The sequence below is a fragment of the Melospiza melodia genome, chromosome 6 (genome assembly GCF_035770615.1).
Source record: "Melospiza melodia melodia isolate bMelMel2 chromosome 6, bMelMel2.pri, whole genome shotgun sequence".
Taxonomy (NCBI): domain Eukaryota; kingdom Metazoa; phylum Chordata; class Aves; order Passeriformes; family Passerellidae; genus Melospiza; species Melospiza melodia.
In genome coordinates this window covers 14,216,763-14,288,851 of record NC_086199.1, presented here as the reverse complement: position 1 = coordinate 14,288,851, position 72,089 = coordinate 14,216,763, and the positions used below count along the sequence as shown (strand labels likewise).

Sequence of the window (72,089 nt, the reverse complement as noted above, 5' to 3'; positions counted from 1 at the left end):
GCAGACATCAAGACTCTACATTGTGACATGGAGTACACCTGCTCCATCATCTGGACATTGAACTGACTTGCTTACTTAGAAAGGGAAACATTGACTAGTGCTTAGTTTGTTTCCAAAATAGAACACTTTTCATTCTTTATGACATCCTAAAGTAGCTGCAGCCAGATTCTGCAATGATCTATTTGACAGTAGGGAGTCCCATGCAGTCTACAATAGTTCTTACTGACTTACATGTCATAAATTTTACTAGAATGATGGAAAACTCACATTGCTTTTGTGATCAATGAAGCATTTCCTTATTAACCAGGGACACCAGTCCTACCCTTTCTGAAGTTTGTGAGAAATATTATTTTTATAAGGCCTTGCTACTGCTTCCAGTGCATCAGTAATGAGTTAAATATTGGTATTAAAATTGTTTACTTTTGTTGGATGGTTTGTTGGTTGCTAGAACCCAGAATGTCATTTCTGGCTCTTCTATTGTTATTCTTTCCCCTCAAAATTTAGGACAAGGAACTTTGTTACAGCCTTAAATTTATCACTAAAAACTGATGCACGTTAGTGCAATGGAGAGAGGCTGGTTTCATTTAGGCATTCAGAAATTGATATCTAATTAAATTTTGAAATGAAATGTTAAAACCAGTGGGTGACAGACTGTCTGTAGGCGTGTCCCCTGAGGTGCTCCCTATTTTATTTGTTAATGATCTTTCTTCATTGCCCACACTAAGCCAAGCTCTACCAACTACTGCTATAGCACCATTCTTCAGCATTTAATTTCTTGCAATCTTAAAAAAAATTAAAAATTACACTATATTTAATTAGTTGCTCATTTAAGCCCTCAATGATTGGTTCTCTCCTGTGTTCAGATACTTATCTCTACCTATTTCAAACACTAAAGTATTGTTTTTCAGTCACAAGATTCTGGCATTAACAAAAGTGAGGTGATGTGGGGTAAATTAATGAAATCAGACTGGTATGACAAGAATATGCAGGTGGCCAAAGACTGAGATCTAATTTTAACTATTCAACTTGGAAAAGCATAGATGTGTAAAGAAGTGACTTAAGGGCAGATATGCAGCCTCAACCTGGAATTTTAAACTTTTCCTTTTCGAAATTTTTCATTGCTTCTTTCTTTTTTCCCTATCTCCCTTCTCTATGAAATCAATGTCAAGAAACTACTTCTGTCTGACTTTAAATGAATAGAAATGCTCATTACCTTTAGGTCTTTGCAGTTATCACTAAACAGAGATTTGATATTGTCTTGTTGCTTTTTTTTGTGTGTTTGTTTGCTTGCTTGTTTTTTTGGGAGGGGAGGGAGGGGGAGTGTGTTGCTTTGTTTTTTTACATTTGTTTTTTTTGTAACCACTGATACATCTCTGATATAGAGAAAGGCACTGGAGAAATTAACAAGTACATGCAGTAGTCTTTTCAGCCTGTGCCACTGGATGGCTCAATGTGTCACAAAAGAAATCTCTGTTAGCAGTGTAAGTTAAACTCAGTTATTCAGTTTGTGAAGAAGCTACTTCTCAAGGAGGATCAGAATCTATTTTGCTAAAGGTATGAAGATCAGGGCAGCCATGATGGCCATGTTATAGCAAACTGTGAAGTTTCTTTTATCTACAGTTCTGTAATACCATTTTCAAAACCTCCTGTAAAAGACGGATATAAATTTTCTCTGTGGGGAGCAAAAAAAGCTTTTGGCAGCTGAGTTTCCTTTTTGATACTAAGGAATCAAGAAGAGTAGGTAAACACTAACCTGGTGGCTCAAAATTTGCCTATTCATGGTAAGAAATGTTGTTATGGCTGCACCTTACCATGGCTCAAACAGGAACCAAGTCAGGTAAATGTTGGAGCTTGTGTCTGTGTGTGACATGAAACCACAGAGACACACTTCAGAACAGTTCCCTAACAGTTTGCTGCTCTTCAATCTGCAATACCGACTTCAAAACAGGCAGATAAGGCTGTTTTTGTTATTTGTACCCTGTTTTTCTCTAGGAAATGTACTGAAACAACTAAACTCTTTGCAGTTGTTTACATAAGTTGGCAATCTTTTTTTTTACCAGCCTTGATACAGGTCAATACTTCAAATCCAGCACAAGATTAGAAACTAAAACTACCCATGTTTCAGGTCCCTGAGTTGTCCAGTCCTATTTGTTTTGGTTAGTAATGAGGTCAGGAAAAAGGAACCAAACTCACCCGTTCCTGTCTTCTTCCATGGATCTTGAAAAACATGATGCAGCTTGTTAATAATGCAAATCTTTATTTAAGACATATTTTGCTGTTACCAGCCTGAAATTTCAACTGCTCTTTGAATGATGATGTATTAAATTGTCTGCATTACAAATACACTTTTGGAACTGCTCTGTTTTTTGTGATAACTGTGTTGGATTCTGAGTCATAAAGGTTATAAAACAGATACAATAGACTATATTCTGTCACAGAGGTGGCATAGTTCAGCATGACTGAGTCACTGCTCTGAAGAGAGACAGCACTGATTTTTATGCAGGGTATTGCAAGTCAAGCCTGAAGTGCATTGGCAGAGCTGCATTGTAGCTGGCAAAAAGCTGCTCCTTAATACAGTGTAATTGTACAATTCACATTTTTCCAGATACCCATCATATAACATTCTAAACTAGATTTTGATGCAAGTCACCCAGGATCATTTCAAGCAGTGAAAAGGGAACAAGTAAAATTCTGAACCATTACAAATAAATGGTCAACTTGGCAGGTGCCAAGAGTAGCATGTGTGACCATACTAAACAAACTTGGCTGGGAAACTTGAAGTTGGCAAGTATCTTCTACCTGCTGCCTTGTCTGCTTCAGTTTCCCTCTTTCCTCAGCTGGAAAAATCTTACTTACTAGAGTAGTGGAGATCTTTGCAAGAGCCATATTTTCTTTTTCCTCCTCCTGCCTCTGCTTGTCCTTTGCTCTACAATCTGTGCTGATTTGAAAAGGCTTTCCAGTTGGCCAAGTCTTCTCTCCAGTAACTCCAGTTTTGTTCTCCTTGCCCTCTTCTGTCTGGACTGTCTGCCCTCTTTGTGCTTTGTCTATTTCCCAACAACTTTTGTGCCCAGAACACCAGGTGCAATTCTTTTCTCCTTGCCACCAGACCAAACCCCTCAGCTGCCCACTCCTACCTGCTGTCATCTCTGTCACTCATCTGTTAAATCCCCAGGCTTCTTCTACTCCTAGGCAAATGTCCCTTCTGGTTCTTTCTTGGAACATCTCCTATGGGTTTTCTGAATATTTCTGTGTGCATATTTCTCATGATAATTTTGATTTTTTTTTGTGTTATTTCCTCTGTTTTTAGGGCACAGACTATTTCAATACTCTATGTTATTTATTAGTACCCTGAAAGTTTTTGCAGCTCATTATTGATGTGAAACATGAATTCACAACACATCAAAAGTGAATAAAACACTATAAGACCACACCTTTAAGGATTCATGTTCAATCCAGGATCATACTGCCCTGGTAAAAATGACCACACAAGGGCAGATAGGTTGATTTGCATTATGCTATGTTGTTAATTTGAAAAAAAAATCCCTTCATCTAAAAATGGTGTTTTATAAGGAACTTTTCAGATGCTTTATAATAACCTGCACTCCTTACCTTATGCTTAGCTTTCCATTGGGGGAAAAATAAACCAACAATCTTGAGGCTGTGTGTGAGTTAAATATGTCATTCTATGAAGAAAATTGTCCATATGTCCTTCCAGTCTTTTATGCTTTCCATCTTTTGAGTGTTTAGTAACTAAAGATTATTATACATAATAAATTAGAATCTTAATCAGTAATAAAACGTCAAATACTTCTACCCAGTATATTATACCTGTAATGTGAATTAATTGTTCACAAGTGGCTTGTTCTAAAGACCAGGTACAAATGTTTTTCAGGACATCCCTAGGAAGGTACACACCTACACATGCATACCTCTTCCTTCCATTCACCTTTGTGATTCTAGGATTACATAACAGTTTTTTTATTTCCAGCAGATGCTCTGCCAATTCAGAGATGTGACAAACAACATTTGTAGGAAAAGGTTATGTGGCCTATCTGACCAATTGCAAACTTCCATGCATACGATTTCCCCTTTCAATTTTCTTATATGAGAAAATTTTCTTGCATCACATTCTGAACATTCCCAAACATAGCCTTTCTCTCTTTCATATGACACAAAAATTAGTCACTAAACAATTACATTTTGAGCTTAATCTAAACAACAGAACAAAGATATCAATGCTGAAGTGGCAGCAAGTGTATCTTCAGCTGGTTATATAGGACTGTATTGTTTCTGGTTATGTAGGTTATATTGTTTGGGGTTTTTTAAAGATTTTGGAAAGTATGTAGGGTTTTTTTGATGCCTGGAGTGTGAGTGCTGTGTGCCATACCATGGGGTCTTGATTAAGAGTGAGTGGCAATGTAGAATCTATGTTGAATAGGTACTCCATGGTAGCTGACTACAGGAAGGGAGCTTTTCATCCCCAAACAAGTGCTTGAATAACATCTACACAAGCAGGAGAGAGAGACAGCATGTGCACTTTGGGATAATTTAACTCTGTCTGCATGCAGGGTCGAGCAAACAGCACTAATGATTTCATGCCTGAGCCAGAACTGCCCCTCTGCTAGGAGGCTGCCTCACACACAAACAATATAAAGCCAAGTAAAGAGCAGCACTCAGGAAACATTTGCAACTTTAAATAAATAACTTAATAAAAAGGCTAAAACACCTCATCAGGCAATCTACTCCTTTTAAAAGTAGTTGTACCCTCTCAAGTTTTTATAACTAGAAATGCAGGCAAAACAGGCTCTATTTTGGGGCTCTGCAGATAAATTATGTATTAAAAATATGCTCCTACTTTAATGATCATTCTCAAAAGGCTCTTTGAAAATGAAGGAAAAGCAAAGTTTACTTTGGTCAAGGAGATGGGACACAATTCTAAAAAATATTCAAGAATAAGTTATATAAAATTCATGAAGCTGGAATATTTACTCTTTTACCCATCAATCTTGACCCAGCTAAGTTACTTTCATCAGGAGAGATGGAATGCTTTATACTTATAGCCTTGCTAGCAGTCAATATAGTATTGACTGTATTGCAGCCAATGCAGCCAGTGTGGTGATGCGATACTGTAGTTTCCACAAGCTTTCATTAAGTTTGCTGTGAAATGCCATGTTCTCATATTAGTCATCCTCTCTGCTTTATATCTTAGAAGATGCATTTCAAACTGTTTTTAAAGTACATTATTATTCAGCTGTTCACCAAAATAGACCAATATACATTATAATATGTTTACGAGGTGGCAGTCTTACAATTCAACAATTTAAAACTAACATTCTATCTGACATAGCTACAAAATTGTTTCAAATGGCTGTGCTTACTTTTTGGAGCAAGTAGTTCTAAATGAAAAGGTTGATGGCTTCAATTTGATTATTAGCAAGTAAAAGAACATTGATGGAAATATTGCAGTTAGTATGCTGATATTCCAGGGAGAATGAAAAATGTTTAGTGGACAGTTTAGAATACTGTCAGTATACAGTGTCATAAAAACTGCTGAACTTGCTTCTTTATTTATATCATTGATGTAGGTTTCATACCATTTAAATATCTTCAAAGCCACGTCATTACTGAAAAAATTAGCTGTTTTAACAATAAACACTTTCTTCCTAGTATAATTCAACAAAATATGAGCTACAGGCAGCTGGAGAGGGACAAGACTTAGCATCTCCTGTCAAAAAGCAGTCAGTCTGCAGGGAATGTGGAACTCACCACCTCCACCATGAGATATGCAAGGACATCTTTTGTATGGGTGGATGGAGTCAGGTTCAAGCATTTGAAGGGAAAGGAGGTGGAGGAATGGAAGGAAAAGCCAGAAATTTAACCTATTGTCCCAGTAACAAATCAAAAAACAGAGAGCCCATCAGATTCTACACAATTTTTCTCTGCCCTGGTAATTTCACTGTGGCAGAGGACAAAACTGATTATCATGTTTTCCTAGTTGCTACTACTATATTAATTAATTCAATGCTTTCAGCAGATGTCTGCATGAAAATACAGCAACTCAACTTGAAAAAACAGATCTTAAAAACAGAGGTCTTAGGAGGTGAGATAATACTCAAGTAAAACAGTAGTTCTCTGAATAACAGGGCCAGTGCCTGTGATATGGAAAATAAGCAAATGAGACCCTGAGGACAGAAAGAAGATGGAGAGAAGGAGCAGAGTTACAGTGTGTCTCCTGAAGTCGAGGTTGGAAAAGTGCTGAGACTGTGTGTGAAGCTACATGTGTGTTTCTGCAGTTCCTTAAAGCCATGCATAACTCTTCAGTGAAAAATGTGTTTGCAGTTTTCCCCACCTGCCATCAGAAAGAAAGCAATTATTAATTTACTATCAGACAAGAAGCTGTCCTAAGCTATCTACACACATTTGCATCAAGCTATTCTAGTGGAATACGTGTCTACAAATATCCAAACAAGTGGCCTTTAAAGCAAAGAGCACCGGTCACACAGGAGTTCCCTGCACTACCAGTCCTGCACACTGAAATGCAGCACGGTCAGTGGGACTGCAGACATGCACCATCCCCTCCTGCCTCCCTGCAGCCACAGGGACTGCAGACATCCACCATCCTCTCCTGCCTCCCTGCAGCCACAGGGACTGCAGACATGCACCATCCCCTCCTGCCTCCCTGCAGCCACAGGCACTGCAGACATGCACCATCCTCTCCTGCCTCCCTGCAGCCACAGGCACTGCAAACATCCACCATCCTCTCCTGCCTCCCTGCAGCCACAGGCACTGCAAACATCCACCATCCCCTCCTGCCTCCCTGCAGCCACAGGCACTGCAAACATCCACCATCCCCTCCTGCCTCCCTGCAGCCACAGGGACTGCAGACATCCACCATCCCCTCCTGCCTCCCTGCAGCCACAGGCACTGCAAACATCCACCATCCCCTCCTGCCTCCCTGCAGCCACAGGCACTGCAAACATCCACCATCCCCTCCTGCCTCCCTGCAGCCACAGGGACTGCAGACATCCACCATCCTCTCCTGCCTCCCTGCAGCCACAGGGACTGCAAACATCCACCATCCCCTCCTGCCTCCCTGCAGCCAGAGGATGCTCTCCTGTCTCCCTTCCATTCATCCTGAGCCTGTGCTGCTGCCAGCACGTGTGATAACCATTGCCAATTGTGACAGTTGTTTTTGTGAAGGGGGACATCTGTCTACATAAAATGATGCTGGGGTCTGCAAACTCATTCACAGAGGACATGAAATAGTCATCAGATGGTAAAAATTACCTTCTTGGTTAAAAGACAAACTGCTGTCCCAAAAGTGAGAGGGCCTCTATCTGGCTAACGCTCACCTGAGCCAGGCTGAAGTTTGTAACATATGTGTTCAGGGGAGCCCTTGTAATTGCTGACAGATGGATCTCCATCTAAAGAGCCTTCCACCTCTACTTGCACCTCTCATGTTTTGAATTATTAACAATAAAAATTACTTTCTCTACTATACATCAAAAACCAGGAATGTGAAATTCTTGAAAAAGGTATCAATATATACTCTAAATGTCTTATCAATGAGCTGTTTAGAAATGCCAGTGAAACAGCCCATTGGCTTTGTGGTTCTTCATAGATGGGGTTGTCTCAGAGGAATATCAACATCAGCCCAAGTCTCTCCTTGGCATCCCCTTTCTCCTCTGATTGTTTCTCTAAATCTTTTGCTGTAAGCCTAAAAGCAAAAAAGTTCTCTGTACAGTTGGTTCCAATTAAGAAAATTAAAGCTATATATTTGTAAGCAAAAATAAAAATTACACCAACAACATTTAAACATTTAAAGCACAAGAACAATGAATGGGCAGGCAGTTATATTGACTCTTGAAAATCTACCTTATGCAACACATTTCCAGGGTAAATACATTAGCAGTTCAGTGTTTCTTTAATTTTTTGCACAGAAGCATCATTTCTTTTTTTGTCAGATCACATTTTGTAACACAATATCAATCTTGCCATACCCATGTTCTAGACTGTAGGGATTCTGCTGTAATTATGTCAAAAAATGAAATACTCCAAAATCTGATTGACAGCTTGATTACAATAATGCATGTGACTAAATTGAGGGTGTGCTAGTGTAATGAAGGAGAGGATGTCAGTGGTAATCAATTGTATTTTTGTCAAATTTTGTGGAGCATTTCTTACTCTTGGGTTGTAGTACATTGAAACCAAATGAGACACCTAGTGGTAACACTTTTTTAGAGTTTTTTAGTGCCATTAGAGACTGGAGAAAACCAGTTCTTACCCAAATCATTTATTTTGTTACATGTCATGTAAATATGATGTAGACTAGCATGGACATGAACGCCAACACCATGCAGTGCAGTAGCATGACAGGAAGGATTCCACGCCATGCTCAAGTATAGAATAGCAGATCTGTAAGTACTTTTTCTTCTCCAGACAGCTATTTCTGTATAATAAAGCTTGCCAGAAGACAGACAAGTATGAATTATAATGAATTGCAGTGGTTTATTTTTAATTTTCATTGTATTACATTTCCTTCCAAGGAAACAGTCAAAGATTTCTGCCTCTTTTACTTTCTCAAAGAAAGTTTGTATGAGACAATTAATTCACCAAAAAAACTATTTATATGAATATGGATTAACTTTTGATATTAAAAAGGATGAAATGTGCTAATTTTCATTAGCTTTTTGTTTTTTTTTTTTTCTCTGAACAACATGCTCCTCAGACAAAAACTGCTGTCTCCAAATCTTATAAAAGATCTCAGCTGTTTTAGCATGCAGTTTGTAAGTAAAAATATTACCTAAATGATAAATTTCTAGTGCTGTCTCTCATGAAACTCATGATGGATAAATGCAGAGACAAGAAATTATTATTTCCTAGATTTAAATAATTCAAGGTGCCACACAGTATAATTGACTCAAAACTGTGTTCTTCATAGGTCTGCTGATAACTGCTAACCTTGATATTTTGCCTGCACATCTCTTCCACAAGTTTTACTGTCCTTTCAAATGTCTCCCTTACAACTGCAAAATCCATTCCAGGCCAATATTTTTCCCTCGACCCAGATTTTATTCCCTTTTAACCATCTGGAACCACTGACTTGTCAGAAACCAGGTTACCTATATTTGTTCTATTTTGGGGAGTCAGGAGACAGGGTAGCATAACTAACAAGGCTTTTGAATTTATTTGGTATTTACTGACTGTAATATCCTTGAACATGTGCTATGTTTTCCTCTGTATCTGGGTAACATTCAATAAGCTTTGCTTCTTGGCAAGGTATAGTTGGTAAAAATATACAAATAAAATGCAATCTAATATAATAAAGTGAAAGATAAAAAATATATAAAGCTGGCATACTCATTTATTTTCTGTGAAAAGAACTGAAGAGATTGCTAGAGGAAGTAACAAGTACATGGTGATTCTGTATTTTTCCCAACACACAAATGCATTTTCAAAAAGTAGCATAGAGATACTATTTCTTCCACTATCAAGCAAAAGAGTTAATACTGTGTTGTTTAAAAATCCACTGTAGAAAACATATGACAGCTTGGTGACCTTGGAAGTGATAGTGATGTTTTTAAGCAGTGGGAAATAGGGAACTGTAGATAGGGAGTACAAGGCACAGAGCTCTCCCTGTTTGCATCAAAACAGGGTTTTAAAAAATATAACCTCATTCTTTTGTGCATTTTTCTAGAGCCAAATCACCTTAAGAAATCATTATTTGATCAGGAAGTCCACAGCTGAGTATAAGCTCACCTCATTCAAGAGATCTGGATCCTCTTAGCTACAAAGAATAGCAAATAATAAGTTTATAGAATTCTGGTTTCTAATTTAAATAGCATATAGTGACAACACTACTATTTAGCAGAGAAGTGTTTGGAGGTATGCTAATGACCACAAGAAAATTTCAAACCTCCATAATGTGCTTTAATCACCAGCTGGAGATCAAAAGCCACCATGTGATTTTATACAGCATGGGCAGCTTCCAGAACTGCCTTACATGGAAAGAGATCAATGGTAAAATTGGTAGATACAGCAGAGCTTTGCAATAAAAGCGTTTTATGTATCTTGTTCAAAGTATTTAAGTGCCTTTTAGATCACTGATTGAACCACAGACATTATAAAGTGGAACCTTTTAATACCAAAATAAATTTGCAGAGTAAAATTCCATTACAGGAAAAAGCATTGCACTGCAACAGGACAGATAATAATTCTTTCACGTGTAATGGAATATATGAAATGTTTGATGATAAACAGAAGTTCTTTGCATCGTTACAGTTGGATCCTATGCACTGCTGTTTGTGTGCATGTGAGTGAATCTACAGTGTAGGATATACACTGCCCCCAGATAAATTGCATTTGTACCTATAAATATCACTCTCACTGGGATGGGGGGAGACACTTCACAGTCAAGACAATTCAGTCATTTAAGTAGAGGAAAACTGCCTATGCATATGAGTTTGGACCTTGACCAAAGGAAACATAGAAATGCTTTAGAAACTCATAAAAGTCCTTTAATTTGGATTAATTTAATGCACTTCAAACAGCTCTCATCTTAGAAGCTTCAACATATTTAAAATTATTTCCCTTAAAATCATGTGTCTGTTAGCATCACAAAACTGCCAGGAAAAAAGTGAAACTTCCAATGGATCTCACTGAGTAGCTTTTCTTTCACAGCGTTTTCATTAAGTCTTCTAATACTTCATCTCCTTTCCATTGAATTATTGGGTGCTGTTTAGACTGGATCTCTTCTACCCCATATTCCATTCCTCTTTTACAAATTAACTACTTGGGGAATGAATACAGATGATATTTTAAGAGCTGCAAGATTTAGAAGTATTTTTCCTGCCTCAGCACCTTCATTTTGAATTTAAAATGTTTTGAAAAGTATAATTAATAATGTCTTTTTAATTCATAATAGAGAATTAAGAGTAAAGTAAACCAGGTCCTACTTTGAGATTTGTTACAAATTTCCTTTATCACTTCAAGCTAAGCAAACTTTACCTAGCATCTCTATGTCTGATTCTTCATTTGTAATAAGGGGTAAGTATTTATTTTGCTGCAGTGATTCTTTGTTAAGTTCTTTAGGAAGTTGACCCTAACAAAAGTCAATATTGTACCTTTATTTGGTGAGGAACACTTAGATGTTGGCCTTATCTCATGGGGAACATTTTAGACAGATGTCTAGTAATTTCACTGAGTAAATAGATAGTCTCATCAAATTGATAAAGTATTCAAAGTAACAGTTTCTTATTCACTGCATTCTGAAGGAATTAATAAACAAAAATTTATATTCCTTTCCAAAAATACAAAAGTTAGTCGAATTTTTAAAGACACCTGGAGAGATTGGCAAAACCAGTTTTGTTCCTATCTACCCTTTAACAGCACTCACACACAATCAGATGTTGTACTGGTCTCCTAAAATACACACAAGCTCTGAGGTTACTGGGTAGATCACTTTAAATTCTCTTGAAATGTATATTAATGGATAAACAAGACAACTCTGGAGTGCCACACTGATATTCTTAGAGAATAGTGATTACTCTTTCAAAGCTTAATAAAAGCACATTAGATGAAAAAAGGCACAGCCTTAATTTAATTTATATAACCTCTTTCTTCTGAGGAAAATAGTGTGAAATGTGAATGGGAGGACAAAAAGTGAGTTTGCAGTGAACACATTTTTCCCTTAGTGTCAGTATATTCCCACTCAGGATAACAAGGGGGTGTGATGGGAAGTATAATTCCTTCTACATCAGAGTAGGTGCACAGTGGGTGCATGGCAACAGAAGGTTCTGAATCAAAAACTTGCTCCTTGGAAAGTGATCATACTACAGCTCTTTTTCAGACTGTTTATGGACTCTGGCCACAAGGTTTTTAAGAAAATCTTCTGTGGTCTAGCCATTCATGAGGTCTGCAATTTGAAGAAAATACTGTGATTATTTTTGATACAGTAACCTTAATGTCTACTCCCATCTGTGGTCCTCAATCCCCAGTTAGGACAGCTGAGTGCAGTGCATGTGTACTCTTTTATCAAGTATCTGGGGTGGCACAGTTTCCCCATTCATTTGGGAATCGTCTACTAATTTTTTTAAATTATTTTTTATGGTTTTAATGCGTTGTGTGTAGTATGACATGGTGCTTGAGCAATGTATATGCATTTTTCTTCTCATGTTGCAAAGTAGAAAAATAAGATTGCAGAAAGAGAACACATACTGGAATTATAAGACATTTAATTCTATAAATTTTGGAAGAATGGAAATGTGAAGAACATTTACTTTAGAACTCAAGTACTACATTTTATTAAATAAAAATATGATTCACGTGTGATCCACAGAAGTGGAATATTTATTAAATTTCTCATTCAATTTTCTCTATCAGCATCTTAAAATGGTTCCATGATGCCAATAACTCAATACTAAAGGGGATGGTACTGCAAGTGAAATGCTATCATGTCTGGTAGTGTGTCACCATGATATTTTCTGAAAAATCCCTTTGCCAGGACTTCTCTCCTAAGAAGCTGAGAAGCCTCAGAGGAAAAGAAAAACAATAATTATCTGCTGCTGTGGAATGCAACAGGTGCATCTTTGATTGGTCTCATGTGGTTGTTTTTAATTAATGGCTAATCAACATCCAGCTGTCTCAGACTCTCTGGTCAGTCACAGGATTTTATTTTCATTCCATTCCTTGCTAGCCTTCTGATGAAATCCTTTCTTCTATTCTTTTAGTGTAGTTTTAATATATAATTTTCTTTTAATATAATATATATAAAATAATAAATCAGCCTTCTGAAACATGGAGTCAAGATTCTCGTCCCTTCCCTCGTCCTGGGACCCCTGCAAACACCACCATATTAGTGTTCTTCACTCAGTCCAAACAAACTTTTGGTCTTTCCTGTGAATAGTAATACCCTAGAACGTACAGAACAGTTCAGATTCTTGAACATCTCTAGTAGCACCTAATATTTAAAAAATAAATTTCTAGTATTCTTAATGTGGACCAGGTGGTCAAGGAAATCTATGTATTCTCATGATGAACATACCACAGAATGATACTTCTTTGTTTGAACAATACTTTGGTACTATTTAGTACCTCTAAAACTGCAGCATGTCAGGACAGTGGCCATGAAATCATAATGCATTTTAAGAGTTTGAAACACCCAGTAAAATAACAAAACAAAATGATTGTCCTGTTATTTTCCTGCCTCATCCCCTAAATTCCCTGGCTTGCTCCTCTCTCACTTCCCAGCTGGGCAGAATCAGGGGTGGATGTGCGGACATTTGGTACCCGACAGAGGAAGGAGGAGGAATCACCGTCCCTGGAAGTGTTTAAGGAAGGGCTGGGCTCAGTGCCCTGCTCTCGTTCACCTGGTGGTGTTCGCTCTGGACTCGATGATCTTTTCTAACCTTATTGATCCTGGGGTACCAGCTTGACAAAGGCCTTCCCAAACTCGTTGCACCATAAGAAACCAACGCTTCTCATAACTCTCAAAATTGTTTCACTGAAAGGAGCTGTGAAGCACTCGAACAGGCTGCCAAGGGCAGTAGTGGAGTCACCACCCCTGGAAATGTTCCACAAACTTGAAGATGTGGCACTTAGGCACGGTTTTGCGGTGAACAGGGGTTTTAAGGGTCTTCTCCAACCCCAACGACTCCATGACCGCAAAAGACTTCAGCTCTTGGCCCATCTCGGGCCGCGGTGCCTGTTGGGAACTGTAGTCCATGTCGGTCCCTCCTGCGGCCACTTGCCGCGGCTGCGAACTACATTTCCCAGTAGGCATCGCGACCAGGGATGGACGGAGGCGGAGGGACGCGCTCGGCGGCCCAATGGGCGCGGGCGATGCTGGGAGGTGGCGCCGGGGCGGGCGGGCCGCCGGGGCCGCGGGCAGTGCGGGAATTTCGGAGCGGGAGGAAGGAGCGGCGCCGGGCCCGCTCACCCAGAGGTACTTGGAGCCAGCGGCTGCCTCTGGCCCGCAGACGTTTGGGGTTTTTTTTTGGAGGCGAGTTTTGGGGCACTATTTCTCATCCGTTTCGCCGTGCCGAGCATCCCCGGCCTTTCTGGCGGCTTGCAGGCGGTTTTCCCCGCTTCCCTCGCGGAGGAGCCCGGTGGGACCGCGGGGCCCGCCCGAGCCTTGTTCCTCCGCAAGGGCAGGGAAGGTCCCTTCCCTTCCCTTCCCTTCCCTTCCCTTCCCTTCCCTTCCCTTCCCTTCCCTTCCCTTCCCTTCCCTTCCCTTCCCTTCCCTTCCCTCTCCCGGCCCAACCCGCAGCGCTCGCACAGTTCCCCCCGTGGGGTTTGGGCCTCGCCTTTGCCGGCTGTGGGCTCTAAAGCTCCTTCGCTGGCCGCGGCCTGGGTTGTTTTGCTTCCTGTGTTTTGTTTTTTTAGCACTAAAGGTAGGCGGAGGAGGCTGAGTAAAAGCTCTGCTCTGTGCCACTTTAGAGGTTCGTCACCTTCGGGATTGTCTCGGTGTGGCATCACCTTGGCTGGGAGGCATTCCTGAGTTTTGCTTTAAAGTAAACGTTTTTTTTTTTTTTTTTAAAACACAGGCCTGCAAATCACAAAAATCTGCGATTTTAGGATCAGGGAAGGCCTGGTGTGTAAGAATTGGGTTAGGCTGGTTTCTATCATTGGTTGTGGTTTTTCTTCAATTCCTATTTCTGTTTGACTTCCTTGTTCGAGACTTCAGCAGTTGCACACAGGGCGAACTCTGTTGTTCTCTTTAGTTTTCAATTTGTGCTTAAGCACTCTAAGAACTGTAGGCTTTTATTAATTTGTAGGGAATCCATGGACCCTTTTTATGGCTAAGAAAAATACAAGAGCTGTTGTGAAGCTTCCTGTAACTTACTGTGTCAAAGGGCTTGTGCCCTCATCTGTAGGAACAAGCTGCCCACTAAATTCTTGGGGAAAATCCCTAAGTGAGGTAGGATTGCAGGATTCCTGGTGAATTTCAGAGCTGATGATTTTTATACAGTGTGCTAAATTATCAAAAAGCCTTTAAGTGTCTCACTCACATTTTGCAGTTGGTATAGAGGTGAGGTGATTTGGAGTGACATGATTTGGTACCTTAAAATACTGGTTTTTATTGCAGCAAATGAGTGATGATTAAAATTTTCAGAAGAGCCTTAAATAACCTTAGAAGAAACTTTAAAAAAAAGTAATGTATTCTTGAGAAAGTAATTTAAAATTAGTAGCACAGTAATTCCACTTGTAAATGACTATTTCCTACCTCTGAACAAGCTGCATTCTGAAATATTAAGTCATCTTGGTTTGTTTAGCAAAACAGGAAAAAAGGCATTTCCTTGGTCAACTGTGCTGCTGTTGTGATTACATATTTCTCAGTAATTGTGGTCCACAATTGTGGTATTTATTGATTTTGTCAAAAAAGATATTTTTAAAAAATTTTTTGGGAGAGAACTGCAGTGAACTTCTTGTGTGAGTGCCATTAACTGTCCAGTATCTTAATCAGGAACTTTGATTGGAGAGGTTTTCACAGACAAGGATCAGCCAGTCACAAAATGTCTGAATTTATGCAAGAAAATCTTTGTTCACTGGTGTGACAAGTCACTGACACATCAGTTATTTTTTGTGTTTATCCTCCCATGAAACAGCTCTACAGTTTTCAGGAGTCTTTAAATGTCATGTTCTTTCTTCCCAATTCCTTGAGCAAAAACTTAGTTTTGTTTTCTCCTTGTCTTAATTTTTTTTTTTTTCAGGCAGACATGGATTTCTTGTTTTGACTAATGAGCAGTTTTAATGATACATAGATTTCAGGTCTTGCTGGAACTACCTGCTCCTCTAGGAGCACAGGTCACCAGCTCCATCAGGGTTGACAATGAAAATACATCCTCCTAAGATAAACAACTGTAAAAATTACAATTTCCAGAAAATAAAAGAGGAAGATCAGGAAATAACCAGTATGACTTGACACACAGCAGAAATTCCTTCAAAATAAATTTGTTTTGTATTCATTTCAGAGTTTTGTTGATAATGAATGGCAACAAGAATTGAGAAGTGGCTATTCATATTTATTCCAAGAGTTCAAGTATCGCTTAAGTGGCAATTGTGGCAGGCAACATTTGTAAAGATAACACCACTGATATGCAGACAGTGGTGCTATCTCAAGTACAGTGCATTCTGTTTCTTCCAAGGTGTTTTATTAGGTGGAAGCCTTTGTAGTACTTACTAAGAGGCTTCTGGAGAGAGTTTAGACAAATAGACTTCTGTTATTCATACTTGTTAGTAGGAAAATCTTTGTTTTGAGCACATTGTAGCAACATAAAATGCTGCTGTTTACAATCATGCACCTTGAATATTGTTCTTGTCAGGCACCTTAGCTAAGTAGGGTCAGGTCTGACACTTGAATGATAGTACAGTACTTGACATCCATGGCACTGTTTCCAAGGACTTCAGCATGATTGCAGGAACTAATGAATTAAACTTCACAATACCTGTGGATAGAAAATATTTCCTTTGTTGATGGAAAGAAGTATTGAGAGGAAAGTTTATGATTTTTTTTTCTTTTCTTTTTGAAGGGATGGTGGTGGTGAATTTTTAGAAGTGATTTTAGGGAGAAGTAGATGGCTTTATTCCAGTTCTGGAGTGTACAGTAGACAGCTCTATGTCATGTCTGTTGGTGCATAAGTTTCTTCACAAACCCCTTGTGTTTACTGTATTATGATTTGAAAAGCATATAGAATGACAGAATTTGCACTCAATTTAAGTTGTCTGTAAATTTTTTTTATTGTGGTTTTTTTCTATTTCTATCTTTTCACGTAGAGAATTTCTGCTGTGTCCAGTTGTCTTTGGTGTCAGTCAATAGAAGACATTTGAATGGATTTATCCAAATACATGTGAAAGCATGTGCAGCCATTGCTTAAATATTTCCTTGGGTAACAGCTTTTTTGCAAGAGCTTGAGTGCTCAGCATTGTGCATGCTGCCCATTGCAAGCGATCAGTGTTTGGCACCTATGGCCTACTGATAGTTTGACCAACTTGTAAGTAGGCACAGTGCCATGTTAACAGATGGGTATGAATACAGACAGCCAAGAAACCATGTATGTGTATCTAGTGTATTTGTTAAGGGCAGGGTTCCCAGCTGGGGACGTTCAAACTTATGTCCATTTTGAATTTTTGCTTTTATGGATAAAGGAAAGTTGTCATTAACAATTTTTTTAAAAAAATAAATACCTTCAGGCATACAATTATTGACCATGTTAAACAAAATAAGCGGGGGTGTGGAAGAAGAGGGAAGCACCAGCTCTTCCTTTGATACTCTTGAGGAGCTATTTTAAGTAAATTTAATTCCTTTTTAAGCAAGGCTGCTATCAAGAGTCTCACTGTGAATGTCAAAGATGTGGAGTGTATCAATAGCTTTGTTTCACAGGCTTGCTAGCCTTATTGTAAGAGAGGCCACAAATTTTTCTTTTACTGACAACAATCTGTCCAGCATTTAAGCACCTAAGTGCATCTATCCAAGTCTTGCCCAAATTATTTGTAATAACTCAGAGATCAAGGGGCTGCAGTCCTTCAAGCCCTCTGCATGGCTCTTATATTGACAATAAGTTATTTCTTAGCCTGAGGATGAGTGTGCTCATTTTGGATATGTTTTGGTATCCTTTAGATGACAGCCTGTGTAATCTTGTCCCACATCTGAGTCACTGGGCAATGCTGCTGATTTTTGCAGCATTTTTTGTTGCCTTATCTGAGTCAGCTTTGGGGCTCCAGGCTTCTGGTTTATTTCATTAGCACTTCTAATAATTTCAGTCTGCCCTTTGTTTTAATCCATTTCCTGATTTAGATGTCCTGTGAAGCTGCCTAAAGGTCTGCAGTGATCTTTCTGGCCTGCTCTTGTAAGTGATATGTAGGCTTGTCTACTGCTCTGTTCTTTCTGACACTGACACCATTGCTTTCTCATTGGTTTGTCTTATCTGAGCTGGCTGGAATTGTCGTTGGTGCTTGAAAGTCTCATTTTTCTCCTGTAGAAAATCTGGAGGAAAGATCTTTCTCCAAGACAGTAAACTATGTATCACCTTGAAGAATAAAAAAAAAAAAAAAAGACAAAGGGATGTAGAGAGGAGTTTCTTGAAGAGACTATGGATAATGATGTGGGTATAGCTAGTCTTTAAATTTATGTGTAAGGTGTGTCTTGATAGCAGGGAAGAATGTTACTGTATGGAAGTGGAAATATGGAAAAGTAATGCAGAATCAAAACATCCTGTTTTGTGATAATGATGAAGCTTATGCAGTGTAGGTATTGATAAATACCAATATCTGTCTGTGATGTGAGTATTTGATAAAAGTTTCTCATTTAGATATAAGTAATGTATTCACTCTTCTCAAATTACCAAGGACCCTAAAAAAGAAGAACTTTGGCCTGGAATGATGCACCTTCTTTTCTGTTTTTATGCATATATTGAGTGACTCTGATGTCTCCTGACTTGCTGCCAGAGTCCATTATTCTCTGACTAGGCTCTTTTAGATGTTTTATGTATAAAGGATATAATATTTGAAATCAAATTTTCTTCTTTGAAGATAATTGATGCTATGTGAGATTTCTGAATTAGGAGAGTGATATAAAATATATAAATGAAAACAATACAACTGGTAAGTTGCACTTGGCAAAATAAAGCAATTGCAATGCACATTTCAGTCATGGTACTGATGCAATTCTCATTCCTGGTCTCTGTAGTTTGTGTTTCTTTACAGCTAAGAGGAATTCCTCATATTACCACTGAAGACTTGCAGTTTTTCAGTATGCAAGTTTAACTGTGGGAAAACTGATGAGCTTTATTTCATAAATTTACTTTTTTCTAAGTTTAGACCTGTGAGTTTTGTGATTGATTGAGTGTGATAGATTCTGAGATCTTTTTAGCATGTATTATACAAGGTCTTGTAATAAGTTTCTCTTGTGAAGATTTTTGCTGTCAAATTTTTTTGTGATGCCTGGAAAAAGTAGTTGTTTCTCACTTTTAATTCATGCTGATGAAACTGCTTATTGCATTTCTTTTCAAGCATCTTTGTAGTAACAAATCAGTGCTTAAACAACCCATTCTTTTTTGTATTTCTAACAGATTTCTATGTAAAATAAGTTGGATCAACATGTAACCATTTTTTAAAATTTTTTTTCAATTTTCACTCTCTCTAGGGAAAATGCCCAAGAAGAAAACAGCTGGAAAAGCTCCTTCCAAAACGAAACTTGCTGAATTGTTTAGTCTGGGGGAGGTTCTAGCAGACACAGCAAAAAAAGAATGGAAATTAGGTGTCCCTGTAGGGGAGGGAGGCTTTGGACGCCTATACCTTGGTAAGTGCAGCTACCTTTGATAATTCTTTAAAATGGAGAGTAGATGTTTTTCCCCATTCAAAACAATGAAGAGTTGACCCCAAGTTAGAAATATGAATATAGAATGGTGTCTTCACATGAACTTTTCTGCTAGAACCTTAGCTTGGGTCATGGTGTTGGAAAAAAAAGATGGAAATAGACAAATGGTTGCTTTAAGCACTAGTTTTGTGAGTTTTCAGTGGTAGTTCATTCTTTTTAAAAATCAAAATCTTTATTACTTTTTAGCCATGGAAAGGATAGTTTAGTATTTATTTCAATTTGAATTTTGGTCTGTCTGAAAGACTGGATTTTTGCATGATTGTCTTTATAATGATGAATTCTGAACTGAAACTATCAGTGCATATATCTGGAGGCTACTGGTCAGCCAATACTTGGACTGGTTTTGACTTTGGTATTGCTTTTATTTTTTCATTGCCTTCTGAACTTCTGGCATGCCATATACTTTTTTTTTTAATGTAATCAGTGCTAAAAACAAATTGAAGTGTTGAACTTTACAGTTCAGAGCCTCAGTTCAGGTCTTGTTTTGCAGTTCTGTTGCAAGGAAAACTTCTAAAAGTGAAATAGTGTTCCATACTTAGTAGCTCTTTCACTTGGACAGATGAACAGATAAGAGAGGTCTTGAGACTTTTCTGCTTCATTTACTCTAGTCATTTTTCAAACATTTCTGAAGGGATGAAAGTTAATATGGTCATTATAATATAGTCTTCCTCATCTTGGGCAAAAGGTTGTGCTGGATTCATACTGAGTTGGAAAACAGGAAAAAATCTGTCCTTCTTTTAAAATGAACAGACTGCAGCATAAGTGGGTTAAGGAGAAAAAACAGGACCAGTGGGTGGCTTTTTGCCAGAGAAGCTTTCAACTTCTTACTCAGCCTCACTCAATGAGCTACTAAATTTACTGGAGTTCCAACTCGAATTCCTGCTTTGTTCAAGCCAAAGCTTGCTCTGCTTCCCCATTATTTGCACAAAGCTGTGACCCTCACTGTTCCTGTACTTTGTACTTGCCTAACTTGATGTTCTTCATATCTGTATCTTCTGTCACAAATACCAACAACTTAGTAGCAACAGAAGGTCACTTTTGGATACGTGACATGGCAGCATGGAATTTATTTTTCTTCTTTATGTTCACAAATGTGTATGTTTATAATAGTCCTAGAAAGCAAAATAATCACTGTTGAATAGGAAAAAGTTACTGGATTAAAAAACAAAAAAAAGCCTTCATTTAATAAACAGCCTGTACTCCTCAAAAAGAAGGGAGAACGCAAGAATGCAATATCTGTAGACAGTAGCCTTCACATATACTGTGATTGTCTTACCAAAGGCTAAGGTACTGCTCTGTGTTCATGTCAGCACTAGTTACTTTGTTGTGTGTTTGTCCATCCTGCATAACAAGTGAGTGTCTGCTGTCCTCTCCTACTACTAATAAAAGCTTCCTTTTTAACAGCTGATGTTAATTCTTCAAAGTCGGTTGGCAGCGATGCCCCTTATGTTGCAAAAGTGGTAAGAGCATTTGAATCTTTACTTCTCAACTTGAAAATATTTGTTCTAGAATGGAATGTGTAATTTAAAACATCTTCTGAAAATGATGCAATTGCAAAGTGCTGTTTGAAATAAAAGTGTGGGGATACAGAGGAATGCTGCTGAGAATTGGGACTCCTGTGTATGAGGAACATCATGATAGAACATCAGTGGAGTTGAAAAGGATCCATGATATGGATCAGATTCTGTTTCATTTGCTTCCTATAAACAACACAGATATCACCAAATGAATGAAATCTGTCTAGCTTTTGGAGAATTTCTGTGATTCAGCAGTGAGTCTCTGTGAACTGTTGCTCACCACTGGATGTTGATAAACTGACAGATGGCTCATGACTAGAAACAGCAAAACTTTAATTCTTGAGGTCTCCAAAAAGTTTTCTCATAAAAATGTTTTTTCATAAACCACATACATCTTCTAATTTATATTGAACCAAAATAACATTGACATAATTTTTAAACCTAATGATTACAGAGAAGAAAAAGCACTGTTGATTGTTTATTTTTATCCCATTGTAGCAAATAATAAAAATCTTTTTATTACTTGAAATTTTCTTATGGTTTTAGGCAAAAAAAAAAAAAAAGAATTATTTACTTGGATTTGGCTATTGCTCTTCCTAAGGTTTTAAGTATTTTTTCTTAAATTTTGCCAGAGTGCCTAGATATGGTAAGATCTTACACAGTCTTAGTAAAAAACAAGGACTATGGCAATAGTCATAGTAGATCCGGAATCCTTCGTTTTCTTGGTGGTGATTCTGTTCCTGCAGTAAAAATAAATACCAGAAAACTGTACAAGAACCTCACAGTGTAGAAGATTAGTTTTTCAGTGCAGTTCAGAACTGCACTGTTTTAACATTTTATTTATTAAGCTATGTGATGATTCTGAAATACCTTGCTACAGTAGCCAACCACTTTGTGTACATGTTAGTGCTTTTAACATTTGTTCCTGAAACTATAAGGTTAGGTTAAATTAGAGTAAAATACATTTTGGTTAGTATGTGCCTTTAATCTTGGTATTTACATCTGCTGACTAAAGGGAAATAGTAGAATACTGCTTTTGCTCTGTTCAGGCAGATCAAAGGTACAGTTTGTGATGACCCTCCCTCAGAAATGTTTTCCTTTGCTGAAAAAAGCAGTGCTTGCTAAGCAAATGTCAGACTGCCACACTTTCAACATTGATCTGCTGCTGCTGCTGCCTTAGGTGTTTGTGGGCAGGAATTCCAGACAGAGCAGGAGCCCCAGCGTGCAGTGGGGTGGTGGCCAGCCTGTCCTCTTGAGGGTGCGGGTGGCCATTGTGCGTCTGTTCTAGAGGCAGATAACAGCAGTGGCTTGCCTGGGAGAGGCAGTGGCTTCTGATTACTGGCTCCTGCTCAGTCTGGACTGATCAGGAAGCAGGGCACCATCTCATTCCCATGGAAGAATCTGGTTTGACTTACTGGGAAAACCATCAGATATGCATTACTTTATGCTGTGTGTAATTGCTGTTACCCTCTTTTCCTGAGTTTGAAGCCCATCCATCTTCTTCTCTTTGGGCTCTTAAATTAAGAGTTGCCCCAACTTTTGGGTTGCTCCTGTGCTAGATTCACTTTGTTGCAGCATTTTGTAAATACCTCCATTGCTAATATCCCCGATGACTACTCAATTTTAATTTGACTTTCATAATTTTGTCTTTATGGCAATAAAGAGTAGCCCCAGTCTTTGTGCTAGCCTCACAAATGACCCATAACATATTATGCCTCTACAATCTGGTATAACACAACTTCAGATAAGAGCCCATTTTCTGATGCCTGGGTGGATTCTGGTTTTTCCATCAGCTGAAGCAATGTGCTTAACAGCTTTGAACAATTACTAGTGTTTAACAAAATATGTGCTTCTATAGTAACGTTCTTCAAATTAAGCTATTAGAGCAGGATGGAAATTGTCTTAGTCTTTGACATATCCTCATAGTATTGATGTCTGAGCCGTATGAAATGAATCACAGTTTTTATTAAAAAAGAAATGCTTTTTATCATGTGGACTTTTCAGATGTCATTGTTCAGGAGTGGATGCAGGGTTTAATTACACTTCATTACATTGCTGACTGAAAAAGATCAGAATTCTTAAAACACTACTTGGAATTTGTTAGGTTTTGACATGTACTCCTTAGTCTTTCATTTGGTTATCTTTTTGAATAAGACTTTAATTTCAGTTTTATAAGTCATGTATTTAGAATGACCCTGGGCATAAAGTTGTAGAAATTTGTGTTTGTACTCCTTCTGAACTATTATGGCAAATACTGGATGCTGTGTAAGCTTTTTTTAGCATCATATATGCATTTCTTTATCTGTAGGTAGAATTAGTGGTATTGTGGGAAAACACCTTCATGGTCAACATAAAGATCTGGTCTATGGTTGAATCATGTATCCATTCTCCAAGCATGAAAAGATGGCAGATTTTTCTTTTTGACCAGAGAAAGATATAAATTTTCAACACTGAGGCATAATTTTTTTGGGAATAATTTATTTATGGATAAATAATGTAAGGACTTTTAACACCTACTTTTTTTTTTTTTTTCTGTATTTTAGTAGGAAAGCAACATTGTTGAAATCCATGTAAATTAAATGAAAATTATATATGAGAATTCATATTGTAATAAGTTAGGGTATTGATAGATAATGTTACACAGAATCAAGTAAAAAAAATAAATAGAAGAATCTATTTTACCCTTCTTCTCTGCATATATAATCTCTGTATTAGTAATTAGTTATCCATTGTGGATAAATATACTAACTGTGAAAGTAAATTTGTAGGTAGCAAAGTTTCTGTGTGTTGATCACACAAACTGTCTGGTCTTTGGGTTTGGGTTTTTTCTGGTTCCTCCTCACAAGGACAGGCCAGAAAGCTGTCTTGGCTCCATTGCTTATCAGTGCAGTGCTGCTGGAGAAAGGGAGGTGGAGACAGGCAGTAGCTTTGTAATCGAGTGTCCAGGCCTAGGAGTGGTGCTCAGGCTGGGGGTATCTGCTCCCAATGTGTCCCGTGTCCCAGCTGGGTAATCTGCTCCCAGTGTGTCCTGTGTTCCAGCTGGGGGTATCTGCTCCCAGTGTGTCCCATGTCCCAGCTGGGGGTATCTGCTCCCACTGTGTCCCATGTTCCAGCTGGGTTTATCTGCTCCCAATGTGTCCCATGTCCCAGCTGGGTTATCTGCTCCCAGTGTGTTCCAGCTGGGGGTATCTGCTCCCAGTGTGTCCTGTGTTCCAGCTGGGGGTATCTGCTCCCAGTGTGTCCTGTGTCCCAGCTGGGGGTATCTGCTCCCACTGTGTCCCATGTTCCAGCTGAGGGTGTCTGCTCCCAGCGTGTCCTCCCAAGGTCCAGCTGGGTTTATCTGCTCCCAGTGTGTTCCAGCTGGGTTTATCTGCTCCCAGCGTGTCCTCCCAAGGTCCAGCTGGGGGTGTCTGCTCCCAGTGTATCCCATGTTCCAGAGCCCATGGTCAGGGTGCTCTGAGCTCTGCATTGCTCCAGTGCCACTGGACAGCAGTGAGCCTCTCTTAGCTCCATGCTACACTCTGGCCTGTAGCAATTGGCTGGATCACATCTGCATTTAAAAGTTAAGATTAAACCCATTTAAGATTGGTGTGTATCTAATGTCATGTGATTGTATTATTCTTGAGTTTCTTTGCCAGTAATTGCATATGTTTTATTTTTTGAGTGTAGGATATTCCAAAATGGGTATTTTCACAGAGATAGAATGAATTTGGATATCTATGAGTAACTAGACAAAAATTAATTGCTTAAGCTCATCTCAAAATCAGTTACTAAAAAATGACAAGAATTGAGATAATTTGTTTTTACTTTACCATGTTCTGGAAATGTAGAATCAAGATACTTGCCCATCCGCTGTTCTTGCAGTTTTTAAAATCTTTGGTGTTTTCATAGGAATTTCTCTCTTGAACTTTACTTGTAATACATGGTTCCTATAGTTTTGTCCTTTAAAAATGGAACTGAAATGTACTAAATACAAGGTATTTCTGAAATCAAAATTAGTGTAATTCTTATAATTTAGAGAAATTTTGAAATCCTTTGTTATTTTTATCTTGGTCAACTAATGTATGAAGGGAACAAAATGCCTTATGTTCAATAAGGATTTAACTTTTGTTAAGATTTTTTTCATTTAATCATTTCAGGTGTTATTTTAAAATCACTAAAGGCTACTACAACTGATGCAATCCAGCTGTAATCTGGAGAATCTGAGATAACGTTGTTTAATGTTCTCTGCTAAACTTATGCCAATAATTGTTAATATTTCTATACATTTCAGTTAATTTCTTTAGTCTTTTGCTGTGGGACAGTATTTTTGATACCCTTAATGTCAAGCCAGTTATAGTAAAAACAGCTTTTGGAGCTAAATTTCTTTTATAATAAGAAGATATTCTAGTGAGTTTATCAGCATCAGGTAGAGCATTTGAGGAAGAGTATGTTTTTATAGGGTGAATGCTTCAGCTTTTAATAATTATTAGGCATTAACACAGCAGTCTTTAATGAATTTTGAATTGTCTTAAAGGAACCCAGCGAGAGTGGACCTCTTTTTACTGAGTTAAGGTTCTACATGCGAGCTGCTAAGCCAAATGAAAGTAAGCAGTCTGTTAAAATGTTTTTAATAACCTACAGCCATATATGAAAATAGAGCCTGTAAAAGTAAGGTTAAACTTTGAGTATACTTTTAGGTAATTTTAAGATAATTTTTAAATTATTGAAATTGAATTCAGATATAGAGTAAATTAGAGGGTTTTGGTAAAAAGTTCTTTGTAATTCTGTTGGTAGTATTGTCTAAATTTAAACTTGAGTTTCATCTCTATCCTTACAATGGATATGTGATTAACTTTCCTGCATACTTTTCATATACATTTCCATGAAATAAGCAGCTCACAGGTATGCAGAAACTGTAAGTGATGTGACTACTCCCTTTTTATGTAAGTCTTTACTCATGCAAATTCATGAACTTAACTTTATTTGTATTTTCAGTTCAGAAGTGGACTAAGTCCCATAAACTGAAATATTTAGGTGTACCAAGATATTGGGGTTCTGGCTTGCATGAAAGAGATGGAAACAGGTGAATATATCTTTTGTTGACATATATTGGAATTTATTTCATCCACAAACATTATCTCTTTTAGCCTAAGTTATTTTACAAGGTCTATTTTCTGCTTATCTTCATGTTGTTAACTTCTGCTACAAATTTTCATGTGCATGGCAAGGGTGTGTTTAGGGACTATATAAATAGGTATATTTTGTTTGTATTCTGTTTGTAACTCATATTTGTGTTTGTTACAGTGTTTATAATTGAGATTTCATTTGTTGTGAACACTGCTGTAAAATAATGATACTCTTTATGTATATGTGGATTAGAACCTTTTTATATTGTAATTAAAAGAAAGTGAATTTCTAATGTACAAGTCCTGAAATAATATGACTGAAGTTCTTCTTGTTGTGTGCACTTAAAGTGTATTTTCACTCACAGATATTAAGGACTTAATACTCTCTCAAATCTCTTCTATTTTCCATAGGGATGGAGCTTTTTCTGGCTTAATCTATGAGCTGGAATAACTGCTAGTCTCATGTTAAATATGTTTTAAGTCTAAGGATAGTTTTTAGTATTGTTCCATGCCAGGAAAGGTTTTTGTTACTTGGCTTTTGATGCTAATGCTTGCTTATGTAATAGTCCTTGTTCCTGGTGGCCCTTCTTTAAACAGCTGTGCTGCAGAGGAGTTTTCGTAGTTCTCTGGCACCTTACACCAGGTCAGGCTGCTTTGTGTGGCTCACTGCATAAAGCAGTCAGTGTCAGAAATGCCAGTTTCAGTAGATCCTCAATTGTAAAACTAACCTAATGTAAAAACAAAATTCATTTTGGTAGCAAAAGTAAATGTAGCATTTTTTTAATCCTGCAAATAAAAGTGACTTTGCATTCACTGTTTAGTGCATGAATTTCTTTAATATAATCACTATGAACTCTCCTAGTTCTAGAACCAGTTTGGCTATAGCAATGAATATCAGAACACCTCTGGCAAGTGAGATGTTTTTTTTCTTAACAGTAGGTCAAAAAAAGTTTGCAACAGATTTCAGTAAAGGAACATTATACATGAACATGTTAAATCACTTAGCTATTTAAAAATCTAAGAAATGTATTTTTGTAAGTAGATGATGCTTGGTTTTGCCTATAGTGAGTTACAGTAGGGATGCTTTCCTCTGTGAGCACTTGTTATTTTGTTGCATAACTAGAATATAGAGCAGTTCTTTTGATGGATGAACGTTTGAGTAGCTGATGTGAAAAAGGTAAGAATTGATGTACAGTGTTAAAAAAAATGCTGTATTTCAAGTATTTCCCACAGTTTCTTTTGAGAGAGACCTATTCAATCACTGGTTAGTACAGGTAACACAGAAATAAAAATTGCTGGTTTTTTGGCTTTGATTTTTTTTTTTTTCCTCCTTGAATTTAGCTATCGATTTATGATAATGGACCGATTTGGCAGAGATCTTCAGAAGATGTATGAAGAGAATGCAAAACAATTTCCCCATAAAACTGTACTACAATTAGGCCTGAGAGTAGTAAGTTTAAAAAATGCATTTTGTTTTCTCAATCTATCTTCCCTGTTTAAATGTCTCTGTTCAGTCCCACTTTTGTGCCGAGTCCAGGTCCTCTGGTGGGCAGACCTGGGTACTGCATTTAAATGACTTTTGTTTTGTTAGCTTGATATTCTGGAATATGTCCATGAGCATGAATATGTGCATGCAGACATCAAGGCCTCAAACCTCCTTCTGAGTTACAAGAACCCTAATCAGGTATTTATAATGAATTTTACTCCTCATGTTTTAAACCTTCTATTTGACAACAATGAAAGTGTTTTGAACCTGTGAAATCTAGCAGAAGCTCATTTTTAAGAATGTATATGGTAACATTGTTTCTGCTTGACATTTATATCTAGTTAATATTCTATGATTTTTTAATGCATTTTTCTGGACAGTTATCAGTTGACTATTTGGCCTAACTAGTATTCCAGAGAAATTCTTGAGATTAAAAAATTGACTCACAAATAGGTATTTGCAGGTGGAAGCCTAAAATTATGTAGCACACTGGTAAATTATGCTTGCCTGTCTGCATTGTTACCTCTGCTTTGTTCAAGAAATCCATCAGATAAGTGTTCTGTTACTTGGAAAAATTGGTCTTCACAGTGTTGATTGTTCCACTTGATTTATGGAAGTCTTTCATTTTTCTGCATTTTTAAATCTCTTTACTATTCAAACAATGCATATTAGAGTTTCAAATTATGGATTTGTTCTTGCTCAAATGTTTTAGCTTGTGAAAGATGTAAAATAGTAATTTCAGTTCTCCTAAAGTAACTGTGTTGTTATTGAGAAGTAGTAGTATGCAGTATTGTTCAAATGGGTCAGCTGACTTTAAAGAGGGTAGCACAGTGAATGTGTTTATAACTCTATGGACATTACTTCTTTTTTTGCATGTTACTTGGGTTTGTTTTTATTTTCTAAAATCTCATTTTACTGGTAATAACTATTGTACTGTACTTGCCTTCTGTAGCAAGCAAGAAATGACTTCCAGATCAGACTGCTTTGTGGAAAACAATGAAACCTAACTGACACTTTGTTTTCAAATCATATGTGTTAAGTTTAATAAAGTACTGAGAATTATTCACAGTTGAACAACTTGCCATTCTTAATACTTTCAAAGAAGTTGTGAGAATGGTTGGGAGTTGTGTTTGTTATTTGTGTATTTTTTGTATTTATGGTTCTTTAACCTTCTAATGCTTTGTGGGAATTGCTAGGTGTACCTGGTGGATTATGGACTTGCCCACCGGTACTGTCCTGAAGGAGTTCACAAAGTATATAAAGAAAATCCTAAAAGGTGCCATGATGGAACTGTGGAATATACCAGTATTGATGCACACAAGGGTGTGGGTAAGGATGTAAAACTCTGTAATAGGCATTTGCATATCCCTTTTTATAAAGAAAGGACTTATAAAACTCAGTGCAGCAAATAAACAAACCAGGTCTGTGATTCTAAAAAACATGCTTTTCCTTTTTTTTAAATTTTTGTTCTTTATGTGCTATGCTGGCATTTTTCTTTTTTTCTATTTACTAAATTTTACTAATTGTATTTTAATGTTAACTTTGTTAAGAGCTCCTTAATTTATAAAGATAAGAGGTTCAACATATTGCTTTTTATTAACCAAGTATAAATGGAATAGTGCTTGGTAGATCTTGATAGAAAAATAGGTCCTGCTTTTAGGAGAAAAATAGTTGCTGTTATCGATGGGAAAGTGTTTTTTATTTTAACTCAAAAAAATGCTATTTAATTAATTAATTATGCCTATAGTCACTGAACATCAAAAAACAAGAAGTGAGAAAAGGTTGAATATGTAAAGGACAGGTTTATGTCTGATTAATCACTGAGGATTTATTGTAAAAATTTCATTTTCTTCTTCAATTTTGCTTTATTAGCATAAGAGTGTTTTCTACAAAAATAACAGTTGTTGAAAATTATTATATACTTGAGGATACTTAAAGCTGAACATAACCAAAGACAACTTGATCTGCTGATTTATATTTCTAGTGTAGTCTGTGGTCACTGTGTATGTGAATTGTTTTGGTGGGGTTTTTTTTTGTGGTTGTTTATTTTCAGGTGGGTTTTTTTTGTGAAGGCTTTGGGATCTGATCTCATACAGTCCTTTGTTCAGTTTTCAGGCCACATAAAATAATTCAGCATTGTAGAATATTTTTTGGGGGAGGTGGGGGTTTCAGCACTTTTACCTTTTTATAGATGAAGGGAAGTAAAAACTATTTTGAACTGAAAGTCAATCACTTCACTAACTTGTTCTATTTTTTCCACAACCTGAGCACTTAAAAAGCTTCCCAAATTTGGATAACTGCAGCATGTCATGTCTTTGAATAGGAGAGGTTGATAAAGGGCTTGAAAAAGAAGTGATCCTTCCAGATCTAGGAACAATATTTTTTTCCTTCCTAGTTTTCATGCTAAAATAAAGACATAAGTAACAGATAAAGTAGTGTTAGCATTGTCTCAACATAAAAATGTATAAATTTTTACTGTTGTTAAACTGTGTGTGCTTTATTAACTAATGTTATGGTTGGTTTTTTTGTATGTGCATCTGTATTTAGCACCATCGAGACGTGGTGATCTGGAGATCTTGGGTTACTGTATGATTCATTGGCTTAGTGGCCATCTACCATGGGAAGATAATTTGAAAGATCCAAATTTTGTCAGGGACTCAAAAATCAGGTGAGAAGCTGTTTGTTTTCATTCTCTTTTGAAAATGAAAATGTCTTTCTGTAGAAATGCTTTGTACTTTGAGTATGTTCCCTTTTGGTAAGCTGCTCTTATTGTATATACCTCCATTTTTCCTTTTATGTCTCATGTATCCTTGACATGTAATTAAACATCACTTGTCCTGTTCTGCTGGCTTCTTTTGCGTGTCTGAGATGTTTATTTTTCCACTGCAGTATTGGCACTTTAGAATTGCCATGGTGAAGCCAAAGGCACTCTTAGCAGGATGCAGGTAACCATCAGTTGTGCTTTACAGGAAGAGAAGTGTGGAGTGTGAGTCTCTTTAACACCATGCTCTCATTCATGTGGCAGAAGTGAAGGCTAAAGGGGAGTCTTCACTGTCTCTGAGCATCATTCCAGCTAGAGCACTACTGTTACGGGATTTTAAAAATATTTTTCATTTTGTTCTTCAGCCTCATTGTCAACGTACCTTCATCTTCCCCTCAGCCCAGATCAGCTTTCTCTTGTCACATATTTAATATGAAGAGAGCTGTTCCAGTGCAGCAGTTTCTGTCTCATTAACAAATATTTGTTATTTGGCTTCCTTAGCATCAGTATGTGAAGGTTGAAAATGGACCAGTTCTTTTTCTTCAGTCTTCTACTTGCTTTTGAGAATCAAAAGCTGTTTCAGATGGCACATCTGGCATTCATCAGGTTCTGAAATGTGCTGCATACCTACAAATGGCTGTGCTAAGTCATAACAGAGGCTTATGCAGTAGTGTTTCTTGTGTCTGACAGTGGCCCAAACTGGGTAGTTAAATAGTTTATCAGAACAGGACAAGATTGAAAATTCAAAAGAAACAGTAGTTTTGACTAATTTTGTTTTTCAGATGTAGAGATAATATTTCCATTTTGATGGACAAATGCTTTCCTGGGAAAAATAAACCAGGTAAGAGGAGCTATTTTAAAATACTTGTTTACTGAACTTTTTACCTATTTTAATTATTCCTTTCAATCAGGAACAACAAAGTGGCATGAATTAGATTGTTGCTTAAGAGAAGTCTAGACTTCATTTTGGCTGCAGTTTTGTACACTACAGACACTGTGTTGTTTCTGGTGTAGCCCAGTATTCATTTCAAACATGAGATGTGCAAATTGATTTTTCACCACTGAATTTTAGATATGGAAATTTAAGAAGCAGTGCAGCCTTGAAGTATACATTGTTCCTATTTGGCACAGGTGATTTGCTGAGTACATTATTTATTATTTTTAAACTGACTCTATTAGAAATACACTTTCCTGGGATCTTACTATTTAGTTATTTTTAGCCACTCCTGGTGATCAGAAGAGTTGTCTCATTCAAGTGTGACTTGTTTGTTTTTTCAGTGGTCTAATGTTTCATGTATTATTTAGTATATGTTTCAGTCTTGAACTGATGAAGTTCTGAGATAACATTGAATTTCCTTTTCCACATTTTTAAATATAGACATAAGAAATACTATGTAAATAACCATTCATTGGTGAAAATTGGCCTATTAGGGTTTTTTACGACTGACTGTTTTCTTCATTGCAATAAACATGTAAAAAACAGTGATGCTGTCATCACTGGGTAATGAACCTTGGTATAATTTTTTTCTAAAATGTGTAGTAAAGACATAATTATTATGAGTTTATAAATAACCATTTCAAGAATAGCATAAGTAGTGTATGCATAATTTCTGTCTCTTTTGTAGTAAAAGTGAATGATTAAAATGTCTTCAAATAGAAATTAATTGGAGGTGCCATTTCTTTAGATGAAATAGCCAAATACATGGAAAAGGTGAAGGTACTCAGCTATGAAGAGAAACCTGTTTATCAGCATTTCCGAGAAATACTTCTGCAAGGTCTCAAGGCCATTGGACAAAAAGATGATGGTTTGCTTGACTTTGGCTTGGCAGAGAATGGAGACTTTGACAGAAATCCTGCACAAAAGGTTTTACTCTCAAAATTCATGTCATCTTTTATTGCATTTGGTTGAGTAAGAGTTAGTGATGTTGGAAGTAGGTGTCATAACTTAATCCAGTAGCAAATAATTAAATAGTGAAATGTTTAAGTCCTAATTGCACACATTATTTTTCTAATTAAACTTAACTAATTGTTAATAAAACTTTATACAGAATGATGTTTATAGAGGTACTTTTATAGTAGATAGTACCTCGGATAACAAAATTTGTATACTTAGATATAATGATGTTTGAACATTAATTTGGTTAATTTACTTACTTCTTTAAATTGGTAAAACTCCTGATGATTCAAAGTATATGTAAGATTAGTCTAGTTTTTGTTTTGTATTAATTTCCTTTCCTTGACTAGTTCAAAGCTTAATTTTAAGTATACATCTTTATACCAAGTATTTGATTCTGGAATTACATTATTGATTTCACTAATCTAATATGTTATTTTGAGTCTTAACTGTATTGGTAGGCTAGGGGTGTTTTCTTCCTTGTATTTAAGAAACCTTAAACTCTAGACTTGAATTCCAATTTGAATATGGCATTAAGGACTTTTTAAGCTTTAGGGAAAGTGTATGTTTAAACACCTTATACCCATAAAAAAGTGGTCACATAATGGGACACTAATTATCATCTTCTATTTCAAACTGCATTTATTACTTCTTTATTTACATTTGTTAACAGCAGGTTGGCAGTTTGCTGATTCCTTTAGCATGAAACAGGGAACTGAGAATTATTATACAGGATAATAGTACAAGTATGTTGCATTGCTTACTGGCATGATCAGCAGTGTATTAAAGATAGGGGAAAAGAAGGAAATAAAAAACTTGTAGGATTCTAAAGTCTTCTGAAGATACATGTTCAGCATTTCTTAGATTTTTTTGCCCAGTAATTATTTTGGCTAAAATCATACAGCTGTGATCTGTATACTAATATTTCCTACTGAACTGAGTGTAAACGTCCCTCCAAAAGGAGAGTTTGACAGCATAAGTTCTGTTCCCCTTGTGGTTTGATATGGCTTGTGACCTGTATTTTGGGGAAAAAAATAATCTGTCTTTAATGGTTGGCTGGTTTCTTTGCTGAGTAAGTTGGCCTGCTGCAGAGCCAACATCTGTGACCTTTAATGTCCTTGTCCAGCAGAGATGTCTGGTGCACATTTGCAATAGAATAAAAACTTCAAAAATCTTGGTTTTTTAGCCTGTATCAGTCAAAACCATTTCCAAAGGGTGGGATAACCCTTTTCCATACGTTCTTACCTCCAAGCAAAAAGAAGTAAGCCTTTTCATTGGGTTTCTCCTGTTTTTATATAGTTTGAGAACCATGTGCATGGTCAGCTTACTCAATTGTCACAAATATGAAGCACTTAGATAAAACAGGGAGTGCTGCTGGCCCACTTGAGTAAGTGTTTTCAGCTGTCAGCTTCATATTTCAGTGGACTTGATGCTACTTCATGCCTGTTACTGCTAGTGTCTGGACAGAATAAGATTGGTGGGCATCATAACATTCTTGCTTTTGACCAAACACCAGGACAGATGACTCTTCCTTCTGTGTTGAGTTTTGTAGGCCTTGTGACAGCTGCAGTATAGGCTATGGTAGAAGATGACTTAGTGTTTTAAAAATAAGCTCCAAATTCCAAACTTCATTAAAAACTATTCTCCATAAATATATTTGCCATTGATCAGTAGCATTTTGCCTCTGAAAGCCAGAATCTTCTATCACATGCTGAATTTTGTTTGAGGTACTTAATGCCTAATTTGAAAAAGAAAAATGCAGTCTGGCATCCACCCTTGAGAATATTGTGACCTCTAACACAAAATATTTATGACATTTTGGTTGGTTTAATTTGGTTCTTTTAATCACAGCAGGTCTTAACACACCTATTCTTCATTGCTTTTGAGGCAATCTACCATAATATTTTCTTAAAACAGTGTTATTTGACATTCTGAAGTTATGGTGTTTCATAGTTAGGAGATAATATTTCTAGCATCTGTGTAAATACCCTCTTAGACTGTAGCTGTTCTATCAGCTAATTGAGCCATGGTGGGCATTTACATGTTACATATAAACATGGTTGTTCTGGAATCTGTCATTCTCCAGTATTGGTATTTGGGTAAAAGTCACAGATGTCTGCTGTATTAAAAGTTAGCATTTTATTTTCTATATCATGTCTCAAGTTTCCCCAGATGTATGAGTAAATGAAACATAGTCCACAGATGTGCTTGAGGTTTTTCCCTTTTTTTTTTCTTTTCTTTTTTCTTTATAGTAAGCATGCTAGTTTGTGAGTGTGGAATTCTCTAGTAGTTCTAGACAAACAAGAAGCTAGCAGTACCATTTATTGAAGGAAGTATTTCAAGCTCTTGACTAAATAATTTAGAGCAAGACCACATTTTACTGTTGTTCAGTGCCGAAGAGTGTCTGGGAAATATTGGGAGTGAAGTAGCCTGGAAAAATACAGATCTTAGTGATTTGTAGTTCCTTCTAATGTTCAGGTTCAGATGTGCAGGTGTTGCTTTTGTCAGATGAATGCTGCCTGATTTCTACTGCTATGTAATTCACCTGCATCAAGATTAAGAAACCGCTTTTTATTAAATAAGCTTGGAAACAAGATAAATGTATTTTGCTTTTCTGTAATATGTATTGAATATCTGTTTTTCTGATGAGCATTTAAAACGTTTCCTAGTACAATTGGGAGGAATGCATTATCTCTCATATAAAAGCAGTACAGTGCTGAAATAGTCCTCCTTAATTTTGGTCAGAATGAACAAAAGTGTCTGTGTTTATTCCTGCCTAATGCATCACAAATCTGCTGACATGCTAACCTTGGAGTCTTGGCTGGCGGTAATCAGGCCTGTGCACCGGCAGGAAAGATGTACCTAATGCACTCCATCAGTGCAGTTTGCATATGGAAGTTCTCACAGGGGAGCTGCCCTGTGCCAGCTGAGGGTTACCTGCCCACTGCAGTTATTGTATGTAATTATCGAACCAATCTGTTCAGCCCAGCAGGGTTTAGATGGTAATCATGAAGCAACACTTTGGAAAGGAAAGATGTAATGCACTCTCCCCTTCTCCTGTGAGCTGTGTGAAGTTGTAGCCACTTTTAAAGCTGTATTAGTAAAGCTCTAGTCGCACACAATTAAAAAATAAATAAATTAAGAGGAAGGAAAAGTAAAACTCCTTCAGTGTTCAGTGCTTTTCATGTATGCTCAATGCAGGTCACTTCATCTTTTGCAAAAATCATGGCTTTAAAGCAATGATTTTCCTTAACTAGTTCAGGAATACTTGCAATAGTAAGATTAATTGTAATACACAGATAATAAGAGTTCTGTCCATTTAGGGGTTTTAAGATAATGTACCTTGAATAGAGTTCAGATTTTCCAAATACCTCTCTTTGGAACTGAACCCATGGTTGGTATTTAAAAAAAAAAGTACTGTCAGTGAGTATTAGCTGCTTTTGAGCTGTGCAAAGAAAGCCTTAATAAGCAAGGATCCAAACAAACTTGGCTTTAATGTGGTGTAATTTCTTTAGAAAATCCAATTAATAAGAACTTGAGATAAAATGTTAAGTGTTCTTTTAAGTTTTTCAGATTGTTCCTTTTGTAACATTTATTCAGTGTAAGATAAAAAAAACCCAGGTTATGATCACAACACCTCATGTTTTCCTAAATCAAAATTGCAACTGCTAAAGTGATCTGCAGACTGGGGAACTGTTGTTTCAAATTCTGTATAGATTAGTACCAGTATTCTTGTGTTAATACAGGAATACATCTTTTCTATGACTGAAGACATTTTAGAATATATAATATAAAATAAGGGAATACCTTGTGAGGATATTATCTGCTTTACATGATCTTTCTTGCTCTTGAGTTCAACTGCTAATTTTTGGTGCTTTTTTTTTTTTTACAGAAAAGAAGAAAGGCAGTGGCAGCAGCTGCAGCGAGTGAGAGCACTGAGGCAAAAATGGAAGATACAGAAAGTCCAAAGAAGAAGAAAGCTGCTATTTCAAGTAAGTCAAAAGATTGTTCTGACAGTCACATGTACTGGTGTGGCAGGATAACTTGGCTAAAGTCCAGACCCTCACACAGCACTTGCTCCCCTTCCCAGTGGAGAAAATAGGATGAGAAAACCCATTAATTAAAACAAAGATGAAGAAATCTTTTACTGTTTACTGTTTTGGGCAAACCTGATTCAACTTGGGAAAAATAAATGTAATATATTGCAAATTTAAAATAAATTTGGGTAGTGATAAACACTAAAACAACACCTTTCCTTCCCCTTCCTCCAAGCTCAACCTATTTCACCCTAAACTCTACCACTCTTCTTGTTTAGTGCAGGGGTCCTGAAGGGGAAGTGTGCTGTGGTCTCTGTTGCTCCTTCATCCTTACATTTTCCCCTTGCTCCAGTGTGGACTCTCTCTTTTGGGTTGCAGTCTTTCAGGGGTAAAAAAAAGGTGGTCCAATTTTTTCAGGGAATATCCATTTTTTCCCGGTTGGGCTCTCACATGAGTTGCAGGGGAGATATGCTCCATTCTGGGTCCTTCCTGAGCTACAGGAAATATGTGCTCTGAGGAATTGGAATACCACTTCCACCTGTGACTTTGGTGATCTGTCTGCTGTTTCCCACTCTTCTCCCTGCACTGCTACTCTCTTTCTACCTGTTCAATTATTTATTTTTTTTATCCTTTCTTAAATCTTCCACAGAGGTGCCACAAACAAGTGTGGCTCAGCTTTGGCCTACAATGGGCTTATTTTGAGGCTTTGGCCTGCAGTGGGTTTGTACTGGAGCCAGCTGGAAAGGGCTGTGTCAGGCACAGGAGAGCAGCTGGCCTCTCCCCACAGAGGCTAGCCCTGAAGCTGACCTCAGCTTACCAAAACCCAGCCACATAAAATACCCAATAGAACCTTTAGCAGTTCAAGTGCTTTTGATCTTTTGCAATTTCTTTTTAGATTAACTTTTTTAAGTAAAGTTAAAATATTTCAACTTTCTATGTAAGAAAGGACTGTGCTCCAGTTAAGTAGTGCCCAAAGCTGGTGGAATTGCTGGTGATAAAAATTGGTAGCTGAACAAATTTTTTTCATTTTGCCATCGTTCTTTCTCTGCTCATTCTCATTTTTGTCCTCCTGTCTTGTCCAGTTTGCTGTTAGAACATGCTGACTCCTCAGGATTCCTCTGCACAGAGTGTTAAAGCCAAGGGCTAACAGCAGCAGCTTCCAAAAGCAAGCGTGCTTAAAGTCAAGGAAAGGATTATCTATAAGGATAGAAAATGCTGAAGCTATTATTTCAACATAATTTGGCATAGTTTCAGTGCAGTATGGAAAAAGTCATGGACAGATAAAGTAGGATTATTGAAAATCCAATGTGAGAAATCTTCAATAGATTTGTATAGGGAAAGCTGGTGGTGAGTGTCCAGTTAAACTGCTTTATGTGAACTGAATAGCAAAGATGTTTTTCCTAAAGAATTTTGGTGTATAATTTTAAGTAAAATACCAGATGTTGTCTGTGGTCAAATAGTCTAAAAATAAAGCAGTAGGACTGAAGTCTACCCCAAAACAAATGTCCTTGTTTAAAAATGGATTGATGGGGTATTGCAGGATGGGAAACTGTAAGCTTTCAAAGCCAGTAATAATATTGGTGAGTTCTGGATTTACCCTGGTATACTTACTCAAACTATGGAACAAAGTACAAGGAATGAAGCTAATGTTATTCCAGGAGGTGACTCTGCTTTGGTCATTTTCAGCTGTTCATATTACAGAATTTTAATCATTAAGGCCAGTGATTATTTCTGGTTTTTGAATGTGTATTTACTTATTGATTTCAATTTATTATAAATTCTCTAGTCTGTCAGTGGCTGAAAAAGTATTAATTGGATTATACTTTCTTTCAAAGCAATAGAATGATGCTGACAGTTTTAGCTTTTATGCTTATATGATGCTGACACAGTTCCAGCATTTTAGATATAATTTAAGACTTTTTAACAAAATACTTAAAACATTTGACTATTTTCTGGTTGTGGTTTAATACACATGTGCAGAACATACTTTCTTTTCTTATACTATACTAGTTTTTCCTGGGATTGTAGATTGAAATAATAATAGAAGGAGATGGAAAAGAACTTGAAGAATTGCAATCCAGGTGGTAACTTCAGCTTTTTGTAAACAATGAGTTTTTTTGAGACTAAGTAAAGGTATTTGGGAGGCTGTATAGATTTTCAACATAAGCTTAAATGAGAAAAACTTGCTAGTTCAATAAAGTTACAGATGAAATGGCTCTAATTTCACCTTTTTACACTACTCAATTTAATGAATACCAACTAGAGGGAGTATATAAAATGCTTTCAGGTGAAATGTGATACATGTACTTACTCATTTGATTCTCTCCAAATTTGGAATTAAAAACTTTAGCAACTATTACATGATTCATAAACCTGTGTTGAAGGAAAGAGCAACTGTTTCATAATAGTTTCTGATCCTGATGCTTTTATAGTTTGAAAAGGTCTGATTATTACAGAAATACTTAAAATTGTGTTTCCAAATCTGACTAGTTTTGTGTTACCATGGACTTGTTTCTCCATTAAATGGTTTTTCCTGTAGCTTAAAAAAAAAAACAACCCCGAAGTTCAGTAAAATGGATATTTTCTTGATGCCTCTTAGTTGCACAATTTGAGGTTGAGTCATACAGCAATGCTTTAAAAGTTGTTGAAATTCTGTATTATTTGTTTCTAAGGGGCATAAATATTGTGGAATGGTGGTCGCTCTTCAGGTATTCAAACAACATCTCATAAATGTTTCAACAGAAAGCAGTGGCAAGAGCTTTGCAGCCTCTTCTCTTGCTGTTCAGCTCATCAGCATTAACCACATCTGACTGTGCAGTTTGTCTTGTCCAGTCCAAGAGATCCTGATCAGCTCTGTGGCATTTTGAGTACCCAAAGGTGCTCAGTGGCCATAGGAAGTCTGCCAGTATTGAAGTCTGCTGGGGCTGGGGAGCCCTCAGACTTGTAGGAGGAGGAAGAAAGAATTGTTTGAGGATCTTCAAAAGCTATTTAACTTAGAAAAGGTGTGGTAGGAGGTGCTTTTAATGTTAAAGAATTTTAAATATTGTAGATAGGGAGGTTAAAATAGATTTGGTTTACATTTAATTTCTTTGTGGTTCTTCATGAATAGTAGGGTATTTTTCTGCTATTTGCAAGTGACAAATTCAGTGAGAATTGCTTTGAAAATGTGTCGCTAATCATAATAAAGAGAAAAATTAGTGTCCAACATATAAAATATTGGAGTGTTATTGTGTACTTCTGTGTGTGCTTGGAACACAGTTCTTTATTAAAATCTACCTTTATATTTTAAGCTTGTTTCTGTACAATATTTTCAGATCATTTCTAGCACTTAAACACATATAAAATGTAAGTGATTTATGTTCCCTTTTTACATTTAATGGGACGTTCTTGTGTTTGCTGCTAATAAGAAGTATTAAAACAAAACATCTTGTAATGAAAATTTTCCATGTGTAAGGTTTTTTATAATGACTTTACATGTAGAACTAAGTAATTTAAGAAAAAAAGTTTTGTCTGCTTTTTTGGTTGTTTTTCTGTGACCTGAAGATGAATTGCAGTATGTTGAACAAGTATTGCAATTCAAACTCAGATATAAAATTTGCAAGTGAAATTTTTCTACAGGAAAGAAAAATCATACTGCAGTGACTCAGATTTTTACAGGGAACTAACCTTTTGCAAGATTGCAAGTAATGTTTTGAATTAAACTGCCTTCCTCCTGCAAATTGCTGTGTGGCAAAGAGGAAGGTTAATTTCAGACACATGCTGCATGGGACAAATGATTTCTGTTTATGTACAATTGTGTTTTGAAATATCTTCAGTGAAGCAATTTTTGCAAATAGAAGTAAACCAGTTTCGGTTTCATTTGGAACAATTTTATATGAAAATTTTTAAAGAACACTCATATATTTGATATTATCTGTAAGAAATACAGAGGCATAAAGTCATAAATAATAGATTCTTGTGTTCTGATGTTTTTCCTTACGAGAATATGAAAAGTATTTGCTTTATTTGTTGCAGGAAAGGGAGTTCTTGGCAGAACAGAGTAGCTAAAGCTAAGCTCCATCCCACAATTTCACTGACTTTTCTCTCTCATCCCCACCCCACAGTCATGTATTTACTGGAATTCAAGTCCCTGTTTGCATTCTTCTGGCTTCTTTTTCCTGAGTTGTATTTCTGAATTCTTGTAGAAAAAGAGCTGCTGTGAAAACAGAAAAGGCCAGCTAACCACAACTACTATTTCTTGCCCTTGTAATTTCTTCAGCAGCTTCAGAGCACTGAAGAATGCTGGTCTGAGAAGTGTTATTCACCAGGTGTTTTCAGTTATGTAGGGGTTCCCTGGCTGAACTGGGAAAGAGCTTGTCAGAGGACTCTTCCTTAAAGGAAGGAAGGAGTTTTCTTAAAAGAAGACTTCATCTTCTTACAGTCTTCTTAAAAGAAGATATTGTCTTTTATCTTCTTTAAAAGAAAAGTATCTCTTCATTAGCTCCATATTCAAACTGCCCAAAGTGATTAGAGAATGTTGGTGTTTAACTCATTAAATGCTGCATCCTGGCCTAAGTTCCCATTTGATGTTTGCTCAGACCAAATTTTATTGCTAAGTGTCCTAGTTTCAGCTGGGATAGAGTTAGTTTTCTTTGTAATAGCTGGTGCAGTGCTGTGTTTTGGATTCAATATGAGAATAACACAGATGTTTTGGCTGTTGCTGAGCAGTGCTCAGCCTAAGTCAAGGAGTTTCCAGTTCCCTGTCCTCTGCCAGTGAGAAGAAGCACAAGAAGCCAGGAGGGAGCACAGCCAGGCCAGCTGATCCAGACTGGCCAGAGGGATATTCCATGCCATGGAGTGTTATACCCAGTATATAGAGTGGGGGAGTTGGCTGCAGGGGCCAGTTGCTGCTGTTACTGCTGGGGTTCAGCCGGGCATCAGTCAGTGAGTGATGAGCTCTGGTATTGTGCATCACTTGTGGGTTGGGGTTTTTTTACATGTGTGATAATTAATCTCTTTACTTTTTTATTATTACATATTACTTTATTGTAATTATTAAACTGTTCCTATTTCAACCCATGGGATTTTTCTCCTTTTTCCAATTCTCTTCCACTTCCCACTGGGAAGGGAGGGGGAGTAAGTGAATGAACTTTGCATGATAGGTAGTTACTGTCTGGGGTTAAATTGTGATCCCAGAGCTGGATGAGCTTAGCACAAGGTCCAAAAAATAGCTTAGTACTGGAAAGCATTATAAAAGTAAAAGTTGGCACATGGGGAGGAAGGAGGGGTGTAGATTTTGTAGAGGATCTAATTCTTTTGGTGAAGATGAGCTAAAAAAATGTCTCAACTCCATGTGATGATACTCTTGGAGAAGTTGAGCCGAACAACATGTTTTTTAGGAGAAGGTCAGTGTCCAGAAATAGTTGAAGATTTCTCCTCTGTCCGTGGCATGTTCCCATCCCCAGTTAAAGCTCAATAAATTATTTGATTTGAGCTATACTTTTAAAGACTAAAGTTTTTTTCTTGTGACCTGTTTTTGTTATTTTATTTTTGTTATTTTATTTAACACACAGTTTTTGTTTTGTTTGAATTGCAGATGCAATTGCTGCCAGAACCGAGAAGATGACCTCACCAAAGAAAAGCACAGCAACCAGAAAGAGAGTCAAGAAGTAAATAATATATGGAGCAACAAATTAAGTTGCTCTGTGGCTCATTTCTGAATTTTTTTTGTTGGTGGCACTGGAATCTTTTTCTTTCCTTTTGAAATGATGAGTTCTGTAAAAACATGGACTGCTGTTTGTACCTGTTTTTGAAGAATAAATGTTTTATTAAAATATTTGCATAATTTATATACATGTAAATACTAATGCAAAATTTTACCAACTTGTGAAGTGGGGATGCATTTTTATTCTTTATATACATGAATTCATGTCTTTAAGGCAAACTAAAAAAGAGTGTTTTTTCCCTGCTTTGTAATGTAGAGATGAAGCCTTTTTTACTAGTTTCATTATGGATACTGTATAAGAAACAGCAGTGTTGCATCTGATTTCTCACAGTTCTGAGTAAAGTCATATTGGTGGTCACTTAAATGCACACTGAGATGAAATCTGAAAAAGCATAAATAACTTTTAAATATGTTACAAGTGTTTGAATTAAAAACAGAACATAAGGCAAAAATCAAGTCCTTCCATTGTAGTTTATATAAAATGCATTTAATTCTTTGGAAGACAGGTACTGAATTTTAGCCATTTTTTGCATAGTATTTGTGTTTCTATCACTTTTCCAATTATTCACAGTTTCTCTGGAAAGAAAGAGACCAGAATTTCAGACAAAGGGCCCGGGGCAAAGAAAAGAACCAACTAAAAAACAATGCCTATTCTCAACCACCCCTCAGGTTTTCTTTTTATAATAGGTAAAAGACTAGAATATAATTGTGAGTAACTTTGTGCAGGATCTAGTTCCCATGAAATATTGTCTCACGTCTGCTTCTCTCAGCAGTAATGGTTTACCTTTACTTGAGGAGCATGTAATCTTCCAAATCCTTTTGTACATGTACTTCCTTGGTTAGCTTTGAGTCCTCTCTTCAGAGTTGTTAGTTAAAAATTAGTGTTGGATTCCAGTGTGAAACACTGCTACTTTTCATATATCTACTGCAACATACACATGATAAGGCATGAACATCATTCTTACCAGGCCAACCGAAAGTTTGGCAAACCAAAAGGAATCCATATGAGCCAGTGAGAGTGTATTCGTGTGGATGTCCAGCTTGCTTGATTGTATAATGTCTGAGTAGCAACTCATGAGATTAAATAAATATGTTGTAGCATGAAGTGTTGAATGAATGAATGATGAAGTTATTTTTTGAAACAAGGGAATCTGTTTTTTTGAAATAAAACTGGAATACCATATTGAAGAGGTGCTTTCTCATTTCTGTTGACTGTTAGGCTTGTCTTCTGGGTGTTAGCAAAGTGTGGCTGACAACTTTAAGTGTAGCATTCTCTTAATTTCAGATGTAAAAATAGGTTTGCTAAAGCCTCTCTCATGTTTAAAACTCCTCAAATCAAACTACCATTTTAATGACTTCGTTTAATCATTTTGTTCAGAAAGTGTGTTACACTGTTCAGAATAGCTATTGTCAGGAAGGCATACTGTATTCTCTTCCTTGTTACATACTCAAAGTTAATGTCATTCTTTTGTATTTCAGTTGTCTGACATTTTGGTTTTTTTAGTAACTTATTTACCAGTAAACTTCCTTTGATTACTTTCCAAGTATTCAAGCAGTGTGTTTTCTTTTGACACCACCAAAGCCAAATGGAACAAACAGTTATTTCCATATATTTGAAAAGAATGTTTTGAGGTACGAATTTCATAAGCCACCCTTACCTCCTCCCACCCCAAAGATGTCCCGGGAAAAGATGTCCTGGCAGGTGTTCTGTGAAGGAAAAGGGTGCTTTTTTGTTCAAGGTGAATGTTGTTTCAGGGCTTGTCTCTGCTCACCAGGCACTGCAAAGCGCCAGGCTCCAGCTGGCTGTAACTGCAGTGGTGTTTAAGGCGTGGGACGGGCGGGAGGAGCACAGGAAGGCTGTGATCAAACCCGCAGCGCTGCCGTATGGATCACATACAGTGCTGCTTGCACACACGTGTTCCCTCTGCTTTGCAGAGCGCTGAGGGGGAAATGCAGCACTCCACCAGAGGCGGAGGGTGCAGTTGGATTTTGTTGACATCCCCGTTTGAAAGTAAAGCCCCTAACACAAAAGAAGCAAGCTGCCTTTAGACTGCATTTACTGCTCTTGATGACTCCAGTTGTGTGTAAATATTAGAAAACAGCAGGGTCCTGCATTCCAAGAATCACTTGAGCAGTGCCATGAAGACAAGTGTCCTTACTAGTATTGTAGTCATACTCCCAAGCTCTCCTGCTGTTTCTAATCTGTGCGTGCAGCCGTGAAAAAACTGGACTGACATTTACAGGCACAGCAGGGAGACGCTTGAGAAGGGAATGTTAAAGACTCCGCTACCTATGTTTCAAAGTGGCCACCATACATGATAAATCTTCACAGGAGAACTAGTCAGCACTTCAGCTGATGGTGTAATGAGGATATTGATAATGAAGCACGGAATGCTTCTTTTAGTGCTTGGAGGTTTTGCAGACAGATTGTTAATATTTTCCCCAAATATATCTGGAGAGACAGTCAAATTCAGGATGAATATAACATATTTTTTAGATGGTGATTGTTTGATAATTTTTACAGGATTATTTTCCAATAAGTTAATATAAAATAATAACTCCCAATATTTGCTGCAGCTAGCATTAAGAAGGGGGTCAGTTGCTTTCCTGAGTAGTTTGACAGACTTTTCTCACTGTTTTGTCCCAGTGAGCTGCCAGATTTGGGATGCCATAATACCAGTAATGCAATTAGGTTTTCTGCACGTTGTCTGGTTGACTTCTCAGTTAAGAGTTTCTTTCCCTTTGGGAATAAGACTAGACAGACTGTCATTTGCTATTACTAATTCTGCTTAGCATTATCACTGGAGCTTTTTTGTAATTAGCTATCTTAGTTGGCTCTTAAATTTTAATAGCCAATTGAAGCTACATTTTAGCCAAGTTCCATATCTAAATTGCATTCAGTCCATTAACAAAGTTGGTTAAAAGGCTATTAAAACAAAAGCCAATATATGGTGGTTAGCACTTAGATCTTTGCAGCAGTAGCAGTACCAGCCTCCAATGAATATTCTCAAGAAATGGCGCTTCCTTCTAGAAAGGAAGTGCACGAAGAATGACCAGAGTTTGTTTTGGCAACAAAGGCTGATGTGCAGAATACTTGTAGGAAAAGTAAATAAATTGAAGTGTGTCCTTACTGGAAGAAGGTGGGAAAGATGACAGGGGGAGATGTAGAAGAGGGCAATTAATGGTTCTGCTCAGATTTGACCGGTTCTGGAAAAGCCAAATAAATGAAATGATGTTTTTCTCCATTTCAGCTGATCAAAATTATTAGCAAAACCATCTGAAGCACCTTCTGGTGGAATTGTCATCTTGCTGAGTTCAGTTTGTAAAATGTCCTGCCAGACATTAAAAAAAACTGTAAGCATGCCAGCACATAGGCTCAGAGCACCACTTCTCTAATTGATAGACCCTATAATTTTCTTTTTTACTGAAGATCATGGCTGGATACCTCAGCCTCCTATGTAATTTAATGTAGCATCAGTCTGATTTTTTTTATCCCTAGTAGCATTTGTTTAAATTAGCTTTTTCTCTTCTTTTCTTTCTTAAGGTGTAGACAGGATATTAACTGGTTCATCCTGTGACTAATAATGCCTTTCTCAGACTTTTCTTGAAAAAAAAATCTTTACTTTTGGGAAGACGTCAGATATTAATGCTGCTATGGCTTTAACAGAGAGTCTACCAGTTGCTGATGAGCTGTTTCAGGGATGGTTTGCAGTGCCCTGTATAGGTGATGATAGGTGAGTATCAGCAGCTTCATTGTAGGAGGTGTGAGGCAGACTCCAGATTGTGTCTTAATAACCAGTATATATCTGCTTTTGCCAGCATATGTAGTGGGACATCTCAATTAGAGTTTCCAAGTTTTACCAGTTCTGCTGTAGAACAGAACACAGAGCTGGTGCTCTTTGAGCAAGAGTCAAATCCCATTGCCTATAGTGGCACTGCAACATCAAACTGACTGGGAAAGCTCTGTGGGAGTAAATACCAATTCCTTTACCTCCCATGTTGTTTTTGGGGCTGCTGGGTTCTTTACAATGATGAGGTACTCAGAGGGAGAAGGAATCTGTTCTTTGTGAGAAGTGATTTTTATTATGTCCCTTCTCAAAGGCAGAGAGAAAGCAGATGTGGTGGGATCAACTTTTTTGAAAAGTTGAAGTCCTAGTTGGGACCTCAGATAGCTTTATGCAACTGCATGCTAACTCATAGGCATTGCAGTTTTATTCACTCGTATTATCAAGATTCAGCAGCTGAAGATTTAGAAAGTTGATTCCATAAATTTGATGCTTCTTTTGATGCTAAGTTCTTTATCTCTGTGGAATGGTACCTCTGTAGCACCAGTTTGGGATTTAGAAACATGCAAGAGCTCTAACTGGCTGCTACAATTCAACTATTTTTCTCTACATGGATGTGCCATGTTTTCAAATATGAAATCACAAACAGTATTGCACTGGTACTTCATTCTGGAGTCTGTGTTTCATCTTATCCTACCAAAACCTGTCTTCTCTCAGGCTGTTGCATATCTTGCCCATGTAGTCTTCCATGCCAGTTTTTAATGCCCTTGCATTTGTTCTGCATACAAATACCTGAAATTGTGAAATGGCCCTCAAGTTTCACAGCTTCCTAAGCTGCTATATGTGAAGCTTTTTCTCCCCCATTGAGAATGCTGCAACAAGTCAAAATTGAGGTTTTGCATTTTCTCAGGAGTACCCCTAAGAGTAACAGAGCTGTGGATGAGCTGTCATTTGATAGCAGAGAGATTGGCTCCCATATTTCTACCCCTTGTCGTGGAAGGTCAGCTTTCCAACCCTGCAGACCTCAGCTGCTGTGATGGGTTTTCATAAGTATACTCAAAAGAAAAGTGATGAGAACACAGTGAGACAGCTGTGAAGTATAGTAAGAGTAAAAAGAAAAAAATACATTTTTATGAACTTTCCTGAACTAATTCCTTTTGCCAGACCACTCCAGACAGGAAGAAGTTGGCACAGTGGGAATCTGCATCTGCAGCTTCTGAGAGAAGAAAAATTCTTCCTTGGCAAATGGAGCTAGAAACCCAGGAAATTAAGGATTAATATGTTCATTTATACAGAAGCAGTGAGAACACAATAACATGAAATACAACCAAGGAGGATGCATTTAAAAGACAAAAGAGCCCTGGAAGGGACGGTACTTAGCTTTGTTCAGAATGCAAACTCTAACATGCAGTTCTGGGAATTGGTGAATTGCACAGCTTAATGGTAAAAGAAATTACTTCATACCACAACTAATACACGATCTGTGCCTTGAAAACCTGAAGGTACTTTCTCTTTCTGCCAGGAGAGGAGTGGAACATTGGATCTACTTGAAAGTAAGTAACCCTCCAGCTAATTTTGTCTATCTGCTGCTAAACTTGAACAAAAACACTGTAAGTAATAAATTGAATTCCTTTCTGAAAAGAGATATATCTATAAAAAAATAATAATGCCTTCATTCTTACATTCTCACTAATCTCTAATTGTGGAGCTGTTTCCTTTGGATTGGTGAGAGTGGATCTGCAGTAGCAAATGTGCAGTCCCTGACTCACTTCTAACAATACTTGGTGATAGCTACAGCAAAAAATATACAGCAAAGAGCACCACATTTAGAAGACAATGTAGTGCTGAAAACATCTGGGTGTGATGTAACAACTGGTTTCCTTTATCACTGAGAGAGCTGATCATCAGTAATTTGTAGGCTTTGGGCTTTTTAATTGGTGTGGTCAAATGTGGAAGGAGGCAGAATTTGAAAATATCTCTTATCTAGGCGAGGTATCACCTGATAAATCTCTTTGGAGATTGACAACAGTTTTTGCCTTTATTATTCTCATATGTGAGATGGTTTCTGTGTGGTAGTGGGTTGTGTCACTGATTACTTGTTTCCCTCCCTCATGGCAAAGCCCTCTTAAAAACAATTTTGAAATTTGTCATCCATGTCTGGTGAAAGCACTGCCTAAGCTTTTCTCTAAATCTGACCAGAAGACTTTTCTTTCAGTGCATGGAAACTATTCTGTTTTGGGGGTGAATTCCAGCTGTTTATATTAAAAGCTTGACCTTTCAGAGGTAGTAGTGCCCAAAATATTATTGGAAGCCAGTAATGGCTGCAGGTAACTACTATCACTGAAAATCAAGTTTATATTCCTCTCAAAGTATATCCTTTGCCTGCTAGGAAGATAATGACATTTTTGGCTGTCAAGCACACTGCTGAATTATCTATAAGATTAGGGGTAGGAGCAAAATTGCAAGAGAGACCCTAACAAGGAATGAGTAATTCAGAAGTGAAATTGCATGCTGCAAACCAGTAACTTGAGCTGAACCACAGAAATTGTGCTTGAACTTGACATTCCTTGATTAACTACAGGTACTGTGTCCAAGGTAATGAGGAGCCGGAGGAGTGAGAAAAAAAGGATTTAAATGTGTATGTTTTTTTGCTGCATTCTTCACAGGTTTTTCCCATAATGTCTCTTATAAGATCTTTCAAGATGTGGTTGTCTTCTTACCCCTCTGCATACCTGCTGCACTAGAATGTGAGAAATTGAGTGTCTGTGATAAAATAAATTTCCTTTATTAGTTATTTTGTTTATTTCATGGCAATATGCTTCTTCCTTCTGCCTTTCAAGGGAGTATTCTGATTATTCAACAAGTATGTTAGCTTTATTAAACTAATTATTTAGCCTCATTAGATTAATTATTAGCCCTAATGAAATTCATGTTGCCCTGAAGAGTACAGAAAATGAGGGGAGATGCAGAAGACCTGGGGCACTGGTAGGCATTGGAGTAGGCCAGAGCACAACATTGTGTTTAAACATGAGGAAATGGAATGGCTGCTCTGGACAGGCTCTCTTGCCCCAGGCTGATGAGTCAAGATGTGGGCTTTGCTTACAAGCGTGGCTGCCTTGCTGCTTCTCCCTCATCACACCTGCCTGGGAAAAGCAGGACAGAACCATCTGCCTTGGGTCTTTCTTTCAGCTGTCTCTTTCAATCCTATGCCTCTGATTTCTTCCCCATTTCAGCACAGACAATGCCATTTGCTGCACTGTTCTAATCAATCACTCTTGCAGTGTTCAGAGCCCTGGGACCAGAAGTCTGAGCCCTGCACAGCTACTAGGGAACGCACTAGATCACTGTGGGTCACCTGAGTTTCACAGCTTGGCAGGGGCTCTAAACACTCTCCTTTTATTTCTTTCCTTCACTTTAATGTCTTCTCAGATCTTTATAAGTTCTACAGATGTTGTTCTCTCCCTTCCATCCATTTTCACTCTACTCTCCTACAGAAACATCTGATGACTCGTCAGAGAAGCCTACACTCACTGCATTTCCACATTATCACTTTACCTTTGACAATCCTATTAGTTTTTCTGAAAGACCATCAAACTGGGAATGAAATGTACCAGGGAAGTAATTTCTTCTAGAAAACAGTTTTATCCAATTGTATGACGTTCAGCCTCCAGAGTATTCCTTTACTCGTTTTCTGTGTATATGTCTCAGGTAGGTATGGCTTCTCAGGAGTGCTTGAATTTCTTAAAATATTAATAGTCCCCAAGGGAAAGACCCTACTTATCTCTTGAAGTCTCAAGTATCTAGAATGAAAGATGGACAAAGAATTTTGTAACTCATACCACATTCCACTGGGAGTTTTTTCCCCTGAGGAAACCTGCCTGAATGTATGGATAGTCCATATAGGTCAGCAGCAAGCAATGGAGTGTCCAGCTAAAAATTGCAAGTTACATTACTACTGCAGGGTTTCTTCAGAGAAGTGCCAGGGGATATTATGTGCCCAACAGCTGACCATTCTAGTAGAACACCAGTCAAACAGTGATCCAAACCTCTGGTGGCAAAGGGCATGACATAATTTTCTGTCTTAGGAATGGCTGCCTGTTCAAAAAGTGGAACTTTAACGGGAACAGCATTCATTAAATAAATATCCATAATTAAAAAAATTCATGTCTACTAAGAGATTTTCATTCTTTTATTTCCTTTGTTGCAACCTAAAGACGATATCTTTGTCTGAACTGGTAAATTTCAAACCCTGCCCCAGTAGCTGCATTCCAGTAATGGGCAAGAACACACCTGCTCTTGTATCACAAGCAGTGACACGTTTCTAGTGTATGATCTGCTGGCAAATTATTTAAGCCATCAGCCCAGAAAAGACTATCAAACTTACATAACTACACACCTTATAACAGAATTTGTGAGCATTGCCAGTTAACTGTGTTTGTACAAGCTATGGTGGCGGTGTGGTCTGTTCTTCCTCTCCTCCTGGTGACATCCATATATCTGGAGGAGACATTTGTCAAGAGAAAGGGTAGGGAACATCTGATGGATGGATGGGAAGGAGGAATTTTAGGAAACTGCTCCAGAGACACTTGTCTCCAGGAAATCATAAGTCCCAGTTCCATGTACACTTTAAAATCATCACTTCTGCCTTTAATACCATAGTGTATTACCCAATTTGCTGTCATTTATTGTCACAGGATGCTCTAGAAAGATTTTCCATTCTGTCATAAGTTCTTCCAGGTCTTCTTCCAGGATCTGGATTTTTTGCTTTGTGTTTCTATGAAGGAAACGATCAAGCATATGTGATGACTGCTGATTTTCTGCATTTAATTTTAGTGGTAGATTAATCTTGACAATTAATGAAGCACTATCAAATATAGTAAGGGAGACTTTTATAAGTCCAATGAGAAGGTTGGAAAAGTTAGAAAAGAAGATTAGAAAGAATTAGCGTCTCTCAGAATTGAGCATTTCCTTCCTTTTTGAAGGCCTGGGGTATTTTTTTGTCTTTGTAGACTATCAGCCCAGTCTAAACACTGAAACAAGGTGGGTGAATAAAACTTCAACAGATCTTTGATCATTCAGACTCTGCAGAAATTCAGGGCAAGTCATTGCTGCCTCGTTCTGTTTTCAGAACAAAGGTTTTTAGAGCAGTCAAGTTCAGCAATTACTATTTTTGAAATTTTAACGGATCACTAAGATACATTAATCTTTTTTTTTGCTTCCTCCTCATCAAAGTATTTGATTACTATTTGATGGCTGGAGGACATCACAGTCAGAAACCCTTTGGCTCTCACTGCTGCATCCTTTGCAAAGCAGCAGCTGAGTTCAAGACCTGCCCCAGTATTCATGCCTGGTTTCTACCTCCTTTTGAGAGGTTGAGTGGTGTTAAGAGCTGTACATAGCTTCCAGAGGGCATACACATAAGTGACACCAAATGGAACTGAACTATTTCTGAAATGTTGAGAAGCACCTCTGATGCAGAGCATGGTTCTTTTAAGAATTAGGGCATGTTTTTCCTCCACAGTCCTTTGCTGTGCCAAAAGAAGACTAGTAAGTGGATTATTTATATAAAACTTGTATTAAGTTTTTCTTCATACTAATTATGAGGATAGCATGTGTAGAAATTTATTTTTACTTTCAAGATTTCTTACTGTTGGTCTATTTTACCAAGGTTAAGATTCAGACCATTCTCTGTTAGACTTTTTTGTCCTTATCAATGATCCTGACATTATATTGATGAGATAAAAATATAAAGGGGAAGAATCTACAAGCTCAAAGTCAGAAAAAGAGCTTTTTTCCCCCTCTTAAGCTATTTTGTCCTTCCTACCCTGCAAAATATAAGCAAGCACTAGAAGAGAAAAATTAATCAACAGCAAACCAAATTATATAAAGAGATACATTATTTTTCACCTACCCTTTTTAGAAGGGTAATTGAAAGAGACAGAAGTCAACTAAATTTAGTACACTAAAACAATGTACAGTACTGTGAGTACTTCAACCTAATGGATCAAATATAGTTCTTTAAGTCCTTCCCATAGCACATTCAAGGAGAGAGAATTAAAAGAGGCTTTCTTTTCAGAGTTTTTAGTCAGTTAACTCTAAAATAATTTCCAAAGATAAAAATGTCCTTAATGCTTTATACTGTGTGGATTCAGGTTAGAACATTTTTGTTCTGCAACGTTCCCATCACCAGAATCTCTTTTCTTCTTGTACAGACATTTAAAATTCACATTCAGAACTGTTAAGTCTTACAGAATGAGACTCATTTGGTTCATTCCTGTCTTACATGTTTCTATAGATGGGCTTGATATCAATCACAGAATAGATACACATTTCAACTAAGCCAAGCCAGTGGGCACCTGTGGTCAGTAGCACAGTCCCATTTTCTTTTGCTGTTCCCTGATTATGTGTTCCTGCCCCCTTTGCACTGCTAATAGTGTTGCTCATTGCAGTGAACTACCTAAACCTGCTGGGGGTACAACCCTTTGTTAAAATAGGGCTTGGGACTTTTCTTCATTTGTTTTTAGAAGTAGAGTTTAAAGCCCCTTTTAAACTAAGAAATAATTCTATTTCCCTGCCTCATAATACTTTAATATCATCCATTACTGGCTCAATGTAAATCCTTCAGGTACTGTCCAAAAGTAGTTGTTGAACAGCTCTAAATACCTGTACTGTCCCAAGAGTTCCGCACACCTTCCTGAGAAATTCCCTTTTACCTTCAAGCAGTGGAGAATTAGCTAAGTGTCCAATCAAGCTACATCACCATGCCTCATCACTGATATTTTCTTATTGGGAATAAGATATATATATATATATATATATATATATATATAAATTCTCATAGAATATATATATCATGCATTAAGTCCCATTAAGTCACATTAAGTCACATGTCAAAGTCAATTATGAAAAACAAACTTTTGGATGCCAAAGAAGAAATGAAAAATCTACAATTACCTCTATTTTCCAACATTGCTTCTACTAGTGGAGCCTCAGGCATCACCAGGCATTGTCACTCAGCCTGGTGCCTGCATCACATTTTGCTGTCTCATTGTCACCAATCTAGCAGGTCACAGGGTTAATTCTAGAATGTCCATTTCAAGCTATTAACTTTGTAATCACAATAAGTGTTGGTTTGGAATGTGATGAAATGGTTTAGAGTAATTTCCAGGGCTGTCAAGAGGCACATGCTAGCCCTGTGACTGCAGTGGAAGCTGAATGATTGGCAGGGACAAGCTGGAACCAGTTGCTGCTAGGCTATCCTGTATGGGTTGTTGCATTATCATAAAGCTATCCATATACAATAGGTGGATTTGATTTTTCACAAAATGGATTACCAGTAAGTCTATGAGGTGGTCATGACATTATATTTCACTGTAACATCGAGTGGAAACAAAACACATATCCTTTCTCCCAAAAGCAATGGCCCCCAGAAAGTCTCTTTGTATTAGAAGGATAATGAGAGCCTTCAAAATTTCAGGCACTCACCTGAAATGTGCATGTCTGAAGCTTTGTGTGGTGTAATTATAAAGGGAAGGCATTCTTCCCAGTAGTATATTACCTGTTTGAGAGAAAGAGAAATTACAAAGAACGTGGAGTGTAAAATGAGTCTTGATGTTTTAAATAGTATTGACTAGGGCCTCTAAAGAATTCCGTGGGCTGCTTGATAAAGCAGAAAGAGACAATAGAGAATTTTCTGCATGCTGGCTTTGCAGGAACATGTTCTATATTTGATTGTTTCATTGAGTGCAACAACAGAGTATGCTAAACATTTGGGATCAATAATGTTTTTGTACATCTTTTTTCCAAAGATGCTAAGTTATTCTACAAGAACTGAGCTTCAGCAGGAGAAGCTCATATCTAGGAACTAGGTAACCTCTTCCCTTTAAAGGGAAACAGGGGACCAGAACCACGGTTCAGCTTGCTCAGCATCACACTCTAAGTCAGGTACTAAATTGCATATAGAATTCCCAGACAGCCCATGTCACTTCATCTCCTGGTAGTTCATACAAGCCCTGAAAAATGTTTGTTCTTGATTAATTGTCAAGCTAAATTATTTAGGTCCAATGTTAATGTCTTGTGGAGGCCTTGTGAAGTAAACCAGCCTCAGTCTATTCAGTCAAATTCAAGGAGCTATCTATCTGCAGAGGAAACTATACAAGTTCTTCTCTAAACTCCTTTATAAGTCACAACAAAGAGTAGTGTATGTTCTGGATTGTTTCTCTTGTCCGTTTGCTTTTAAATATGAAGGGTAGCACTGAACCAATCATCTGGCCAGTCCTGGGCTGGGAATCACATTAATCACCTTAAGATGGCAAATGTATGTGCTGCACCTACCAAACATTCATGTGGCTGCCAATTTCCCAAAGCCCTTTAGCAGTTAAAACATAATTACCTATGTGGACATGAGATGGTTTACTGGATAGGTTATATCATCAATATAATTATAAAGCTAGTACTCTGTAGGTGTTGTGGAGGGCAGAAGTTAGCACATTTCTGCCTTTTTATCTGAGGGAAACTTCCTAATGCTTCCAGCAGGGAAGTCAACTTGCTGCTGGGTTCAGTGCCTGTCTCTGTTGCTGAGACTGGATTGGTTTTTGAGCCTTTCTCACTTCTCTTTAAGAAATAATAAAACTCATAGCCTGCTTCTGAGAAGTTCTTTGCATTTTATAAACAACAAAAAAAAAATCATATTCAAATGCAAATTCTGATTGCTAGAGTATTTGCAACAAGTTGTATGAACTCTCCCACTACTTTCCTGAAACCTTCCACTTCATACAAGTGGGCACACTGAACAAGCATAACTTTCTTTGCATTTTGAGGATCTGATCTTTTCAAAATGGTAGATACTATTTTTAAAGTAAGCTTCTAGTACATCATTAGTAAAAGAACAGGCATATTTTCCTTTTGAAATAATTATTTACAATTTCTCATTTTTGTAGTAATTCCATGATTGCAATCAGGTCACCATTTTGTAGGAAGAATTCTAAATATATATTCATAGAGGGTATTTTCTCAGAAAAGGAAATAACAATGCACAACCTAGTGTATTAGAGCAGTAAATGTCTTCCACTGTTTTTACAAGTTTGGGTGAAATGTAAGGTGTTTTGTAGTGTTAGTAAAAATAGCTGTGCTTCACTTTCTGAGGATAATGAGGAGAGACAAAAGTGGTGCCCCTACCTTCTGAAATTTTGGGGGGGAATGACTTTGTCAGTAGATGGTTTGAAAGATGCTCAGGTAATGTAAGGAACCCACACAAGAGAGTCCAGCATTCCTAGATCCATTTTTGTTGAATACAGCCTCTCCAAGATGACGTTCCATGCTTTTTTGTATTGAGTGTTATTGGGTCATTACAGAAATGTGTTCTGTCTTCCTCTTCTCAGTACTTGCTACAGCAGCCCAGAAGGAAGTTGACACTTCACATTACCTTGTTTTTTAATAGTTTTACATGCAAAATCTCCACTGCTTGTGGGGTAGCCTGCTGGAAGCCAGCTGTGGCTTACCATCAAAAGCTGTGTATCAGGTTTCAAGGGCATGTCAGAGTGGGGTGGTAAAACCAGTGGAGCCACATATTACTCTGTGAGGTAGCCCATAGAAAGGGGCAATCATGCCAGGTGAGAATAATTTTTTTTCAGAAATAGGCTTCTAAGATCCAGCTGCCAGGTACTCACAGATTGGGGCGTATCCCTGCCTATGGTTTTGCTCAAGGACAGAGCAAAGCTGGGAGCGGGAGGACTCATGAGGAGAAGCCCAGGGAAGTTTAAGGGGGTGGGATGTGGGGTGAAAGAGTGAAACTAAGGATAAATTCTTCATCCAAAGGTAGTAGTGGACTTTCTGGTGTTCCATTCTCAACTCCTCAGTGGGTTTTGGCACAATTCATGCACAGCAAGGCCAGAGTTAAGTGATGCCCTGGCTATCCTGCCTGGAAGAGGAAGACCATGGCCATGGCACACAAGGCATGCTGGAGGTTGGAGGGTGGGCCAAGCCTGCAGCTCAGGTTTGTCATCATGTGCAAGGCAGTGTGGGCTGCAGGAAGGCCAGGGGTTTGTGAGACCTGGGGTGGCACTCAGGGGTGACAGCCTGTGTGTCCAGTCAGACAGCTATGGGGCTCTGCAGGTCCCCAGGAGGAGTGCTCTTCTGGGATCTGGTGATTTGAATTATTATAGTGAAGCTCAGTCAGGAATTTGTGGCTGGAGGAAAACTTTGTTTTTAATACACAGAAGAAATCCTCTTCATATGGGACCCAGCTTTGACTTACCTCCACCTGCAAGTCCATAAAGACATTTGAAAGTTCCCAGCTCATGCTCCATAAACACACTAGACCTACACCACAGCTCTGGCTGCCTTTGACAGACTGCCAAAGCTTTTAAAACTTTATAAAGTTATAAACATATATAAACTATATATGTATGCTGGAAACAATCCAGATTCAAGAAGCATCTGAGAAGGCACGTGGTAAACACAAAGTCAGTAACTTTTATATAACATGGAAGCTACTGGTTTGCTTTAGAACTGCAGAGCTCTGACCACAGTGGATTTGGAAAGCTGGCTGGTGTGGCTTAAGGCAGACCTATTTCTGTGCTGGAGAAGTGATTTCCCAGGGATTTGAGGGAGAGGTAGTGCTCCCCTTTAGCTAAAAGCATCTCTGTGCCTCTGACTGCCTTATGGAGCCAACTACACTAAGTGCACAAAATATGCAGTTGTCATCTAGGGTACAACTGGATCTGAGCAGAGTCAATGGATTGTCATTTTCTCCTGCCATGCTAAATCTCTTCAATTTACAATTTCTGTTTCCTTATACTTTCATGTTTTGCAGCTGCTTGTAAACCTGTGAGCTAAACCCAGTTCAAGCTGCCTTCTCCACAAAGAGCAGTCACAAAAATGTAGCTGTGGGCTTTTGTCCATATAAATACATTTCAGCTGTGGCTGCCTCTGCTGTTACTGAACTAACTGGCCTTTGAGCCTTCTGTGCCCCATTCTGGACAAGTGGTGTGTTTATTTAAAAAAATCTTCACACATATTCAGGTTTTACAGCCAGGACTTGCAGCCACTTAGAACTACAGGCATTTTCAGCCACTCTGTAGCAACAAAGAAGTAAGTAGGTGAAAAAGGAGCCAGAAACTATTTTCAAAAGAAAATTGTCCTTCAAGGAAGGGAGGTCTCACTGTTCCATCAGAAGAAGGAAGCTCAGTGCTGGGCTTGCCCAAGGCCTGGGCTTGGGCTGCAGTCCCCCTGGATGTCACTCCAGGAACCTCTCACAGCCTTGTACTTGTCATTATTTGAAGGCTCGTTTTTGAAAGAATATTTATGCTCTCAGTTAGACTTCTCTGCTTCTTGCTTCTCTGTTGCATCACCTCTGAAAGAGTTAACATGAGAATGAGCTACAAAGCCTGGAGACTGATGAGAAAAAGGGACCTGAAGGCTGGGAAGGGCTGTGGTCCATTGCAAGAGGCTGGATTGAGTGTGGGCACTGCCAGCTGAATCAGCCACAAGGGAATAGAGTTTCAGAGCCTGAAAGAGTAACAGGGGCTCATCACCCCTCCCGCTGTTGTCCTTGCGGTGGGGTCAGGCCTGCTGAGGCCTTTGCGGGGTGCGGGTTCAGCAGAGAGCGACCGAGCAAGTGCCATGGGAGGGCAGCATTGCTCAGACACACGGCCCGGCGCCTTTCAGCCCTGTCCTGCACACATCCCTGCAAGGGCTTCTCCTCTGAGAGCCCTGCACACTCCCGGTGCCGTGGGACCTGCTGTCCCGGCCATCAGCCTGGGACCTGCTGTCCCATCAGGGACACTGCAGGAGCCCCGGGGCCAAGGCCGGGCCCGCGGTCAGCCTCAGCGCTCGCCCGTCCCTCGGCAAACTCTGCTGCTCTTGAGCTGGTTCGGCGAGGTTTTTCCTTTTGTCTTCGAGTGTCTTCAAAAGATAATTACATGGAGCTGGGGCCATTTGCTCAAGTTACTTTTAATTCCCTCGGTGGTTGTAATGAAGTGTGTACTGCACATCCATTTTACTAAAGTGGTGTATAAGGACACACTTGACTTGCTTTTCCTCTGCAGTTGAGAAAGGACAGATCATTAAGGAAGCAGGACCGCTCTATTATTGGTGCCTCAAACAGATTCCCCGGCCTGGCTCCCTTGGAAGGGATGCAGACTGAGTCTGGGAAAAACAGAGGCTTTGGTAAAGGGCTGTAAAATTCTTCCTCCCACCCAGGCTGGTGCTGTTCCCAGCATCATTGCAGGTGCTCTCTCAAAGCAGATAGGCTTGAACAGAAGTGTTCATTATAGGAAAGAAGGGACAAACACCCTGCACCAGTGAACAAAACCATTTCTGAAGATTTCCACTTTGTAGTGATGCTGCCAGGCGCTCTTCCCACGTGGTTCAGTGGGGGATTGGAGATTTGTGTGTTTAGGTGCTGGCTGGTCTGCCTCATGCTGAGTGCCCAAGGTGCTGTCAGAGGATGGATATTTTCACATCCAAATCCTCCTTTCCTAGTTCTTGACTTCACAGAAGTTGCAGTACATACACAGATGCACGTTCATTTATTATTTCCTGAAAAATTGTCTCCTTGGGGCTGCTCTCCATAGAAGCGCTATCCTGTAGTCTCTCACAGAGGAACTGATGACAGGGATTTAAATCAAGCCCTTCCTGTATGTCAAAAGAGTACATAACTCCCCAGCCAGAGTGCATTTTGAAGCTGAGATTACATTGGAGCTTTCAAGCTAGATATATTTTATATAAAGTAATTGTACAGTCTTGTGTTTAAGATATGCACTCAAGTTTCTGTCTTTGATCTAAGAAATGCTTATTTCCCAAAGTGGAACAGTGTCAATAGGAAATATTCATACTTCAAATATTGCTTTGGCGCTGGGGTGCTGTCCTGGGAGACTGAAAATAGGGCTGTTCTGTTCCAAGTGATCTCCATAAACATGGAAATTTGTGAATAAAAGTCAGAGGTGAAAAAAGGAAAAGTGGACATCAGCAGCTTTGAAACAATTTAGATTTGCATTTTCTCTTAAAAAAAAACCCCAAAAGCTACACAAATAATTATTTTCAATCCAAATAAAATACAAGGGTTTTATTTTTGTCACACAAAACACAAAAATATTTTTGGGCTGGATAAATTTTATTTTCTTCTTTTATTTTAGTGAGAAATATTCTTAAATATGCTTGTAGGGGTCTATGCAGAGATTCCTTGAGCAGAAACCTGTTCATACTTTTACAGTGCTTTGATCACTGGACTTGGCATTGTCTGTCAAAGCTTTGATTAACATGACAAGTTTATGAAGAATTTTTGTCCATGGTGAATAAGCCAACACCCTTTGCTAGTATGAAAGGGAATGATATTTTTTTTTTACATATCTACAGATGGATGCAGACGCCAGGAAAGGATAGAGTTAAATTCCTAATACTTGTTAATAATTTGCCTTTGTATTATCCTGCCATCCTTCATTTCTTCCACCAAGTTTCCTAATGTCAGGACATACTGGAATGAAAGAATTATTTTAGAGGTAACTGGGACTGAAGCTCTTGCTTCTAGGAGCAGGGACATTACTTTAACATGAAAGTGTCCCACCATTAAAGAGGTTTTTTTCACTGTTCTGCAATTCAAGGGAACTTTGGGGTCCACCTATGCAAAGGACCAATGTAAACTCTGAACAACCACTAAAAATAAACCCATTTGCTATTTATTATTTTATAGCTGAATATGGTAGCTACTTAGAGTTGTGGAAAGAGAAGACATCTTAGTTGTCTGTGCAGAGCATTTGCAGACTAAGGAGTCAGCAAGCACTGGTAGGATATTTATAATCATGTAGTGCTCTGCTACATTTTCATAGCAAGGAAAATATATTCTCCTGTAGGAATTACTATGTTCAGTCCTTTGCCCTATGTTAAGCAGATAATCTTTCAGCCCTTCCTTTTAGGGTCCCTTCATCCCTTAAAGAATGTTACCTAAATCTACCACTCTTGAGTTAAAAAAATGCCATTGTTGTATTAAAGCATTGGAGTATTTCACAAAAAAACTAAATCAAAACACCTTTTGAACTCTAGATTATGATGAAGAGATAATATAGAAAACAGCAAACCAGTTAATTTTGCAGTGAGAGTAAAACATATTCTTTGAACTCCCCAAGGCAGGTTTTCCTGTGGTGAGGCTTCAGCAGGAATAGTAAGCAGGAAATGATTCCTGTGATGTTTCGGCCTGTGGTTTGCTGCTTTACAATGTGACACATAAATTGATGGACTGAAATGTTTATTTTCTATTTGATGTTGCTGATGAAGCATCCATACTTCTTTGAGAACTTAAAGTGAACTCCAATCCTGCACTGTTATGTTCAGGAGTCAGTGCTGATTTCTTCTCCACATTCCCCTGTGGCAGCCTTACATGCCTTTATTTTGCCATGATGCAAGATTGGTATCAGTCTATTTTCTTTCCTTTTTTACTGTATCTCAACTTGAATTGAGCTTTTGGTGGGGTCACCCCATGCTTCCCTTAGTATCACATTTAAGGCGTCCAGATGGGGTGACAGAATGGAATAAGACACCAGCCCTCCATCTGTTAAAAAAAAAAAAAAAAAGAAAGAAAAAAAGAGAAAGAAATTAAATACAAGGTTTTATTGTTCTTTAAGTAAGAACAGATACAGTCTGTATGTCAAGGCCAAACTATATGCTATTAATTCTATCCTTTGAAGTCTTCCATTGGGCTGACCAAGGACAGATGGCAAACTGTTATCAGTTGATATGGGATTAGGTCAAGTCGAAGTTCAAGGCTGAGGGTAACAGTGAGTGCCTCAGTTCAGTTGTGAAATGTATTAGTTTATTTAACGAATACCACATAGTCAGCATCTTTGCTACTGTTCTGCTAGTTTAAGAATTGGGAGATTTAGTCACCAAGGATCTCCACTCTTCTTAGAAGTTTAATATGGCAAATGTATCTGTTGTAATTTAGAAAGAATGAATAGGAATAAAATCTTTATTCTTTTGAAGGAGAAGAGTTCAGATTTAAGATGAACCAGACTAAAATATACTACAATTAATTTAAATTTTTTGTTTTATTTTTACCTGGCTCATATATTTGCATCATTTGCCTTTATGTTTCTATTTTCTTTGCATATGCACCAAGCCCAAAATATTCTCGTTGGAGAAACTGATTACTAGTATCAGATGTAGGGAAGCCTGTGGCAGCATTTCATTTCTTACACTTTATTTTCGCACCCGAATAATGAATGAAGACTATTGACCGTGAAGCTGAAATGCTGCATACATGTCAGGCTGTCTATTCTTCAAATTTGGCAGAGGAAATGAACTTGCCTTAAAAACAATCAAACCAAACATGTTTAGAAACGGCTTTTGCAGAGCTAGCTGATGTTTGCCATATGACACATGCAATGGACATTAGACATAATTTGGAAGCAAGCAAAGCAGTTAAGTGTGTGCCAATGAATGGGCTGAGACAAAATGAACTTTCAAGATCTGGTCATAATCTTACACAATAATTCTGTGTCAACCTCAGGGTTTAGTAAAGTGCAGGGTTTATATAAGTTAAAGACTGATGGGATGAGCCTTTGCTAGCAAAGCTAGAGCTAAAAATACTTAAAATAACTTCCTCAAGAACAGCTCTTCTTTATAACTCTACTTTTTTTACATCCCCATAACTCCTTTAGAAATTCAGTGAAAAGGAAACTCTTTTCTATAGGTATGTTCAGGCAGAAAAGAGGAGCAATTGTCACGGACTCTGACAGTGCAAAGTTCTCTATAGTCACAGGTGGAAAGGCTGATATTGCAGCATTGGAATTATTTTTCAGGTATATAAATCATGAAATTAAAACTATCTAAGGTTTCCCTAAAACTCTTCAGTATATTATGAGTACACATTGACTTCTCCATATGACATTCGTTCTTTTATGTACTTATTACATATGTTAATGTGTCATGTGAATAAGTAAATATTGCCAGAAAAACAGGACTTTTGAAGTTGTGACACTTTGTGATTCATCACTTGACATTCAACAGCTCTTCTTAATTTTTACAGTTGGGATGATGTGTAGCTGACTGTAGCGTTATACTGTGTTAGTAACACATCCAAACTGAAAAAAAGAGACAACCCTAGAACTGTTTCTGGTTCACTCTCAGCTCAAAGAGGTTTCTGTCTGAAGGCTCAGGACTGAATTCCCGTTTAAACAAAATTTTAAGCTTGGCTGGAGGTGCTGGGAAAATCACTTCATCCCATTTATCCTGTTCCCTGGACTTGACCTGGCTGAAACTACTGCTGTAACAGGGCTGTGGGCTTCCTCCTGTCTGTCACGAGGAATGCTGCAGCTCCCTGAGTACTGCTCAACTTCAGGGCTCAAACGTGGCACTGTATGGTCTGCAGGATCCTTTGCTGTGCTCCTTTTTCCCCTCGCTGTTTGCTTTTCTATGCTGAACTAGCAACCCCTGGGCAGAGCGACAGGCAGGTTCTGGTGGCAGTGGATGGACAAGGCACAGCACAGCCCCACAGGCCTCCTTCTTTAGACATCCACAGTGTTCTGCACTGCTGTAGTACAAAAGTTTTTTCTTTTCAAACTTCAGTTACAAGACTGGAAAAATCATTTATGCAGACGAGACTTTTCCTTACCCACTCTCCCAGGTAGCTGTACCCAATTCAGGGAACAGGGATGGAGTGAGTGTAGAAAATAGCCATTAGAAACTTTTTGAGCATTTCTGTGAGCCTTTTCTCACCTCAGTGTAAGCTTTACACAATTACCATAGACTACAGAAGTGGAAAACTCTAACACTAGGTGGAAAGAGTCTACGATCTACTTTCCAGACATGTTTTAAAGTCACTCAGAAGAAGAAAACATTTTCATTTCAGAATCTTGGTCTTTTCCACTTTCTTTTTGATTAGCTATTTATAGCACCTACCTTAACTAAGACCCATGTCTGTACTTGCTGCTTGAAGAGGAAAAAGCCTTCATTATATTTGGCAACATGAAGGAATGTAAATAATCAAAACCAAACTTCACTTGCTCAGTATATTTTCATATCCAAATGTGTTCAAATATGATAATCTATAGGGTTTAAGGTCCTACATAGAGGTTCCTGCTGTAATTTCATTTTCCCTTTTCCCCTCTATTTTCCTCTCTGCTCATTCTCTTGAGAAGAGATTCACACCTTCCTTGGTTTCAAAATTCCCTGGCTACTGCAGCTTCATTTATTTAAGTCCAAATAGCTCCCTGAGGCTTTGGTTAATATTCTTGGGTTTTTTGAGGTAAATAGTGAGCAGATTGGACCTCAAGGAGCACTTGGCTTCCCACATCCAGTATTAATGTTTCCCTTTGAGGATCCACCAGGTCCCACACTTCTGAAACTGGAAAGTTCTTGGGAGATCCTTCTCTTCACTTCTGAACCCAAGCTGTCCATCGCCCAGATCTGCATATAAACCTATTTGGGCATGTTTCCTATATCCACTCTGCCCACAACATTTCTCTTGGACCTTAATGTGTCTTCTCAAAGAATCTGGACAATTCCTAGAGCCTACTGTGCTTCTTATGGTGCAAAGGAAGATATTGCCCTTGTAGGGAGAGGAGTGGGCTGGTCAAAAAGGTGTAACACCCTAACACTTGAGTGAGTGTCTCTGGGGCATGTCCCCATTGTGCTCAACATGGATTGCTCCTTGTGTGTTTGCTCTGGAATGGGCCTCATGCAAACAACAATGTCAATATATTAATGCAGATTAGAGTTCATGGGTGAAAATTGAAAATTAGGCTCGTTGTTGTCATTTTTCTCCATAAATAGCAGCAGCAATTGCATTATTTTGTAAAAGGCTAGGATATAATAAGTATAAGAGGGTACACTTAAAAAAAATAAAAATCTGTTCTGCAATATCCAGGGGCCATGGCTGTCAAGGGCCAACACAGCCATCAAGAAAGTCTAAAATTAAAACAGACAAGTTGCCAATGCATAAAACTGCCATCATCATGTTCACTTCCCGGTTTGTTTCAATGACCATCCCATCTGTGAAACATATTTCTGTGGGACAGTTAAGGGTTGCAAGCATAAACCAGCCCATTCCAGGGAATGCTACAACCCAGGTGTCGCTCTTGTTTGACAAATGCCTGGGTGGCCCCACTGCCAAGGATATCACCACAGATAACACAATCCAGAAATCCCTTTCCAAAGCAGTGAGTAATTGAAATTTATGTACTTGCATAACTCATTTATTGCTGTGAGAGCAGCGAATCCAAGGTTGTGAGCTCCAGCCATAGGGGCTGTTCCCTGATCCAAGAGGCCTGTGACTTTATTGCTTGAATGGGAGAGCTGGGGCTGGTGGCTGGCACTGCTGTTTGGAGGCTGGAATGCATGGCTGGGGACATGCTGGATGAGAAGTAAGGGCACAAACTGCTCTCCTTGGCAGGAAGAAAAATACCTCAGCAGGAGTGATGTAAGTGGGTAGGGGTTTGGATCCAAGGCCTGAGGCCAATCTGATAGGCTCCGTTTTCTCAATTGGAAAATCTCTGATTTGCCTCATTCCTAGCAGTGTGGTAGCACCCACAGATTCTTTTCTATTTCAAATCCAAAATAAAAGGCTTTCAAGGTCAGTTCTGGTTTCATGCATTATTGTGACTGAGATTTGGGAAGCAAGTTTGGAATACCCAGAAGAATTTCATGCTGGAAAAATTCCTTACATCTAGGAGATCTGTTTTGCCTCTTGCTGCTGTCTTGGATTGAGCTGAGGTCATACTACCCTAGAACTTGTGAAGAGGCATATCTGGTAGCAAAATGTAAAGAGTTTTTTCTGTGAAGGGTCTGTGAAGTTCTTAAGTGAGGGATAATATGGAAATACTATTACTGTGACTAAATTATTTGACAGAAAGGTTTGTTTTAACAAGGCTGTGCTCCTGTGTGAGGCATCAAAGCACGGATACAATCTCAGCATCTGGACTCTGGGGCTGACTTTGTTTTCTCTCTTCCAAAGCAGTCACCTTTTCTTCCATTTTACTGGCTGTCATGATAGCTTTTCCTTTCTTTCAGACAGATGAAGTTCTGTTTAGAATAAGATGCTCCTAATGTTGCATAGATTGGATACCATAAAAGGTACAACATACCATCAACAACTTGCTTACTTCAGTGGTAGAATCTGAGAGTAACACTTCAGTTTTGTAAATATTGAGACATCTGACATGTATCCACAAAGTTGCTTGTATATCTTCATTTTTTAAAATAAAATGAGACAACAGTATTTCAGGAGAGAATGGAATGAGACTTTGGTTTTCACATTTAGGAAAAAATTGGGTTTTTTTCTTCTTGAGTGGGAGAAAATCACTGACTGCTATTGCTTATGGTGACAAACTTCTCATAAATTAATACCAAGAGGTTTTGAAATCTGAATTGGGGCTATTCTTAGTTCCAAAAGGTCTGTGTGTTCTACAGATGGTGGAGAACTTAGATTTCATGGCAGCCTTTTTTAATCAAGGAAAATGGGGCATGGAAGGGTCAGTCAACCTGCTCTTGACAGTGGGGGAACCATAAGTGCTACACAATTCTTGTTATCTGACTTAATTTTTTTTTCTGTACAAACAATGTCCTACATCTTGCCCTGAATCCTGGGTCAAACAGATCTATAGCGTGAGGATTGCAATAAACCCCATAAGAACATCTTCTCATCTTCCTTCTCTGGTGGTGAGAGACACAGACTGAGCTGAATATATGACTTCCTATGTCCTTTTAACCACAGGTCTGACCTTCTTCATAAAAGTTTCTATGTTATGATAGTCTTGTCAGGATTTACTGGTTGTGCTTATTATTAATTAAGAGGTACTAAGTTTAAAAAGTCATTAGAAATCAAATCACAAAGGATAAGTTAAAAACCTTTCTGTGAACTTTGACATGCCCCTGTATTACATCTAAACCCACACCAACAAAAAGAGACATTAATAAAATCATTATATATTTGAAGAGCAACACCTAGCCCATGTAAAGTTTATGGCTACAAATGAATACGTGTCAGGGAGCACCATCAAGTCCATTAGGCCAAAGATTTCACTGTTGCTATTCACTTAGAGGGGATGGAACTTGTGTGTTGCCATGATGGACAGTAACATTAAAAATTTAAAGGAAGGTAAAAAGGCCTTTTCTCCTTTTTCAACCTGGCCTTATAAACCATATACACTTCTTGGGAAGTATGAATAAAACCAAAACTGGCCGCCATGATTTACTCATTCATAAATATTTTTTTTTCTTTTAATCACTGGAAATCTATTCCAGTGCATGTAAAGTCTTAATGAGACCTAGCAACATGATGAGTGCTGGGAGCAATCGCCCTTCAGCCTCATGCCTGCAGATGCTCTCAAGGCATGCATATATCTCATTATGGCCGAATGCCCTGTCATGTGTTATTCCTTACTTAGTGACAATTTGTCATTGTCACCCTTGACATGTCACTCTGCTGCAGAAGGATTTGACTGCAGCCTAAAATGTGACAATCAGATGAGAGGATTTTGTAATCTAAACTGAAATGTGGGGCTGAGAGAGACTAATTTTATTCAAAAACAATCCTAATATAACATAAATGGGAGGAAATGTTTTCATTTAAGGATTTTTGTTAAGGTTCCCTTCCTTTGCCTTTTCCCAGCCCCTGCTCCCCCGCTTCAGTTATTGCTTAGGATAATGCTTTTATTTTTGAAGGATGGAGCCTTATGTTTTAATACCATGCATTTTCAATTAAGTGCATTAAGATCTGTGGATATAACTATTACTTAAACTATAAGTAATGGTTACATGTAAAAATTAGGGAAACATATTGTGCTTTAGATAAATTACATTCAGATTACTTCTTATTATAAATGGGGTAGAAAATGGATTTTTAGCTCTGGCTGGCCAAAGAGCCAACATTTGTATCTACTTCATTTGTTTAAATATATTTCAAGCCAGATTGAAATCCATATTGCCTGACATTAATTGAGTACTGAAGCATCAGTGTACTCAAGTTTCATAAACCACTGATGAGTGAGTTTCTACAGGCTTGATTTAAAAATATACTGTCCCTTTTATATGAAAATTATATTCCATTTATAGTGTAATTCTTAAAGCCCAACATTAAATTGTATAAATCTTAATAAGATGAATGTAAATATGACATTTGTGCTGTTAGTTGACATCGTGTTTACAAAGAAAATTATATTCTTTACTTGGTATTTATTAACATCTTCTTCTGTGTGATATTGTAGGCAAACTGGTTTTTTGAAAACCAGAAAGGAGATGAGAGCAGGGTGGGCTGTGAGGTGGACTGCTCCTGAAGGTCACTTACACGGTTTTGCTTAGGCATCTCATCCTGGACAGGATATTCCATTCCTGGGTATCTTTTGACAATCAATCCTATCAGGTTGCCCAGTAATTTATTGGCTTTCTGGCACTAACAAATAGTCAATCATTCCAATGGTAGCCTATAGGAAGTCAGGTTTGAGCTCATGTTTCCAGAGGTGAAAGACTAGGGCAATTTAACCCATTTTTCACACTTGTAATTTTCAGAGAATCAGACATTATTTGAACAAGATTCTGGATTCTGAATTTCACAAAGAAGGTGCAAGGCTATGATTTTTTCTTCAAGTTTCATCAAAATTTTCTGCATAAGATGAATGAATGAATAAGTTACTAACTAACTAACTAAAGATGCCTCATCAAGCAGCTTTTACTGGCTGAACCAAGTGTCCTATGGCCTTCATCAAGCTGCGCTCTCTCTGAGGTAGGGAATGACTGCTTTTAAGTGAGCGCATTATGAAGTGCCATCTGCAATGTGCCATCCTCCTGGATATTTTTATCAGGGCTAACATAGCTCTCAGGATGTCATGGAATGAATGTCGGATAATTTGTACACTTGATTTTTTATTTTTTTTTCCCATAAAGCTCTTCCATACTATTATTATAATGATAAAGGCAGCTTTCTGCTTGAAGTGCTTTTGCTGCTTTCTCAATGTACTTAACTGAAGTTTTTTTCTTTAACATCTTTAACATTACAAATTTTGTTTAATAATATAAACATTGTGAAGGAACACAGTATGCCTTGAATAATCAAGGCTTCTGTGAGGGAGTGTGGTGAGTGTGGATTTTTGATGTAAGTTCTATTATTTATCTCCTTCATTTTTTGCCATCAGAACCAGGAGAAACTTGTTCTTATTTGTTAAAACCAGCAAACGTGGTAGATCTTTAGTTCACATTCCAGGAAGACCTGTATTTTTTCTTTTTTTGGGTACTCTGTTTCAATTCACCATCTGCAAGTCATGGGAAATCAGCTACTTCACAGAGAAGTTAATGAAATGAATTGAGGTGGCTGCAGGCATTCAGATAAGAGGTGGGTGAGCATGAAAGCACCAGGTGAATCTCTAAATCATGACTAGCCACTTTTGCTTTTTTTGTCACCTCTTTTTTTCACGCTGTGTACTTTAGTCCTCTCCCATGGACTAACGTGACAATTATTCTTAATTTTGTTGTGCTAAGTCATCTCTTTATGCTAAGTAAAGCCATTTTTCTTCTCATTATTTGCCCCTTGTTGATTAATCAAATTAGTTGGCTTAGTGGGATCTCCTTTTGATGATGGTGAGGTATAACTTCACCAAAATTTTCACTGGAATTACCTTGGAGTCATTTCAGTTTTGTGTGTTGCAAGGTATATTTTCAGGGCATCTGAGCCAATGCATTAGATCATCATGGTCAAGGAGTGAAGCTTAACTCTCCTGTACCCTAACTCCTGGTCCGGCTCAGAACTGCACATTTGTTCCTTGATTTGTGATGGGTTGGGCTCAGGTGTTTGGGTGTTTGACGTAGTCAATTTAGCTCAATCAAATTCAGAAACTAGGCCAGAAATGAAAACAACAATAACATCAACAACAAAAACAACAAACTAGGTATTTCTCTGCTGAGTTGGTGCTTCTCTGGACTCACTCCAACAGGTCCACCTCCTTCTTATGTTGGGGCTCCAGAGACAGACGCAGCACTTCAGATGGGGCCTCAAAGGAGGAGTAGAGGGGAAGAATCACCTGCCTAGACCTGCTGGTCATGCTCATGTTGCTGCAGCCCCGGGTACAATTGTCTTTCTGGGCTCCAAGCACACATTGCTGGGTCATGTCCAGCTTCTCATCCACCATCGAGTTGTTCTCCTTGGGGCTGCTCTCAATCCACTGCTGCCCAGCCTGTGTTTGTGCTTGGGGTTGCCCTGACTCAGGTTCAAGATCTTGCGCTCAGCCTTGTTGGACTTCATGAGGTTTGCATAGGCCCAGCTCTCCAGCCTGTCCAGGTCCCTCTGGCTGGAATCCCTTCTCTCCATTGTATCAATGGCACCACAGCTTGGTGTCATTGGCAAACTTGCTACAGGTGCATTTGATCCCACTGTCCATGTCACCAACAAAGATGTTAAATGGCACATCTCCTTGCCGGGTTGATTAATTAAATCAGCAAGCTGGAAACATATAGAAAAATGTTAGAGGACTTGTAACAGAAGGAGTGTCAAAAGAAAAAGAGGGCAGTGTTTGTGGTTTTGGGCTGTTTTTGTTTGGCTGGGCTTATTTTGAGCAGCTCTCAAAGAACAGTTGAGGAGCCAGAACAAAAGTGTTAAGAACCAGAGCAATGTATTCTTAAGATATTGAAGATGTTGATAACCTTTACCTAGACTCCCCTTCTCATAAGGAGGCACTTTCCAGCCATCAGTGATGAGTAACATTCCATTCTGTATGGTCAGCCTCAATCTTTCCTTCTCTACAACAAATTGTACCTCTCTGTGCTCAGCTGGACCTTATTTATGGAGAAGGACCTCAAATTAGCCTTATCATTCGTTATAGTTTTGGGATGATGAATCAGAACCTAAAAGCTATTGGCTGGAGGGAATTATTTAGTGGAACAAATTTCAGAGTTAATCTATTCATAGAAATGTAGCAAATCACAGCCCCAAACTAATGTAATTTCTGCTCCCTCTCACCCCTTCCAATATCTGCTTCCCTTAGCATATTCCTTTAGACTTATACTTTAGTAGTAGCAACTAAATTTAAATATTTAAGGAAATCAAAGTCTCTGATCTTCATGTTCTTCTAGTAGCTGGTGTTTTTGACATTGGGCTCACACAAAAAAACTTGTTGCTCTGAACTGGTATCTCCAGAGACTTAATACAGTGCTGAGGCCACTACGCCTGTCTCTCCCTGGCAGAGTACTTGGGAGTTGTTTTCCTTTTGCTAAAAGCTTTCTCTCTGGAAACAAATTGCATTCTTACAGAATAATTTTCAAAGTTTTTTGTTTTGTTTTGCTTCTTTGGCTTGTTTTTAATTTAAACTTCCAGTTTTTAAAATTTTACTTTGATTTTTTGAAAGCTCAGGAGAAGTATTTCAGCAGCAGGTAGAGAGAAATCTCAGATGCTGCTGAATGATGGGACTGTAGATGAAGAATGGGCACACTGTTTGCTTTCATGTCTGTTTTTTTTCTTTGTGGTTTTTTTTCCTTTCCCATAACTTTGCCAACATTGCTTTGCTTTTTTGCAGGAAACCAGATTTTTCTTCCCACCAATATGGTTTTCCAGTTGAAATAGAGAATCAGACAGCAAGGAAGGTATCCTAGAAGCATTCCAGGAGCATTCTAGGGACCTAAATCTCAGAAATTCAGGTAAGAAACAAGGGAGAGTTTAATTTCCTGTCCTAGACATGTGCAAATATATATCTGTTGCTGAGCCATTTACTTTGAGCCTGTGCAGACTTTATGTATTTTATCTCTACTCGCTTCAGTAAATTCAGAGGATCAGCAGCTAAATACACTTCTTTGTGGCTATGTCATCAGACCTTTTTGAAACTGAAGTTGGAGCAAGTGTATTAGAAAGCTTAGAAAACACATTTTTTGAGCATGTAAAAATAATAACAGCTTGAAAAGTTCACTTACTTAAAATCTACTTTTATTTGGGAAGCTGACTTTTTAACATAGTTGTCTGTGTATTTTTGTGGTTAAATAATTGGTTAAGATTTGGCTTGTCACAGGTGTTTCAGAAAGTAGAATTCATTTTCTTGAGAAAGGAATCATTTCAGCTCTGTCTTTTCATTCACACTGTTGCTGAAATTAGTATATAATGCTGAATATATCACCTTCTTTTTAAAATCCACCCTCCTGATCTCTCAGAAAGAGCTGTTACACAGTTCTTGCAGTGGCTTAAACTTCATAGGAACTTGTGGCTACTCTCTAAACCTGCAGCTACTTTGAACTCTGAGATACAATCAAGGTTAATTTCAGTATCCTAATGCCCCGAAACTGATACTCATGGATACAGAAATCCCTTCTCCTGGTCACAACAGAGCACAAAGTCAAATATTAGTGTCACATGCAAGCTGGTCTTTGCATATGGACAGAATTGCATTAGGGGAAAATTAAATGCTATCAGTTTAGACCAGGGGCTTTGCACAGCAGATAGCCTTTAGAGCTATTGTGGTTTTAAAACACCAGGTTAATTGAGAACTGCTGTATATTTAATAGGGGGGCCTTTGGGATATGACTACAAGGACTCTTTGTTGTGCAGCAGTACATTAGGCAGAAACTGCACTTCTGAAATGGTCAGAAAAATCCCAGGAGGCATAACCATTAATGGGACACTAAGCTCCAATTAAGGGCATGGCCCAAAAGACCAAGGTGAAAAACATGGTCCTTAGCATCTGTCTCAGAGGAACTCTGATCCAGCTGCTTGACTTCAGCTGCAGAAACATAACTGCAACTAACAAAATATTTACTCTGAAAAAAACCCCCGTACTTCTTGTTGCCTGGAATGTAAATAGGAAAAACAAAAAGAGGGAAACCAAAGGGTCTTTCAAATTAAATTCTCCAAATTCCCTAAAACAAAACTAGAACTGCATATCACAGCTGAGAGTTCTGATTCCTTTTATCTTCGTAGGATTTCATAACAATTGCAGTCCAGCCCTCTAAACTTCATCTTACACATTTTTATTATTAAATTGAATACCTCCACAAGTTTATATTCAGAAACTGAAAAAGGCTTTCCTCTGTGATCCTGCTTAAGTTTTGTTTCTGTTTTGAGGTTTTCTTTTGGTTTGTTTGTTTGTTTTTAATTCTCTGAGTTCCATGAGACACAGCCACCCAGTTTAGTCAGTGTGCTGGTAACTTCAGAAATTAATTACTGGGTCTTATGGCCTTCTTCTGGTCAAAGACTGTGATTCTGCCTCAGATAGACATGGATTTTCTGGACTGTCATAAATAAACATTTTCAGAAAACACTGGGTCCTTAGAGTCCAGCTGAAAATGACTGGCATCTTCTAGAAATTTTAACCTTGATTGCTTCAATTACCTTAGCAATTACATTAGTAAATAAATGATTTGTGCCTCTATGTGAATATCTTCCACTGTTTTATTGTGCTTATAATACAAACTTTTCACTGAAATTGCCCAGAGATAACCTAGCCATTTTCCATCTAGACAG

The 72,089-nt window shown here is 38.0% G+C and overlaps 1 protein-coding gene across 2 annotated transcripts; it reads left to right on the top strand.

The window, feature by feature from the left end:
• Positions 1–13,867: 13,867 nt before the first annotated feature.
• On the top strand, positions 13,868–43,065 carry VRK1 (VRK serine/threonine kinase 1). Of its 2 annotated transcripts, XM_063159993.1 has the most exons (14): positions 13,895–13,942; positions 17,795–17,846; positions 19,142–19,297; positions 20,780–20,835; positions 25,409–25,478; positions 25,870–25,957; positions 27,342–27,450; positions 27,592–27,684; positions 28,683–28,815; positions 30,034–30,154; positions 31,030–31,088; positions 31,933–32,111; positions 36,034–36,133; positions 41,754–43,065. In XM_063159993.1, exons 3-14 carry the CDS (start codon positions 19,147–19,149, stop codon positions 41,828–41,830), a joined length of 1,236 nt encoding a protein of 411 aa, XP_063016063.1. In that variant the 5' UTR covers positions 13,895–13,942; positions 17,795–17,846; positions 19,142–19,146; the 3' UTR covers positions 41,831–43,065. The 2 variants fall into 2 exon arrangements, with proteins under 2 accessions (XP_063016062.1, XP_063016063.1); XM_063159992.1 differs by lacking the exon at positions 17,795–17,846 and having other exon boundaries at positions 13,868–13,942.
• Positions 43,066–72,089: the final 29,024 nt, after the last annotated feature.

Excerpts from the sequence above, each read along its gene's own strand:
- VRK1 (XM_063159992.1), top strand. The coding sequence starts at position 19,147 with ATGCCCAAGAAGAAAACAGCTGGAAAAGCTCCTTCCAAAACGAAACTT. Across the intron at positions 25,479-25,869 it reads AGCTGCTAAGCCAAATGAAA|TTCAGAAGTGGACTAAGTCC; the intron begins GTAAGCAGTCTG and ends TTGTATTTTCAG. Across the intron at positions 27,451-27,591 it reads TACAATTAGGCCTGAGAGTA|CTTGATATTCTGGAATATGT; the intron begins GTAAGTTTAAAA and ends TTGTTTTGTTAG.